Below are 72,089 nucleotides of genomic sequence, written 5' to 3' on the forward strand. Positions count from 1 at the left end.
AATCCTATATGCCTATTGGAGAGACGCTGTTTAAACAAGAGTTGTCTCCCTTTGTATTGTGGCGAGCGTGAGATCCGGTTCATGAATATGTAATGAGGGGCGGGGCATGGTGACTCCTCCCACAAAGCGCCCAAGGAGCCTAGGGCAGGTTTGGCTTGCTGAACGAAGGCACGATAAGGGGATGCGGTGTAATTCATTCATATCGAGAACCTTTATTCCTAACAATGCAAATTATTGTTGACATAATTTATTGTTCATGTTTAAAAAGATTATTTTGATCATTTATGTATTCTTTATTCAAGTGGACTTACAAACCTTCTCGTTTCGTGCACTTACGTTTTATCGTGTAAGGAAATTTAGCCGTATTTAGTATTGTGTATATTGACTGACAAATATTTTGTTTTGTACTAAAGTATTATTGTCTTACTACATTCTTACAACACCCCTGATTTTTTAGATAATAATGTCCCGTAGTTAATGTCATTAATTCAAATGTTTATTAAACCGTATAAATTCATGTGCTTATATGATTCCATTTTTAATTTAATTGAAACCATTGTATTACACCCAACGGTAAGTTATACATTGGTATGTACATTCATCTTATGAACATGATAGGGCGATACTTCATTACAATAACAAACTAAATGGCTGTGCATTTATTGTCATCTAAATGTCTTTGTTTGTATGGCTAAAATGAAACATTTGATAGTTTCAACTCAAGTCCCTCCAAATTCCTTAAATATTTCAGTCGTTGAATTAATATCAAATTTTATTTTACCCTTCTACCGGAGCGAACCTTAAGTTGCTAATAAAATATCGACATATTTTGTTGTTGTTTTAAACCTAGTAACACGAAGGGAAAGAGGGGTTCATTGAGCTGAAACCTACATAGGTCATGACACATTCGCCTCAAGTCTGATCTATTATGCTCCATCAATCATTTCTTTTGTCATTTACACATTACACCCTTCAAACATACGACAAAAACATATAAATCAGGTTGCATAGATGGTATATTTTACCAGAGAAAAACCACAGCCCCTCGATCGATTTAAGATGTTCTCATTGGGGGTTCGCTAAAACAAACACATTGTCCCTGCTCAATGTACATTTGGCCGATATATCATAAATTTCAACGCGGGCGCGTTTCACTCAAATACCAGGAGGGGAGGGGGAACACAGATGTGGAAAGGAATCAGAGTTGCAATCAAAGAGGCCTTACACTGTGGCATATTTTTTTCCACAAAACGTTACAGACGCAAAGATCAAAGGACATAGAACGGCCATGATGGATCTTTGGTAATGACGTCATTATACGAAACTTTTAATGTCCCTGGCTCAATTTACAGAGCAGAGAATTTTCTTTGAAATTTTATAGTGACAAGTATTCTTTAAAGTTTGATGTTTTTTCATGAGTCATGACGGCTGATTTTGTTTTCGGGATCAGAAAGCTACACAAATATTGCGGAAGAAGTGCATTAGAGTTGGGGGGCGCATTGTAGCATTGCATTATCTAGATAACGTGTGTTAATTACCAACAAATTCATTGTTTTCATTGCTTCTGTTCTACACTGAGACGTATATCCAGCAAAACAGTTATTCAGCAGATACGGATCTTGTTAGAGATACAAAAGGATTTGTAGTATTTGCAAGAGTATAAATCAAGAAATATATTTCTGGTTTAAAGGACATCTTATACCGTTGCGTCTGACTTGTGAAAGTGTTCCTGTTTGTGTGTAAACGATTGCCACAATCTGTCAATATTTATCTGTCTATATTTCTGTCAAAACCTACAAGATTACAGCCGACTTCCTGGTGGTATATTTCTTCGCCCACTCCCAAATATTTCAAAGTTATATATCAACGGTGTGTCATTTCACAGAAACGTGACAGAAAGTGTTTTTTCGTTTCTGTCAAATTGTGTCCTCCTTTTAATCTCTATTTACCAAAATTGATACAAACGAAATCAACACTTTCCTCATCCTTTCCGAAATGTCCTCGTTTTGTTTTGTTCGTGTTTACGACTTGACTCCAGTCTGTGAAAAGCATGTGTACATCAGCCTCATGTGTTATTGATAGGAGGAGCGACAGCCATCAATCATTTTGATTGACATTCACGTGACCCTGGGTTAAATCGAGTCATTTCTGACGCCGGATAAAGTGACTTGGTGATCCACTCTGTACACTGTGTAGTCTATTGCAATTCAGTGTGTTATCATGGAAAATATTTCTGTGTAAAATGTTGACTTTAATTCGAATTCAATTTCAATACGATATGAACCGTTGTAAATATTTGTCAGTGTGTTATCAACGTGTAAAGTGAAATTGAATGAAGAAATGAAAATACTTTGTTCCCAGCATTTGGCAAAACATGATGTGTATATAATAAATGATTTTTATCTGACTAGATCATGCCTTTGTGGAATGTTAGATCTAAATCTTACACAGTATTATCGAAAAACAATACTTTTAACATGAATATTATCTGTTGAAATTCGGAAGATAAAAATGTTTTATTGTAACGTACAATCAAAAACCTCCCACACACAATACATCAAATAACAAGATTAAACCTAACATCATTTGATTTTTGATAACTTCACAAACCGTACGTTATTCTTCTATGAAACGATTTTTTATGAAAATATTTTCTCACCCCCGTATTCATATTTTAATATATAGCACAAAAACAGAAATTCGCAGCGAATCGTTAGGAATGTTTATTGTAAATACTTCAACGACAAAATGCAAATAAAACACGCTTATATATAGCATACCTATACTCCTGCATCTGTCCAGTTCAAACAATAACACCATTTTTTTTTAAAGAATCACTCACACTCTCAACAGCTCATATCAGTATTCAATTGCTTTGCCATTTGAAACGCATAACGCGATTCGATTGAGGCTGGGCGTATGAATATTGAAACAAATAGTCCGTCATATTTGACTGCACTCGGGATCTCTAGCTGTCGCATTGAGGAACGCTGAGAGAAAGATCATGAGTTATCGATTATAATTTGTCACGTGCGGTGGGATACCTTTCAACACGAGATTCACGGGCGTTGCTTCCCTTTGATCTGCCGACAACTCTTGTCGATATCGCTTGAGCTTTCAGTGCGTTGTGGGCTTCTCGTATGGCGAGTTTATGTCCCTTTCAGAGCTTTGTTTACAATCGATATTTTTTGTCAATCGGGAGTTTCTAGGAATACGAATACATTTGCTACTGATCGGATCTTCTCGATAATGGTTCAATGTCATTATCAAACATAACCATCGCTATATCGAAGATCGAATGAATGAAAATAGTTTTCCGTTCTAGAAATAACATGTTCGTATTTTAATATTTTTTGTCGACTGTGTACGATGTTTAGGCAAAGTATCACCTGTGAATATGTCTTGTTGAATGGATGGTGAATACAGGTTTTTACAATATATACGTATGTTGACATCGGTTAATAATATAAGCCTATAATGACTTAGTACAATACAGCTATGAAGTACACTTTGGAATAGCGACCATTCGCACTGTAAACTCTAACAAATAATGCAATTTGGATAATATATTATCGTTAGATATTTATTCATATGTTTATCGAATAAATGTGATATATGTAATATAAATAGCAACCATAGCAAGATAATCTGCCTTACAAGTAATCAAAATATTATTTACTACGAAATCATTTGTATTATTTGTGGGCTTGCGTTCACAACAGTATGAAACGGAATAACTTTATAACAAATACATTTGTACAATTACAAGTTTATGTGTAAAAAATAATATGAGTACGCTTTTGTTGGGATCTAATTTTGTATAGCAAATTGTGCACATAAACCCATTTGAAAAGAATAATTTAATACTAATTTAGGGTTTGAAGACTTTTCAACGAAGAACTTGTTTGAGTAAAGTTTGTCTATTTTTTCAACGAATAGGCTTCTACTATCTATGTTACGTAACCTGGCACGCTCATACCAAAACAATTAGCCATCAATAGTGTGGTCTAGCGTAAACATTACAACAAACACCAAGCCTTAGTGCATATTTGTACAGCAAAGCTTGTTTATCATGCAATGGACAGGCGTTTAGTCCACGTCTGACATATCAGTGTTTGTTCTGATACGGTTCTGTTCCCTGCTTGAGTCAATTAACTGCTCATCTACTGCGAGTTGAAATGCATTATTATCAGTGGCTGAGGGCGCTTGCACGGCAAATATAGGCCACGGTGTTGAATTGTGTGCAGCTCATGTCAACATCATAATTAGAAGCAGCAGCTTAATTGCAAAACGGCCACTTCACCAGCCAACCTAGCTTATTTGTAAATCAACAAAAGTAATAGTCCAGCTCTCGTTTGAAAAGAGGGTCGCCCTTGGGGGACAGTTTACCCCCCTCTCTGTCCGCCTGGATGAAGTAGGTGATCCTGGGGGGACAGGCTGGACCCTCCCCCTAATACTATACCCATCACAGCTGTTAATCCTTACCCCTCCCAAACAGCCTTCATACTTGCTCCTCTTGACACGGCAAAACCCTTCTGATTATGGCTTCAAGCCACTGTAGATTCCTCGGATGGTGTTGATGTCATTGAGAACACGAGACATGTTAATATAGGCGAGAGGAGGTACCCCAGCCCAAGTTTACCCCTTCCCTCCCCTACCTTTCCAATGCGAGTCGAGATCGACTCCTCTAGGGGTAGTGGCAAGTATTTACACTAAGGGTCCTCGTACACCTTGTGATAGTGCCCGGGGACGAATATAAATTGAGTTTGAAGAGAAGGGGAAAGTAATTTTATGCCTTTTATGTGACATATAGAAGCGAAGTGGGTTTTGTGAAATTGAGAAAATTTAAACTTTACCTTCTTTTAAATTAGCGTTGTTTTCAAGGAGAAGAAACACATTAGCTAACACTAAAGAGTCCTATGCAGTGATAACCTTACAATAGTCCCGGCGACACAGTGGTCATTCAGGAAATGGAACCGCCAGAACAGGGACTAAAAGCATAATGAAAATAATCCAGCATGATTCTATACTAAAGATGGACGGGGGGTGTTTTTAATCAACAAAGATTTAAACCTTGCAGAAGGCGTTATAAAACGCATCCGATACCACGCTTTCTGTTTACACCCTCATCAATAAGCCTGTGGGTATGGGGGATCGGATTAGCGCGATTGCATAACTTGATCAGGTGCTCGTTCCCCATTGAGACGATACTTTCCAATTTACTTTCCACAGAACCTCAACTGCCTGTCCCCGAGTCGATTCAAGTAACGTTAATTAATAGGTAAACAAGAATGGAACGAAACGGTCGCCCTGGCTAAGCCTTTAAGAAAATATTTCCCACTTTTTACATGGAATCGGCGTTGTGGAGGTCAGAAGCAACTAGCGGAAACAATCGAATCTAAATGTTGATATTCCGGATCAAGATGGTGGCGCCACGTAGGGGAATTAACATTTCTTTGGCGCGATGGTGGTGTTGGGAATTTAGGATAGGACTTTTGACAGGGTCAAGCGAAAATGGAATCATTTGTGCGATGAATTCCAGACCTGAAACCTGTCAAGCATTACTGTTGTTAGAACTGACAACTTGTGACGGGAGTGTTCTATAATGCAACTCTGAGCCGGGTATATTAACACCCGAGTACCTGTAATGTCCTCCTAGACCATCCGGTTTCTCTCCATGAGCGATTCTGAAAGAAAGTTTAATAGGTCCAGATCTCATGCAATTATTCTCCCTGCAGGGTGGGTATATCACTCACGCGTGGTTGCATCCAAAAACAATGCTCTGTTTTGGCAGAAGACGACCCAACATACCTTCTCAATTGCTTTAATCAAATAAAGGACAAAATACAGCGATGGTCATTTTATTGGACAATGGACGTGTCGCCTAATTTTCATGCTTGTTGGTCAGTCTGAGTAGGACCCTTACGTCCAGTGTCTGACCAGAGGACACGGTCATTTGGCTGGACAAACAACGAGTGGGGACAGTTGGCACTGGCCACGACTATTGAGAATTATCAACGAGATTTCGTAACAAAGCACGTCATCTTTCTAGTTAACAGTATGAAAACACGTTCGGCGCTCGGGAGACTATCGGATTACGTCGGGGGACCTTAAGGGAACTCGGAGCAACGTCGGGGACGACATGTCTCCGGCTGAAGAATGATGGCGAGCTAGAAGAAACTCAAAATACTCGTGTCGGGACCTCCCAAAGCAAATACAACATAAACACGACTTCGACTGACAGATGACATTGATTAAGCTTGATAAATAGTCTAGCGATTTATTGCAGTTGGTCCGGATGATTTTTTTTTTAAATCCGAATTTGGAAACCGTTTCTGTTACACATTCGCAGACATTTTTATTTAGAATTTACATCAGATGTTACATTAAAAACATTCACACATCCGTTTCTAGTGACTTATTTCATACTGCATTTATTTCCTTTAATTACAGAAAAATGTTGTACGTGTCTGTTTCTCTATAAAAGGAAGGAGTAAATTGACCAATTTAAAATCAACCAGTATCAAGTACGTTTACTACTACTGCTAACCAAACATTATACAGGCTTTTAGTCAACAATGGGGGTTATTTCGGGACACAACACAGTAAGGAGGGTTTATTGGTCGCTTGATTGGTATGCTGGCCGCTGATGTCAGTTTTATTGCTCTCCTCTCCTCCTCTTATTTACACATTTGGTCAATACGTGGACATTAGACCTCTTTAACGTCAATTATGGACAATAAAAAGCTAGAGATTGACAGAGCACTGGCTATATCGAATGCAGAATACTAACTAATGTAAAATAGAGCTCTTTCATTTGACATATGTCTATTTTGCTTTCTTTGAAAGTTTGGGTCAAATATAAGCGGTTGTATTCTGTAATTTTTACTATATTTAATATGCCAACAGAATCTAATTATGATAACCTCATCATTTTAAGTTTTAGTTAAATTAATCAAGTGTGAGTTTCAAACTGTCTTATGTAAGATAACTAATATATACAACAGTTGTATATGCGGAATATCCAGTGTGTTTGGGTTTCATTTAGGCCAATCATATTAATTTGTAACATGTCGACACAACACAACTTGAGGCATTAAAAATATAAGTTTTAGAACATTTTACTAATAGATCTGAAAAACACATTATACTTATTAGATCATCTGATAATTAAGACAGCAAGGTGTAAGTTAGAAATACCACCACAATAACACATTAAAGTAGTTGCGTAGAAACACATTAACTTGTTTATTTGAAAGGTATGTGTATCTGTATATATCATAGTTTTAATTCCCACTTCCTTGACTGTACATGTGACGATGGACTCATGGAAATTTCCACGAAAACACAACTAATAGTCCTAAGTCATGCATGCCTATAAGTAATATCCGCCCATGTGCAACACGGACATGACACAGTTGTACATTTCATCTTATAAATCTACTTTATTCTTCACATTCTCAGTCGTATACACAGTGACATTACGATACGCCCTTGTATATTTCACAGTCATGTATATTTCATAGCCGTGCCAAACACAGGAATCTCAAGCATATCTATGTTTATTTCATACGTGTCAGTTTCGTGTACATTTCCTTGTTGTAATTCGTTCTTCTGCTGTCCTGTTCTCCAATCAGTGAGGGGCATGCTGCACCAGTGTTTATATCACACGTTGGCTAACTGTATTTGTAACACTGAGAGTAATATCGATCTATAGCATGTCCGTATCACAAATACACTCATTACGTAAAGGAAGTATTAACATCTCGCCCATGTTGATTTCATGTACATATCAAATAGACTGATGCCGTATGGACACTCCGATAACGTTAATGTATCTGATTACCACGGGACATTAGCACTGTGATCTATTCACACCACGTCGACGCAACACCATGACAAGTGATGTACGCTTAACATTACACAACATACATATTTACATAGCCTTTCCTGACCAAGTACACGCACTATACACGTCGTATCCACGCACCGTGACGGCGATGGGAATTATTCCTTATATCTAACGCGTTCTCGGGTCATCTTGTAAACGGTCAAGATGGCCCTCCAGCTATGAATTATTTACAGAGGCTCGGGAAGCACGACGCAGGGGTGGGGGTGGGGGTGGGGAGGGTGTAAGATTATACATGAAGCACAGTGGGGACACCACCCCTACCTCGATGCATGGTGTGCCTCCTCCCTAATAGACCTTGCAGTCTTTGAGGAAATCACGGGGGACATATTATAGGTGGTGCAGCGACAGCGTTGTATCTTTTAAAGACTGTTTAAATCTACGCATAACATTTATTTAATTTGGCGACAAATCGTTTGATGTTCTTAAACGTCAAATTAGTCTCTGTTTGAAAATAAGACGCTACTTTCTTACACATTCAAAACTACTTCTTTATTTTGGAAGAATTGTTATTTTGAGGAAATTCAAACAAGCGAAAATGTAACGTTAGATAAGAAATAGTTATAGCTTTTTTTAAACGTTACATCTTTGAAGCCAAACCACAATCTCAAACAAAAAACACACCGTTTGACGGTTTCCATTTTGGAATTTTGAATGGAAGCTAATAGATTGGTAGCTGTCAATAATTATGTCAAACCAAGTCATGTGAAGCGGTTTTCAGTTCGGTTCATTCTGAATTTCTTTTTCGAAACATATTTCAATCAATATGACAACTGTAACTAGTTGACGCCAGGCACACCTTCTCTGTCAGTCTCGCCATCAAAGCTTTGAATAAATACAGAAAATCGATAGAAATTTGTAAAGATATTGTACAATGCAAGTTGGTTTTCACCCATCTGAAGCACGTATTTATGTACATGACAATGTAAACATTATGTATTCTGATGGATAACTAGGTAAACAAAACCACGTGGTGGCACCAACTTGACCTTGGAGCAACTTCCGGTCGCACATGACAACGAGTTTTTGTATGGGATTCACAGGGAACAGTAGAGTGCGAAATATATAAAACTATCTGCTTGAACGGCGAACCAAGTGCATTTCGCTTAAACCTCGCTCACCCAAATCTCCACTTCTTTTAAGTTCTTGAAAGATACTTAAGTCTCTCAACTGCTCGTAAATACGTGAAAGTTACGAATAGTGTACGGTGTAAACGACTGACCCAGTTTCGTAATGACGGGATGGGGAAACAGACTGATGATATTTGGGACGCGTATAAACGAATGTGTTGTGCATTTTCCTTCAACTGGGTATAGACATTGTCGTTACTGACCTATGACGTGTACATTTTCAAAATAAGATGGAAAACAGGGTGGATGGAACTAGATGGGTGGATTTGGTTCGGTGGGTGGTTTAGGTGAATGGAAGGACGAAGGGCGAAACTATATGTGCCTCCCTTCAGATAACTTTGACATACAATGCCCTAAAATAAGATGCTGTACACATCACATATTGCTCAATAAACACGTCTTAACATTAATCCAGGATTTCCGTGTATTTCTGCAGACTGTCTGTCGTTGTATTTATGGCTGTGCTATGTATACTTGACTGATGATTCGTGATCTATGTCTTTATACAGATGTATGACCTGTCAATCTAACACTACAACCTTAGATACAAGCACATCGGAATATGTATAACTTACATAGTTTCATGAAATATATGAGTGACGACTAGTCAGGCGATGTTGATAGCATGAGATGCATAAGTCAAACCCGAGACAAGACTGTCCGTCAGGAAATGACGAACTCAAAAAGATAAAACAAAACACAAAATATTCTCTAGGATCCATAAACACATTCCTGCTTTGAAAAACAGTGTAATTTACACATATTTACACATATGCTGATGCGTGAAATGTAAATGATGTCAATTACATGAAATCTACATTTGTCGATTTCATTAGATGTATCCACACCGGTCATGCCCACAGTTCAAATACCATGTAAATATTCAATATTGATTATTTTTCTGTGTTATTGTAACTCTGAAATGCAATTAATAAGATCCCGTTAAGTTGTTAACATTAATCCAGGATTTCCGTGTATTTCTGCAGACTGTCTGTCGTTGTATTTATGGCTGTGCTATGTATACTTGACTGATGATTCGTGATCTATGTCTTTATACAGATGTATGACCTGTCAATCTAACACTACAACCTTAGATACAAGCACATCGGAATATGTATAACTTACATAGTTTCATGAAATATATGAGTGACGACTAGTCAGGCGATGTTGATAGCATGAGATGCATAAGTCAAACCCCAGACAAGACTGTCCGTCAGGAAATGACGAACTCAAAAAGATAAAACAAAACACAAAATATTCTCTAGGATCCATAAACACATTCCTGCTTTGAAAAACAGTGTAATTTACACATATTTACACATATGCTGATGCGTGAAATGTAAATGATGTCAATTACATGAAATCTACATTTGTCGATTTCATTAGATGTATCCACACCGGTCATGCCCACAGTTCAAATACCATGTAAATATTCAATATTGATTATTTTTCTGTGTTATTGTAACTCTGAAATGCAATTAATAAGATCCCGTTAAGTTGTCATGTTTGGGTTCACGTAGTGCCTTAAGGGGTGTCTTAGTTTGCGATAAGTAACATTCTGCTAAAGGGCATATAGCAAGTGTTGTGCGTTGTCAGTTTCCTAAAGACTACTTACACCAGGCAGCGAGGCTTTACGTACAGTCTGTCGCATCACGCCTCGCTGGGATATTTATCATTACGCCATGTGAATCAAACCGTGGCCACTCCGGAAAAACGATGCCTAAATGAGTCAAACAAGGTGTGATCTCGATGTTTAGGGTCACAGGTACATATTTCTTGTCCAAACATAAATGGTGTTGATATGAAATCAGCCTGCCTATCCCTGAATTGATATCTGCATTTTATGAAATAAACAGGACGTGGATATTTAAAAAGGGTATTAAAACAACGTCAAATGTCACCTTGAAATATTACTCATAATTTTGGGACTACATGTGTGTAATATTTTGTGAATTTGTCAGTGAACGAAGTTTAGATGGTTCTGTTCTTCTCCTGTTTCTCCAATAACTGACAAATGTTTCATTACACGTTTACACGGTAAGATTGAGGTGTATTATCTGATGATAAGGCATTATTTAGAAATCATTTTATTCACATAATTAAAAAAGATACATGAAACAAAGTATCTATATACTACCATATGCAGAAACGATTAAATAAGTTAAAATAACTATATTTATTAATCAATAAGTCTGTATTTGATTGACATTGAAGGGTTAAAATTAAAAAATACAGAAGGAAGAAAATAATTTAATTAGTTAAGTATTTCATTTGGTAATTGAATACATTCATACTTTTTAAAATATATTTCGCAGATGTTTATGACAAAGGTGTGGTAATTAAAGTAAGCCGTCTTTCAGACTCGGTGTTTTAAATGCTAAATTCCAAACAACAGAACTGTCACTTTCTAAATATTATTTATTGGGACAGCTAGTATATTTTGTTTACCCAAAATTAAATTACCGAAACAAAAGGACGACCAGCACACCGAGCGATCCTGTCTCTAAAACTCACTGCGTTTTATTGTTATTGCTTGATAATTGTCTAGAGTATTTTTCAAACGTGTGAAAAGTCGCTTACTTTAGTTATTTTAAGTACTTTGCAGGTATAACCTCGATTGCTGTCATTCATATTGACTTAGACATACGCTCAGCCAAGGGTTGTAAAATACCTTACTCTCTCATAGGCTGACAAAGCATAAGCTCTTAGGCAAATAACGTTTTCAATAGGTTCTATTCAACTAATTGAGGGTCTGCGCTAATCGCCCCCGTTTTCGTGTGATGGGATTACAAAGGACCCCCGTTGAAAGGGGCAGAGCTAAAGGGATAAAACACGAACCGCGAGTTAAGCTCGTCACGTCTAGCCAATCAGATCGCACGACACATCTGCTATGGGTATTTAGGTGTTCACTAACTCTTGCTGTCATTCGTCACTTTCTGGACTGTACAAAAGGCCAAGCCCCAAATATCCCGAGCTACAGGCAGTAGTTTGTTATTACTGAACTGCCTCTAGGCTTGTTGAGGCCCAAAATAGTCTCTTTACTACCCAAGTGCAACGTGGATTCGTTTCCAAAGTGTCGTCTGCTAGTGTCAAGACTGCCTACCCGGAGTGATAACTGAAAGCCATTTTGTCGTTGTGTGGATTTACCCTTTATTCTACCAACTAGGAAACGGGACAAATGAGCTCGACTTGGGACTCTAAGTGATGTCCCATCTTAGTACTCTAGGAAACGATACCAGTATATCCCTGTCGGATTCGAAACACAGCGCTTTTGAACGTCTATCACCAACTTACGTTGACAAACGAAGCGAGATGCCTTCAGCTTTCGGTCTTTTGGAGCATGAGGTGGTTAGCAAATTACTCTTTGATCATTTCATTGTCAGAGCCATTTTCGTCATATTTGTAACCGCTGTATGGAAATGCTAGTTTAGCCGTTAACTGAATACACATCATTCAGAATTTGCTTGAATGGGAAAATATTGCTTGGGGCAGGTGTAGCGAACGAGACGCATAGGTGACCGCTTGACAGACGCTGGAATTGTACGTAGGTTATTATACTGTATGTATTGTCGGATGTTGTGAGTGACTTCACCGGGCCTTCAGTTTTGTGGATGCCTCACAGGCATGTTGAGCTCGCCACCATCAGACCAAACCTGCCTCCCATTTTGTCGTCTCCGCTTTCACATACAGCACGCAGCCATATTGCTCTCAGACGAGAATGTTTTTTACACAAATATTGGATTATCATGAATTTTATTCCAATTTTAAACCACGCTTCGCCAGGAGCGTGGATGGATTGAGGTCAGTGGAATGTGATTTTACATGCTCGTGTTGTTATTTTCATAACATGTAACATTGTTTATTTATTTTTTCATATTATATTTCAGGATCGCCGCCCCGACTTATCGGGTCAAGGGGGTCTTGGACAGTTGGTCAGTTCGATCGGAGGATCGGGTTCGTTTTCATCAACGGCACCCCGTCTCTCTCATACCCCCACGACAGATTTCCAGCCCCCCTATTTTCCCCCACCCTACAACCTCCCTCCCCAGCAGCCTGTGGACTTTCACCATCATGCCAATGTTGACCCTTATGCCCATGCTCATCTCAACTCCTTCCACCAAACCCCACAGCACCCCTACAACCAAATTCACAGTGAGCGCAATGTGTTACGACATCGCGACGACAGTCTCCATACCATGCATCCAGGACTTCCAACATACGACACAAGACGGGCCGACTACGGCACTGTCCGAAGACCCGATGTCCTTATGCATGGTCACCACGGGCTAACGTTAGACCAGGACCCTGGCATGTTAAATATACACACAGGATTGCCAGCTCTCGAAGACAGCACTCCGGTAAGATTTTCACATTTTATATTTTAAACAAATTCATTCATTTTCCTCCTTATTTTATTGTTTTTATTTATTTCACCATTTTCTATTGAATAATGGAAATTATTGCAATTTAATATTTAACATCACATTACATTTCCGTTGCATTTGGTGTCATTACACATATTTTTTTCTTTAGTGAATTCATTTCTATTGTTGAGATCTGGAATAAGTGTTTCTATATTAGGTGGTTTTATGTGGATGTAAATATTTGATAACTTCGTTGTTGTTTTCCGTTTCTTTTTTATAATTTACTTTTGAAGTATGGGTGTGATAAGAACATACGGAATTCTGTATTCATGTTCTGGTAATATTTACACTGTTGGTGTTATTGCAGATTTAATATCCCTCAACCAATTTGTCTAAATATGTACAGAAAAGTAAACAGGGGCGCCTACCAAGTGTGTGCTTTACAAAATGTCTAAATTCTACAAAATTGATTAAATTTGCATCTGACGAAAGGAAAATTTAACAGCATCAGAAAAAGCATTTATTTTATATCAAATCTTAAAATCCAATTCAACATCCTGAAAACATGTAATCTATTTTAGAAATAACGTGAATACTCGATTATAATAAATAATAAATCCTCCGCTAAGTTAAACACTTATAACTCAGTTACGGTGGTTCGAGTAAATATATTCAATGTTTTCATAGCGATAGATAAAATGTTTTTCTTTCGATTTTCTAAAGACATCTACGGAATCTGGAGCAATCTTAATATAGAGTATACTGCATTGTTTCTTAGCCAAACATGTCAAACGGTCAATCCCATCCAAAGCCAGATTGAGCATTTCTAAACCAACGTAGCTTGTGTTTACATTCGTTCGTACCATCTTTTACTGAGAAAACACGGGCACATTTTGATGTCACGCATTCCTGAGTTTTACTAAACTTTCTCATGATCAACCATGGTCTCGCTATAATCGTCCATGCGTGTCCTCGCTTTTAGAGCCTTCGAGACGAGTACTCGTTTTTCCTAAAGAGGGGAAGAAATAGATTTTAGTGATTACGAAAACCATTCAGGTTGCCACCCAGCAAATTGAGGAAGCCGCGAAAATCTGCGATCCCTATTGTAACCAGTAAGCTGTCATGCATTCTTCCTTGTCATCTTGAAAAGCTGACAAGAACCCCTTATGCGTATGGTGCTTTTTATTAAAGGAGGGTAATTTACTGGGTAAAGTATCTCTGAAATATAATATCGCATATCGCGAGATTCTGGAAAATATGTTCAAAATTATATTATCAACTTTCCCTTACCAAGGCCTGGCTATGTGAAGAAATAGTATTTGATGGAAAGAAAATATTGTGTTTGAGGTTATTCTGAAATTTAAGAACATTCCCCAATTCCAGTAATAATCATATGTGTTGTATACTTTCTATATTATAACAATTTCAGATGTTTTTATATGAAGCGGAATTTATTCATTGTCAAATGTGTGATCATTGTCAAAGAATGCATTATTAAATATGTTAATGTTATACAAATACACCACCTTGGATGGTCAAGAAAATATCGAAATAAGCAAACACATTAAAAATAGAAGAGAGAAAAAATAATCATTTGTGTAGGAATACCGTGTTTTATTAAACTGAGACGTGTGTAAAACGGAGCTTCGAGAACTAAACAAATAACGTAAATGAAATGCAAGACTCCGAGCAATTAGCAAAGATCCCCAGATGCTCTGCTGTCAAAGCCTTGCTTCATCAGAGTAGACTTGGGGTAGAAGGGGAGGATTTATTTCTACCAGGAGAGGGCTGGGCTTCCCCGGGGGAGACACGGAGAGCATGCGGGGGTAGTTGGTGGGGAGGGGAGGTCAAGAAAGCTTGCTCAGAACTCAGCCGTACGCTTGTTTCCTGTTTTGAATTACTGCGAATGACATGTGAAGATAATCTAATGTTAAATTCGTCTCATTTCTAAGCCTGCCTCCGCCCTGCAGTTTTTATCTCTCACGGAATGACTTCTTGTCTCCGACTTAACATGATGTTGTGTGACAATTATTCTATTTGGCAAATATTGTAATATTGTGGGGCCTAATTTGCAGTAATTCCTCTGCTAAAACCAGCAGTTTGAGCAAGGATTGACGACTTGTCAGAGGATTTCAAAGACAATCCTTTGTCATAAAGCTTTCCAAATACATTATTCTAGCTGTTTGGCTTGCTACGATAAAATTATGATGTTTTCAGTGAACAAAATACGTCATTTTCCTAGGTATCTGTTGTAATTTTTTTGTTCAGTTTTAGCAGATTGTCTTAAAGGAGGTTGCCATTATTTAAATTTAAGTTTCTAATTATTTTTGCTTGGATAATGTTATTAATTTCTACAAAAGATTACAACCTTTGCAGTTTACACATGACTGAGTACTTGCTTCGCTCAGCATTAGAGGGGTATCAAATATCGCGTATTTCAATTATGCAAATATTGTGACTTGTCGAATAAATATGGGGGTCTTTGAGGTGACAATTATCAACTTACAAACACGTGTGGCGTGTTTTAAGTATATTTTCATACGTGTCCAACGCACCCGACAAGACCCATTTTACATCACTTTACCTAAACTTCAGTTGGGGTTAGACAGGGGGCGCTCCCTGATCCTTTATTATCAATACAAACAACCCGGCTTTCTGTGTGTGGCACCTTGTATGGTATACACATAGCGGTTGCGTTGCGTCATAGGTTTGTAATACACGATAATTGCAACCAGTATTGGAAATCCTTCCATGCCAGTGGACACTTTGAGTGACCACCAGGAATCGGAATTGGCCGGAATTTGTAAAGGATGGGAAAACAAACAAAGCGAGAACTCAATGAAAACAGGGCCATTGTAATACAGACCACATTTAGCCAGGTTGTGGAATTATTTCATTTGGTTTTGTTGAAACTGTTGAAATAATATTAGTTGATATATCTGAAATTTTCATGAAACAAACGCCTATCCACAGCCTTTAACACTATGCATATTCTGACACGACACGTCAACTGCTTGAGAAATGAACATGTTTTCCGAGGTTACAGCGGGGGCACCTGAACTCCTGCCAGCTGTATTCTTGGCATTTGCTTGAAATAATGGCCCAAGGAAGACAACGCACCAACCTATTATTTATCTCGACAACTTTAGTAGTGTGCATGTTATGGGTGTATGAAGGAAAACGACAATATAAGGGTCGTGTTGATTATAATTCAGAAAGAAATATGTAAATGAAATATTACCAACTGACAATGTCATTGTGTGAGGAAAGGTCATTTAAATACTTGGTAAGGAAAAACATTTTATATCAAAATCGTATGATATATGTGACATTTGTTGAAAAATGCTTGGTTTTGTACACTACATCTTCTATTTGTTTTCATCTTTTTCTTTGTCGATTCATAGGGTTAAACAGGAAAATATTAGTCATAACCTTTTGGTTCTGTTTTTCGGGAAATATTGCGTGTCTCCTCAACAAATAAATCACCTCTCAAATTATGTTCTTGATGTATGTGAGAACTCCCGCACTGCACGACAAGACTTAATCTAGGATTTAGAGTATCATGGCGCGACATCAGATTCCCGTTCAATCCAGGGAAAGTCGCTCCTTCTGTACGAATTGGATCACTCCCGATGTCTGCATCAAGTTTTAATTAAGTCCACTATCAACTGAAATGATGTTTCAAACCCTGTATCGATCAGTATTTTAAACGCACATTAAGGATTTCGTATAGTGACTATGATCACTCGCCTGATTGAAATGCCAAAATGGCGGGGGAACAAGGTGCTTGAAGTAGACATTGCACGTGATTTGTTGTCAATGGCAGTCTCGGTCACCCTTGCGTAATTCGTATCGTCTGCTTCGTGAACTGACAACTTGTGCACACGGGCGCTTAGAATGACATTACCATTCACGGGAGTGTAATTTTGGCCGAGGCAAGGGTGCTATTATCCCAAGATTCGAAATTAGATTCCTAAAAGTCAGGATAAATTGGCGCTTTAATGACCGTCCATGCATAGAGATCTTCCAATTAACTGTCCTACCTGGCCGCCATTTTGACTCCTGTCGGGCCCAGACTGTGGGCAGTAGAGTATGGCTGATCCTACACCTGAGTTAAGGCCTGGCTTGTCTTAATGCATTCCATTTGGCTTTATTTGCCGTTACACGACAGGTATTAAACAATTACTAATGTAACGTGGGTGGGCACAGATCGTTATAGGATAGAGGTTGCTTAACGAAGTTTATGAGCATAATCAGAAAATGCTTCCACACAAGAAAAAACAAATTAATAGGCGTTCAGACGGATTTAAGGCATTTATGTCGAAGAGTCTTAGCTTATATGATCCATAATAAACTAATATGAAAATGCGGCATGGTTCTATTTACGTCCAATAACCTCTTTTCCAAAGCCATAGGTTAGAAATGTCACCTAACTCTGCTTCTATAAACCCAGACTTGTTTAAGTTATCCAGACGGACTTCCATTCCGTTGAGTTTTTTTTAACTTAAGATGCTCTTCGGTTTTTACACGATAAATCCCTTGGAAGCGCTAAGATGCATCTCAGATCAAAATGAAAAAAGTCTTATAACGGCAAATATGGTGGTTTTTGTACTGCGTTGCGGCGCTCTGATCTATGTTCACGAAATCGAGAGAGCAATCTGTCTTCTGGAGTCGTCAAGTTGCCATGATTTGGACAAGAACCATCCATCACCCTCGGACAAAACACGGCTAGGACGAGAGTTGTTGGAAGTTTACTAAATACGTGACCTAGATAATATTTGTATCAAGTAATGGTGCGCATGTTTGCTACATGAAACCATTACATCTTCCTTGACCCGAAATATCATTTCTGCTTTAAATATTACTCCCCTAAGGATTCGCTTAATAATTGGCATTCGTAGCAATCATGATCTTATTTCTGGATACATTTAACAGAAAATCTGGATATCGGTAAATAGGTATTGTAACGACTGTGTTACAATGTGAGTTATTAGCTGGTTCGTTTTACAAACATTTCGATAATGTCGTCAAAAGAAACTCCAATAAACCGACTTTCACGTAACAATTAAATATAAATTAGGGTAGTATTAAGTCAGGGCCTACCACAAGGTTGATAATCCGGTATCAAAGGGTGTCCTACTTCGGAGCACAAGAGCGAGACGGATTTTATGTCCTATACATGTTGAAACAGTGAGAAAGTTAAAACGACGGGATCACCACAGGAACCCTGTTAAGAGCCTTATGATTGAGCAAGGTGCGGTGATAATAAGTGGGTATACAGGTGTACAAACTCAACAGCAGCTCGTGAGGTGATCTTCATACAGATTAGAGGACCAACTGGGGGTGACCCCGCTATAGAGATTCGTTCCTCAGCGGGCGACCCCCATTCCTTTTTCCAAATACAACCCCGCTGGGAATAAACTCTGTAAGTGTTTTGATCCTTGAGATACAACTATTCTAATGATGAACCGTTCTCAAAGTCAATTGTGATCACAGATCAAAAACATCGGTGAATTTAATTGAGTAGTGTTTGGAAGACCCATGTAGTGAGAGCTCTGTTGTAAGCCGTACCGTGAAAAGTCGCACCATGGTGGGTTAATCGACGTCCCTAATAGGTGAGTTTACAACGGAGAAGTTACCTCATGGGGAAGAAAAAGAAACCCTTGCTCCCACCGATGCTGCCTTTGTAAAAAACTCCTTTGATCCACCGCTCAACCCCCAATTAGAAGGATATCTTGTAAGGACCAGAGCGTTTGGCATTAAGGTTTCAACAAATCCTTACCATCATCTCAAGGATCCCTGGACTGTATCATAGACTTAATGCTTACAATGGACATTCTTGTCAAAGAAAAAGCAAAAATATGACGGGGAAGAGTCTCATTATAAGGGGATAAGAACTTCTTTGATCCTTCAACCTTGTCAGCGTTTCCATACTGTAAGATCAGATCCAAGATGTGTTCATTATGGTAGAAATATGTCGAGTATTTTAACACGTTGGCCATTATACTGGCATTACAGTAGAATGGCCCTTCTTCAACAATATATGTCTTGTACTGTCAACACCACATGGTAAATGACCACTCGATTGGTAAAAGCCACGTCTATAGGTACAAGTAGCTTACAACTACGTGTTTATAAACACTAATAATACCTTAGTACATGCTATTGTTCCAAAACATTGCTATAGTTTACATGATGGTATATTGAGATAACCATAATATTTGAATTGTAATGAAGAGACCGCATGAGACAATGTGTTCGTCATGGTGCATATGTACCAGCATCGATTATGTATATATTATCGTATACATTTACAGCAAAATTATTGTTTTGTATGTTTTATGGCCAGCCTTCATGGTATATTATTAGCAGAGCGTATGAAGAATGAAGCTGGATTATAAAAAATATTGTCACAAATGTTCGCCTATGAACAAAGGGTTGTCAGATCAATGCTTTATCAAACAGATCATTGTTACTTTGATGACACACATAAACGTGCGCAGAAGCGATGAATGCGCCACCACCGTCATGGAACTCTATTGATTCTAGGATGTCTGCGACTGTACGTCTTTATTTCCGGTACAAAAGGAAGGTCAAGGTCACGTGGTCAGGTTTACCTTTCTACACGTTCGATACCTGAAAAAAGGACGCCTCAAATTGACCAATTTGCGAGCGTTTAGATGTTGCAGCCAATAATTAAGTACAAACGTAAATGTTGAACTGAAACCAAATCGATAATTTGTAAGCTTATTTTTTTTGTATGTAAACAATGAGTAAGCATCACTGTTTTAGTGATATAATAGATGTAACACTATTTTTGTCAGATATGGTTGTTAAAAATATTCAGTATCGCTAAAACCTCTCGTGCTTGTCACCTATCATGTAATTAAGAGAAAATGACTAGCTATCCTTGAAATAAATTCGACGGACTGCCGTTGATGGATTCCTTTCAAAAGAAGAAATTAACAAAAAGCATGCATTTTGTAAAAGCGATGACGGAACCAGGGCGTATCGCCTTCACGAAACTAGAAATTAATTCACTCTCGTCCTCATTCAGTGAATAGGGAACAAAATAGACCCTTTTCCTTCACGAAGGTCGGATTTAGTAAATTTCTGTTTGATTTAATGGAAATGAAATGAAAGGGTCTCTCTGGTCCCCGCCTTTTCACTCTGTCCCGTTCACCGTTTAAACCTCAGCGCTACAATTTTAGGCGTGTAAAAACTCCAGGGAAACGCTCTCGAGGAGTCTGAGCTTACTATCGATCAAGCATGCAGGAATGCCTTCGACATGTGCTTCAGAGTCTGATATTGCGAGAGTAAAATTAATATGTCCCCTCCTCAAGCTTTATCTGTCAAAAGTTTCAACAACTTCCTCCCCTAACAAATCCTTTATCGTAGTTAAATTGATAATCTGTTTGGATTGAGGACGGTTATGAACAAGTGTACAAGTTAGCCCACTGAATTATAAGGGTATAAGCGACCGAGGTAGATATTCCAAAAGGACCTGGATTCTTTAGTCAAACATAATGGGCTCTTTTCTTTCCGTGGTATTCTCCCAGCCGCCTGTCGTAGGTGATGTTTACATATATTAAACGCAATTGTCCCACTCGTTTTGAAAGTAAGCAACGTATGATTCGACTATACAGTGGGGAAATGTTGCAGATTTGGGGAAATAACAACCAAGGATGCTCAACAATGGGCTGTTCGTCTGCATCTCCTAGTTGTACCGCGTTGGACTCATTGAAACAGACCAAGCACACACTAGTCCTCGGTTAGAGAGCGTTGACAGACGATTAGTGTAGAATAATGTGTGAACTCCTAGCCGAACACCAACCTTAGTAAACACAAACCATTGTCGCCATGTTCAAAATCTAACTCGGCCTTCTGAACCAGTTTGCTTATGGAAACGAGTTGTGTTAAGTATGAACTGAAGGACGTGGAGCTTTTGCTTCCGTATTTGAAAAGAATCTTAATTTGTGTTTGAATTTGTATTTTTGGGAAGGTGCGAATGAGGCCAAGCCCTTCCAGTTTTTCAAAGAAGATACCTTGTTGCCATATACGTAGAGTATGCAAAACTGTTGATTCTAGCTTGTTAAAGAGATAAATTGTAGAGACGTATTTTCTTTTCTTTGATATGAAAATAAGTGTATAGTTCTGAGAGCTCTCGTTCCGAAAGTCGCGTGTTTATGCTGGGAAAGAATGTTTGTTTCATTTGCAAATAAATTCAACATTTTATTCACAGGGTTAAGTTTGCCTGGGAGATGTACTGACGAATCTTACAAACAGGCGTTATTCTACAGTGAATAATTTATGAAGGCATTGCCTCGTTGGAATGTGAACAAACAAATGAATTGGACTTACATATAAAGTGTCAAATCTTCACAAATCATTCCCGTCAAATGTCAGCGTAGCTCTTTTTACAAATGTTGTTGTTTCGTACCTTTATAAACACAGGGAACAGAGTTCCGTGTTCCCCATTAATGTTTTATTCTCATTTCGTTTCCAAAGTTTATCTTACTCTCAATAAACAGAATTTCCACAAAGCCAAGTATTCACACCAATCATCAAATGAAATAATTGGAGATAAAAGAAACGAGAATGGAATACATTATTAATATATTTCAGTAAGATAACTTTTGTCGCCTAGATAAGAAAACACAAATAACACTTTCAATTAAATGTTTATTTTACAATAATTATTTCATTCGGGCATCATAAGGCAAATGAGATGAAATTCTGGATTCTATTTTTTATTATGTTTGAATCAATTGAATTTCACAGTTTATTTTTCATAATATTTTGATATAAATATCCTTTGTTCGTTTTAATTTCCCCCAAACACTAACGTCTTTATTTGATTTAAATAGGCTGAAATTAAGATAAACAAACACAGATTATTACAATAAATGTGTCATCAACTATTGTTTATCAAAACGTGCCATTTTCTTGTACCATTATTAAATTTTGCAGGTATTCCCTATCAAATAATGCTGAAATTTTGCTTTTTTCTAATATCGAGCCATCTTGCTCCAGGGCAAGTCCTCACGTGACTTGACAATGGCATGCAATCCGTGCACAATCTGCACGTGACAGCTCAATATGTGATGACGTAATACACATAAAACTATATCACACCTTCCGCTGGCCTAGGTGAAATGACTGCCTCCAGACTGGAGTTATTGATTTATTTCATCCTGATCTGGTGAAAGTGAAGATGATTATACAACGATACGTTTGTTAGTAAATGGTTTCTATACGGAGATCTTTGGGTGCATAATCCTTTTTATTAAATTTGTTTTTGACCCAAACCTTGATATTGTTTTCACCGTATATTCATTTCAAAGCAATGAATATTTCGTCAAATTGTGTTGGGTTTATATATTTTCCCAACATTGTATTACTGTATATATTTTTTTTTACTTTTGGAATTCACATAGTTATTTCAGTATAATATTTTTCCATTTTAAATTTTCACGGAAGCATACCGACCTAGACATCGACAATACTGTCATCTATGCCCGCTCAGACGTACTAACACAAGCTCAGCGTACAATTAAAACTTCCACAGCGTATTATCATGAAAAATTAATTACATTTTCCTCCGAAATATCATTCACCTTGCCACTTCTCGTGTAGAAGCATCGATTGATACCTACAGATAAGAGCGGACACTGGGTGAAACCAAGGATAACTGTCTTTCTAAGTAACCCTCATTTACAAGCGGACATGATGATTAATGTACTTCTCTCTGAACGCTCTTAAAGTGACCGAAATAATAACTTTATTCTCACACTTTTAATAAAATATTCAGCTATTTTCTGTAAGTATAAAACACGTGCATCCAGTACTTGCCTGCGCCAGGTACTAAATAACAATGAAAAGCGCGAGTTGTTCGTCATTCGGCCGAGAAATCGTGTACATAAACAAACCAGACCCCTGTTTCTCTCCTATCTTTGATCTAACTTTACTTGTGACAGGTAAAGGAACGAAAGCTTTGATCTTGCCGCTCCGCTTGACAGTCACCCTTACTGAATCTTAAGGCGTTGTCAAATACCTATGACAGTAGCCTAGAAATATGCACAATATTATCAACTAAGATTTTAACATTAATATTTATATTTAACCTGTGACACGATACATACATAAATAAATATGTGAACATGCAAAATCATATTCATGAACTAATCTCGCAATTAATTTGAATATGTTGTTTTCTAGACTTGTTTTGATGCTTATGCTACAGTTCAATATTTATTGTTTATTTTAATACGATTCATTGACACCATTTTTCACGATCTCAGATGTGGATTTCTTATTTTTCAGCACGTGGATGATAACACAAACTATATACATGGAGACCAAAATACTGTTATACGAAAAGGTAAGTTTTATTATATTTTTCTTTAAACGATAGAAACACTTAAGGAATAAGAATTTCCAATCTAATGTAAGTGTGAGAAAGCAACCTTTATGGAAAAGACATTTCACGTTTAGATTAAATTAATTCAAATTTTTATCAGATTTTCTTTTTCCTAGAAACTTCCCCATGGGGAATCTGTTGATTGATTTGTGCTGCAAAAATATTTACCCTTCTAACTCAATTTCATTTAACACATTGCGTGGAAACCTACTTTCTAAATTTCTCCAGACAAATCCAGCTTACTTTTGCGAATTGTGTTTTGTTGCTGGGGTAAAAGCGGAACCTTTAAAAAAATTATTAGAATTTTCGAAAATCGTTTAGATTAAAGAAGTCAAATTTGGCTCACATTTTCCCTTAACGAAATTCTTGTTAAAACTCAGTGAATCATTCTTTTAGAAATAGTTATTTTATCATCGTTGCTAAACTGTTAATAGAAGACACAAATCAGGGCTATTTATTATTAACTGGAGGCAATGTATTTTCAGGGAATTTTAAGCCAGAGTAAATCATATTATCATATAAATCGCACAACAATGTGAACATTTCCAGTAAATATAAAAGATGTATTCATCCACAATTTTCCATAATTAGGGAAAGTTACACTACAAAGGTGTTGCTTTTCACAACGTTAGACCTGAGGCTATCAGTATGAAATATAATGATCTCCTTTAGCATCCAGGAGTAGACAAGGCCGGGAAGGAGTAACAAATGTACTCTCATTATATTAAACCCGACACGATCGCTGTACTGACTCCATCGTTGTTCGTCGGTGTTGCATTTCCCATTTTGACAAATTAACATCTTTCTGCTTTGACACCTTGTAATTTTATACACCTGAAGTTAGTTCCCAATTTGATTCAGCGGCAGCGAAGATAGAATCACAAGGCTTGGTCGGATACGCATCAGAATCTAATCCTTGATACAAACCCCGAAAACAGCTATTTGAAAGGGGCTTGCCTCCCTTTCCCTTGGGCAATACGCCCTTTCGGATTTGTGGTAGTTTAGATCGGCGTGGCCCGGCGCTTACTTCTCATATTTATAATTTGGAGAAAAAACCGCCCCGTGTGTAGCCAAGGGTGGCATGGCTGAGGTTTATCATACCAAAAGGATAGTCGTGTGTGTCAGGAAAATGACGACAGTCCTATAGGGGTACACCGAGCTCGCCTCATAAGCTTCAAACAGAGCTAATTGTCGACTGTCACACTGGTTAGGAGGCAGAAAAAAATCGTCGTGTCGCTGGAGGCCATTTTGGGACAAGACAACGCATGAAATCCCGTTGTCGCAAGAAGGGATAAGATTGATTATTTTCTTGACTAGTTTGGAATAATTAAAAACACATGTATACTTAGTTCACGGGTCTACATTGCTTCAAATTGTGATGAGCAAATAATTTATTTTGATATTGATGCTGGTGTGACTCTTTTAAGGAAACGTATGCCTTGATTGTCGGTCAGCCCATCGCCCTAGGATCGGGGTCTTAAGAGAGAATTCTTGTAAAATTCCCAACACTTCTGCGTTTCCTCTGATAAAATTGAAAACCTACTCATTCCGAGGCACATCGGATTTTGACTTTTGATAGGACTGAGCTTCCCGGGTTTGATTGCCCTGGGGGCGTTCTCTAAATTTGATGGATTAATACTGGAGAAAGCCATGTTCCCGTTTCCACTTCGTGATTCGTGAATAGAAAACCGTCGTCCAATTCCATTCCCGAAACTCATGGGTGAAAAGTTAAGCCTTGTTTCACACTTGCTCTGTGCGTTTTTACAAAGTTCTGATTAAGCAAATCAGGTTCTAAAATGGGTGTCCACGTGGGAAACCTAAAATTATTCGTGGCCGTTGAGATTTGAACTCGGGAGAGAATTTAAGAGGTAAATAGAGTCGATTGTCACTGTGAAGACGTGCAATAGTTGATATCATAACTATTAGGTTCCGAGGTCCTTCGCCAGTGTTGATCTGGCAAATTAACATCGTTTGTAGCCAATATTTACAAGTCTACTTGACTGAATGGAAGGGTTGCAATTCGTCATGGTCGCTGTCAATTGAAAACATTGAGCAAACGTGTGCTGTTATATTACTCCACCAAAGTTAATTGCGCTTACGTTCAGCGCATGCGTTGCACTTGATCACGTGACTTCCGACATATGGCGGGTTTGTCGGCAATAGAACTGGGAAAACTTCCGTCTACAGTTTTAATCAAATGACATGAATAAAACATACTATCTGATAAACTTTTAATAACCACATTTTCTTCATCGTGAGAAATAAGTCCTTTTCTCACGCGATGCCAGCACTAGAGATATGAGCGAAATTGAGTAAGCAGATTAATTCTATTGCTTGTAAGATACTGCCTCGCCTGACGATATTTGGTATTGATTTATAACATTTTATCAACTTATCAATACGGTTACATCATCCGAAGCAAGGAAAACATGTTGGAATCTGGAAAAATATAGATTATAATCTAAAACGAATTAAACACTTTTATTCAAAGAGAAATAAGGGAGCGAGACGGCCTCTTATGCTGAATGTTTACAATGAGAGAATGACAGACCAAAAGTGCCAGTGTAAATATTTGATCTTCGAAATGTCTACATCGAATTTAAAGTTCGTTATAATTGGATATTTTATTCTAGGCTGACACTCCAGCTATTCTATATTAGTTTCAAAGTGAAATGACAGATAAAACTCATTCATTCAAACCGAGAACTCGCAGACTCTCGCCAGGTCTCGTCTGGGTCCGAGACATCAATTCAGCCCAAAAAGATCTTTTTCGTCCGAAATTAAATAACAATGTTTATTTTATTTTCGAAACAGCAGGGGGTTCGTCAAACAGAAAGGGTTGTTGAACGTTTTCAGGGATGCTTTCGGTCGCAAGGAACGCTCTTGTCGCTGTATCTCATTTGTCAGCGCCCCCTGTTTAGGAAGGCACTTCAGGAAGAGAACAACATGGCGGGTCTTTGTTTCCTCCCACAATTCCATAGAGTTGAGTGCGCGCGCCTGTCCATTCTCGCATTTGATTGCCCCTCTGTATGCTCCGCTCGCTGACATCTCAAGTCGCTATCGGTCGTTTTAGCACAAGACAAATCCAATTTTTGATCATTCAGATGTTTTGAGAATCCCCTGATAGATCAATTATTAGCTAGCGTGTTCAGATCAAAGAGGCATGCTGAGATCAGCGTAATTCAGATCTCGCCCGTCCATATGATGCGATAAAAGCACATATGAATGCGGGCCATAACGATTTGTTGAACTAATGACGTATAAGAGAAAAAGATTACATTCTACCGCAGTCTGAGGCGGCCGAAACGCGCGATGCCCGGCCCGAACATCTACAGACTAACCGTCTGATCAAACGGCGCTGAGCAGGCTGCCTTTTTTCGCCACAGGAAGCAAGATGAGAAATTTCCGTCAATCTGGGCAGGATAAATATTTGTTCTGTTTTGATTATCAATAAACCTCGCTCAGGTAGCTTCCAAATTGCAGGGGTTTGCACTGCGAGGTAACGTTAATGGCAATATGTCGGGGAGACCGTTGATGTTCGATGCACTGGCATGTGTTTAGCCGACCTTCAATCAGCCATGCATTGATGAGGTCACCTATACTGCTGCCTCCGGTTTAGCCTCGCTGTATAAATATATAGTTTACAGAATAATTCTTGTGACAAATCCGTTTGAGCACTTTATAAAAACAATACTTCGTGCTCAATTAATTTACATTTCTAAGTGTTTTCGTAATGACATTTTTACACTTTTTAATGGTTTTTTTTTATGAAAAACATTTTCATTTCTTTCTTAAGTACCGTTTTAAACAAATTATTTCAACAACCATTTATTACCTAGCTACGCTGAGAACATCCCGTCACTGTGATTAATGTTCGACCTTTAACCTAAAGATGTAGACTGAAATGATAACATTCATGTTACATTCTCCACCGGAGCTGATATGATAGATTAGAGGCTCAAATAAACCATTATGTAGCATATCGTATCCAATCAACGTCCTATCTTCATAAATGCTTAAGGAAGCTTTTGTTTCGTTACAAAATAAGCGTCTATGCTTCCTAAAATGACACTGAAAGAAACGGAAGCTTATCTGATTTGGTTTGAGTTACAACAGCCAATAAAAACAAAGGAAATATTCAGCTCGGTACTTGCAAGCGTGAGGGTTAATGTCGATGTGTTCTTTATTTCGCCTGGAGCTACGCTGTTGAAGGTCGGGAGAAATGTCGCAAATCAGGGTCAGAGGTCGCGTTCGGGTTGCTCCCCTTGCCGCACGTCATAATAGAAAGGGGCTTTTAGGCAAGGCGATTGAGACAGATTTGTGTCATTCAAGAAATGGTTGGGAATATCAGTGATTTGGTCTGTGATAGAGTTGGATTTAACGTTGGCAATTAATAAATGGTCGTCGGCTGTCATTCCCAGCTGCCGGCTAATGGCACGTTGACATCCTGGTAGATGACTCGGACGCCGAGCACCCTAAAAAACCAAAATGGCCGCCCAGTGGGGTCCCTTCGTAGAGTGTTTGAGGATTTTATGACATGTATTTTAAGACAATTTACTCGAAAATGTGCCTCCGAAACGTCAATGGAAGTGTGAATTTATCAAAAGAACTCTTCACGGGGAGGATAATTTGAAATTGCGGGACAAGCCGTACGAAAGGCGTTGAACTTTCAGTAATTATCAGCACATAGATTTTTCGCTTAAAGATCTAATTAAAGGGTCTTTATCTTTGCAGCCGGAATCCGACCCAAGAACGAAAACAATAAAGATCTGGTCATTTCAGGCGTGGTTTCCCCTACCGACGTCTTCTGTTCTGTCCCTGGTCGCCTGTCCCTGCTTAGCTCAACGTCAAAATACAAGGTCACGGTCGCAGAAGTGCAGAGGAGATTGTCTCCCCCTGAGTGTCTAAATGCTTCCCTCCTCGGTGGCGTCCTTAGAAGGTAAGTGTCAAAATCCTTTATTCGTTCATGATTCAAACTGTAAATAAGTACAACACGTAATAATCCGCTAAAGACTGTTCTGTTTACAAAGGGATGAAGTCGTACTGGTGGAATGTTATAACAACAATAAACATTAAAAAGTAATAATAATAATTTGCTAAAGTGAACTGAACTCTAGTATTATTTGAAATAGACATTTTCAGCCTCTCCAGTGTGCTTATTATTATCATCACCACCGAGACACTACTCGATATAATCTCCGCCCTTTTGTAAAGCGTACAGCTATTAGTGGTGTAAAGAGCGTGCGTTGTAATGGATATAATGTCAAGACGCATGGAGGCTATCCTTGTCCGGCCTTCAGGTGTGGTCAGGTAACTCAACACCTGTCCAGCCACCTTTCAAGTATCTATCATCGCTGACCATTGTCCCTACGCCAGCATTGCTTACCTTCGTTCTCCTTGTTATCACATATACATGACCTACTGAAACCAAGAATACATTTTTCTGCTAGAAATCCGCGCAGCTTGTTCAAACGCCATTGTGCTGAGCGTCAACGAACGACAAGCCCATGGTTAGTCGCTTGCGTTCATTTCACGCTTAGCTGAATCAGGTAATGAACTGGGTCTTCTCCGATCCTTCATTGAGTCCTTCACAAGGAGGCTGGAGTGAGCTTTTTAATCATGTCTCTCCGATCTTGTGTCGCCGAGACCCCCTGCTGATGGACATGACACCCCACCAAAACCGTTCTAACGGCCTTTGACACTATTGGTTTTCCTTTTATAAAACCCCCGAAACCATGACAATACGGCCTTGTTGTGTTTGTTAAGGCGAAGCGGCGCGGAGATGTTTAGGCTTTCTTGCTACATGAGGAACTCCTGTATGCCTTTATAATGCAGACTTCATATGCACTTAGTAATGTCTTGTTTACTCTCTATAGCATTTTCACGCCAGATTTCATGACAAAGTGGCCCTGCCTGTGATCGTCGGGAGAAAGCAGTGTTCGGGTCTAGTTTACGATGAGTAAAGTGCGAACAATTATCACCTCCACAGGAGAACCGTGGTGATCGCTTGACTAACAGGAAATGTTATACTGCCGCGATGATTACTGCAGATTACTAGGTTCGCTCGCAAGAAAATGCCGTCTACAATTTCAAAAGGAAATAATTTTTGAAATTTGTCTGTAATGACTCAGATGAAAGGTGAATCACATGAAGATAGGACGAAAATGGTCCCCAAATCATTTCATAATGCATGCTAAAAAAATGCACTGAGAGCTGTGCTGTGAGAAGATCAAAGAATCCTATCGCAGATCAAGTTGAACGAGTAATGTATAAAATCCTTGAGATAAGTGTTTGAGATATACTCTCACGTGGATATCAAAGCACGTGTTTGTCACATTGATTTCAAAACATCCTCCCCATCTTATGTGATTATATCATTCGGAAGGAATCATTCTTTGGTCATGATGCCGCGTATGAGAAACACTTAAAGAAAAGTACAACAGAAAAATATAATTAAGCTAAAGCATAAGTGAAGTAACGCGATTAACTGTCCTCAAAAGTCTTTCATATATCTCCTTTCCAAGTAGCTCAGTCGTCTTTGATCTCAATGGTGGAACATAAGATGGTTGCTTATAACACTGCGCTGAAATTTTGAAGTTCGCTCCAGGGTTGAAAGTGTCTGAGTCAAAGAAACTTCAACTCGAAAACTCGCATCAGCACAAGTAGAATTGTGGAGCTATCCAGTGGAACACAAATTCAGCTGAGAGCCTGGAAGAGTTCTACAGAGAAAAGGACAATGTCCTAGGACCTTTCGTGTCCTTTTGGCGCGTTCAAGCCAGACGTCTGATCGTCTGGTGTGGCAGTGTCTATATTTCAGAATATCCTTGGTTCTGATCAGTAGATTGCCATGGAAACCTCCTAACAGCCCACGGTAGTGGAATTCGCCAGCAAAAACGCTCAATTTCTCATCTCTGCTAAAGTATAATGCACCTAAAAATCCATAAACGCTATTGATAGCATTCCGAAGCATCAAACGAAATCCGCTAACCCTTCAGCTGAGTCGAACCCCCTTCTACAATTTGCTTGTTTTATGAAGTGTCGACTCAATTTGTCTACAATGTAATGCATCCTTGAATGTCCAAACAGGGAGGTAGGAATTTAGCGATGTTGAGAGCTCGAGTGACTATGAATTGCATTGGGCGATAATTATTGGAGTAGGGGCTTGTGAACTTCACTATATCCCGTGCCGTAGCAGGGAATAGGGGTCGGAGTGATGGGGGAGGAATCACTGATTACATTCTCAGGGGTGGGGGTGAGGGAACGAGGGCCCATTATAGTTTATTGATTCAATGTTTATATGTATATTTGATTTTTTATATATATTTTTCTAGGAGAGGGGTCATTTATTTCTTTGATCTTTTTCGTGTGGTTTTTTGTTTGTTTTGGGTGGTGTTTGGGGTTTTTATTCTGTTTTGGTTTGGTTTGTTTTTTGTTGGTTTTTTTGGGGAGGGGGTGTAGGGAAACTAATTATTACTATGTAAATCAACACAATTGTACTTTTTATGTATATTTTCTTTCTGAAATATAAAAGACAATTCATTTATCGGTATCGTAGAAAGAATTACAACCACATTTCTCGATAGTATAACCAAATACATCAGCAACAATTAAATACTACGTCACTATATTAACTTCTTTATAATGCAAATACGTAGCGCATGCCCAAGTGTTCATCAAATAACCTCATACGACCACATAAGGTAGGGCCTCAAACCGCGATAAGTCAGCCTGTTGTGACGTGGCAGACATGTTTAACGACATCACGTGCTTCCGGTTATAAGGTTATGAAGTCACGGAAAAACACAAACAAGTCACGTGGTTTGAAAACACCAAGTTATCTTCTCGGCTACAAACACGGTTCTTTTTTTTGTCCTGGAAATTTCTCAATACCCATCGACTTTCCTTCTTCATCCGTTAATATTGTCTGGTGAGGCGCAACTCTGAGTTCAGGGGCCTGTGCGTCTCTCCCAATTAGTCGCAATCCAAGCCAGTTCAAGAGTTTTCGGCATACGCAGAACCCAGGGAGCTATTGTCCATGTCTGGAGCCGCCAAACACGAGCAACCGACTCATTGCCTTGAACAAATCCATTTTTCCCTGGAGAGGAGTTTGCAAACAACGTTCGTCGTGTCTCTTTTATTCGCCAAGAAAAGAGGATTGCAGAGTACTTTCTTGTCAAACTGTTGGAAGTCGAAAGAAGGAGGGCTGAAGTGCTCTTCCACGAAACATCAGAGGAATTCCTGACGAACAGGCCATGGTCCGATTCGTATCCCTTCACCAAGCACTCCTGTCGCTTTGCAAAAAAGTAGTCCTTCCACTGAAGTGTAGACATACGCCATATGTTACAGCTTAGCAGACAAACAGACCGCATCGCTATCATGTCATTCGATCAATCCTGAAAAATAGTGCTATTTTTAAACAAGCTGTTCCGAAAAGAATGTTCCGATTTCAAGCTAAGGTTCCCGATAGTAGTTGTTAATTATAGGGAACATTTGGGTGTTTCTGAGTGAGATATTTCTGTCTTCGTTACCACTTGACAGTTGTCGGAAACGTCGAGTTTGTATAAATACCATAAAGTTAACGAGTCCTCTTTAATTAGACGTCTCACGTTCCAGTGAGGAGAAAGTTAATTATTTGGCTTTGCCATCTTAACCCGACATGTTGTACTGGACAAGTGGGACTGAAAGTCGCTTATGATCTCTTGAAACTATGGGAGGGTGATTACGCCAAAATCGGGCTAATTTAACACTTGTCCAACCAGTTTGCTCACCAGGTGTCTGAGGAAGCGAGTTGATCAACCAATCACAGACGTGATCGATCGGCGGATCACTCAATCCCGATCATGCTTAAAGAGGCCGTGGTGAACTATGGCAGATGCCGGGCGAGACGAGTGTGGAATTATGTAGATTCGATGAGCTGCTGCGAAAATGGATTAATACGAGAAATGGCTCTCGGGGACTCTCATCCGTAAAAATCTCTGTTCGAAACGGGGAATTAACGAAATTAGGGAGGTCCAAATTTGTGTCGATAATGATGACCCCTTATTGGTGATTTGTCTGCCTTGTGACGAGTGTAAATTACATTGCGGTGTCTTACTCGCGCCAGCTGTCTGCTTTCCGGTAGTCGTAAACACAACTTACCCAACCTAGTCCTCTTTCCGGTAGTCGTACAGGCGGCATAAACGTCTCTACACGTTTTTGAATAAATGACAGTCAACAATAACTACTCCGTTATGGTGAAAATCTAAATAATATCTTTGTTTTTTCAGAGCTAAGTCCAAGAATGGTGGTAGATCTCTCCGAGACAAATTAGAAAAGATTGGTCTCAGCCTACCAGCTGGCAGAAGAAAGGCAGCGAACGTTACGCTGCTCACGTCACTAGTCGAAGGTATGCATCATTCATCCGTGCATGTACATAAAGTAATAAAATAACTCAGGAAAAAGATACATTTGAAACTTCAGTGTCAGGCTGTCTTGACATGTCAAAAATGTTAAATCTGATATATTTTTAAACATATATCTTATAATCAATAAGCGTTTTGTTAGAACATATCGTTTTGAATTATTCAGTAGGGAAGTCACAATTATTTTTAACTCATATTTTATTTATTTTGAGATGTATGATATATGTCCTTTCTTTTTAACAGGCGAGACAATACGGCTTGCACGAGACTATGGATATATATGCGAGACAGAATTCCCTTCACGACAATGTGCTGAATACAACCTCCGACAATATTCGGATCCAAGCGATACCCACAATAGAAAAAATATGGTCCTAGCAGCGAAGTAAGCATCATAACGAACCCTCTTTATATAACATGCATATAAATTCATCACAGACGGATAATAACATGAAACTTGACCACCTTCAAACATTTTTTAATTTGTTAAAAAATACATATTGGATACATACTTTTTGATATTTTATCAAAATTCATCTTTGAACATTATTATCTCTGTTCAAAAACTGTGTTAAAAACATGACGGAATTTTTTCAAACATTGACATTAATATGATTTAACGAAAATTGACAAGTTAAATGTAATTATCATATAGGGATTCCATTTATAACATTGATTGCCACATATTACTGCTGATTATCGAGATATTAACAACACGTCCTCAACCGCAACGCAGGAAATAAATATTTTTTTTCGACACTAAATATCATTAACGCACTGTTGCGACGTCCATCTTCCTAACTACTGAAATTATCCTCGAGAAAACTTTTAAGTAACCCTCCCTAAGCCTCAATACAAGTCCGCGTCCAGATATAGCTTTCTCCTTAAGATATTGACTCTCAGTTTAACACGGTCGCTAGTTGCGCGAAATCCATCAATTTCCATTTCAACACAACCTGTCAAATTGATGGGATCTGATGTTTGAAATGTGTCCTAAATTGCTTAATGTTTTCACAGGTAGCTTATCCGTTTTCTCTGTGAATTAAGCGTCTTTACGCTAATTATTTGAAGGAGGAAGGATAGGGAAAATCATTGGGAAATCGATGATTGAATTGAAAGAGAATTTTCACTTAGTTAGATCGTCTTGAAAATAATCACTGATTTCCAGGTTACTTGCAATTTGATCTTAGAGGAGTTATGTTGGATTTGCTGGATGTGTCAATAATATGTTTGTCACATCCTGTTATCTACACTAACTAACAAGACGGAAACATTCACCATAAGCTTACATTTTAGCACGCTATCAATATCGTAGGGTTTAAACTACCAGTATTGTACGAAAATATGAGTTCACGGGTAAATGGATATTTATTTAATGCTAGATATCATGTGTAAATCTAAAATGGTATTTTCTGAGTAAAGTTTAACGATTTTTTTCAAATGTTATGCATTTGAAAATTATATTTGAATATCTGAAAAATATGAATAATGAAGCTAAATGGATAAAATTATTTTGGAATGTTTTTTGTGTTTATATATTATTTATTCCTTGTTTTATCTTTTTAGGCAGATCGTGAAAGAACTGACGGATCTCCTCAACCAAGATCGGTCGCCCCTGGGTAATACCCGGCCACAGCCAATTCTGGAACCGAATATTCAGCGTCACCTCACGCACTTCAGCCTGATCACCCACGGGTTCGGATCCCCAGCCGTTATCGCCTCATTGACTGCTGTGCAGAGTTACCTAAATGAAATGTTGAAGCTCCTTGATAAGAACTACCCTGCCTCTCAAACGGCGCAGGTGAACCCGACAGTACCTTCAATGGACGGTAATGGTAAATCTAAGAGCGATAAAGATGAAAATCGACGCGAATAGCAGGATGGCTGACTCCTGGTGAGAGTTCCTGATGCTGCTAACACCTCGTATGTCTGTGTCAAAAACGTGTGGACAGCTCCCGCAAGAAATCTTTACGTCACAAGTTTGTGTGCTGACGTCACGGGTCATGTGCTTGCAGGGAATGCCGGGACATTCCATAAACTGCGGATGTGTGTTTAAAGCGGGGCTATTTAGTCATTCCGTCTGTGAAGTGATGTCATATCGGAACATTGGTGCAAAAAAAATACGTCTCTGATGTGGCCATTACGTCATCAGTCTGCAGGGTATATTGTGACGTCATGAATGACGTCATGTGTGCGTGCATGTGGTGCATGAGTCCAGAAGTGTCAACTACAGACAATATATTTGATCCTCTGGTTCTCGGTTTTGCTTGGGCAGTGCTCAAGATGACATTTTCCCCACATTTAACTCAAAAAGGAAAGCACGGTTTTCCTTCATAATCTGTCTCAAAGGACGTTACCATGACAACGGAGGTAAACACATCTCCGACACGTGAATAAAGTCACGTGACATACGTAATTCACCAAATCTATCCCCCCTTGCCTTTGTGAATGTTAACTATCAGAACTCTGTGGACTGGTTTCAGTTTACAGGATATGTAAAATAGACGGGTAGATATACTTTTCTTAGTTTTCTATGAAATGAACGAAGTTGCATTCCTCCGTTATTTGACGTAGCGCCTAATAATTGTTGTACTACGTTCTCCCTGTGTCCTTTGTATATTTGAGAGACCACTGTGTATGATATTACCATAAGCGTCCGTACAGAGACGTGTGATGTTATTTATTCTAGTCCAAAAAATGCTATTTGCCTGAATACATACTTCATAAGAGAAACAGTGTTACCGCCTTTTGGAGAAAATAGTATTACTCATCCCCAAATTAATTGTTATTTATTTTCTTTGGCATACTTAGTGCACGATCACCTTGATTAATTTATGAACATACTGTTTTCTGCAAAGACCGGTAGCATTGTTCAAACCTCGAGCCTCATAATCTGTTGACAGCAGTTTTATGCTTTTCCTTTTCTACTTATCTCCCCAAATTTAAGAAAACACTTGAACTATTGTTCCTTTCAGAACGAGACTAACTTAAAGTGAATTGTAAAAAATGTCATTTTATTATTTCTTACCGTGAAAACGGGTCTATTTACATATCATGTGTACGGTTATGACCAAAATTTGTAGGTACCAGTCCCATAATGGAATAAAGTGGGTCAAAATACTCATTTCTTTTGTCTTGACTAACATCAAACAGCATTACACAGTGAAATGGGAACGGCACGGTCAATAATTGATGCCTCTTGGAGCTATATGATTGGTCAGATTGCGCAAAGGGACCAATCTGATTGGTTAACCTTGCCACGTACTCTAATGTACCTGATGGTGTTATAATTTATTAAGATACGTCGTACAAATGCTAGATCGTTATTAATTGCAGGACGAGTGATGTTTTTATACGCAATATCAAAACCCACTGAAGGAAGTATGCGGTTGACATTCGTCTATTGCATGTTCCCAACTGTCAATTTCATGTCAATCAAATGGTCACAGTGATTGATATACACATTGATTGATGGATGCTGATAGATCGTCTGTAGATTGCATATCCAGGAAGCGCTGCTGATTCTCATGTATGCATAATAACACGTTATACAGTACGCGGAAATGTGTGTGAATTAACCGATGCATGCATTTTATAAATATTATATATCTAATTCAATACAAACATCGCTTTAGACATTTTCAAAATGAAATATTATTAGAATACAGCGATTATAACTTGACATCTCGACATTTTCGAATTGCACATATACTTCAGCCTTCTGTACAGTATTCCTAAAGATCTGTTGATTTATATTAACAAATTAATATTATGAAATCTTTCCAAGCAATAAAACATTTAGGTTGGATATTGCCAAGCGGTTAAAACACATACAGCATATCCGAGTCAGAATTTCTGCTCGGATTTACACAGTCAACACAATTCTGTTTGGCCAAGAAGTTTTCCTGAAGCTTTTGGTATATGGGTGATCTGAAATCGTTCAGTAGCCATGAACTAGCCCATTTCCTTCCGCTGGTGTGAATTCCACAAAAGTGAATTAGATGGAAACGAAACCAGTGAGATCACCTCATCTCTTTCATATTTACATACATGCATAATGATATAGAGTAACAGAACCCACACACGAAACTGTTTGACAAGAGGGATACAATTGGCATTTTTAGGTACTGTCGAGCATGCCAATACTGTGAGATTTCAAAGGGCGTCTCTTGCAAAAAAATGAAGTTGTTTGATCAGGGTAACAACACCCATGGCTCTACCTTTCAAAGGGTTTCGTCGCAGACATGTGGTAGCTTCCGTGTTATTTCATTTGAAAAGTTGACTTGCATGTGTTTGTGATGGGGATACCGCTATGGCTGAATACGCTCACATTTCACAAACTCCTGGTATCCTCACTAGTTTATAGTGATTAATACGCCTACTCGTATGATACTGGCGGATTCTTGAAAATTGACTCTATGCCATTGATGACAATACAGAATACAGACCTCTATAAGTATGGATCTAAATACAGAAATATAGACTGCTTTTCGCATAGATACAAGTCCAGAAATATAGGCCTTAAAGCGGATAGAAGGAAACACGGAAATAAATTCCTCAAATTGATAGATAGAAATACAGAAATATAAGCATTTATATCATAGGTTGCAATACACAAAAATAGTCCTCAAATGGAAAGAAAGGAATACAGAAATGTAGGCCTCAAATGGATAGAAAGGAATATAGAAATGTAGGCCTCAAATAGATAGATAGAAATACAGAAATATATACCTCTATTTTGATGGATGGTAATACAGAAATGTAGGCCTCAAATGGATAGAAAGGAATACAGAAACATAGGCCTCAAATAGATAGATAGAAATGCAGAAATATATACCTCTATTTTGATAGATGGTAATACAGAAATATAGGCCTCAAATGGATAGAAAGGAATACAGAAACATAGGCCTCAAATAGATAGATAGAAATGCAGAAATATATACCTCTAATTTTGATGGATGGTAATACAGAAATGTAGGCCTCAAATGGATAGAAAGGAATACAGAAACATAGGCCTCAAATAGATAGAAATGCAGAATTTTGATGGATGGAAACATAAATAGGCCTCAAATGGATAGAAAGAAATACAGAAACATAGGCCTCAAATAGGATAGAAACATAGAAATGCAGATGGATGGTAATACATAAATGGATGGTAATACAGAAATGTAGGCCTCAAATGGACAGAAAGGAATACAGAAACATAGGCCTCAAATAGATAGATAGAAATGCAGAAATATATACCTGTATTTTGATGGATGGTAATACATAAATGTAGGCCTCAAATGGATAGAAAGAAATACAGAAACATAGGCCTCAAATGGATAGAAAGAAATACAGAAACATAGGCCTCAAATAGATAGATAGAAATGCAGAAATATGTACCTGTATTTTGATGGATGGTAATACAGAAATGTAGGCCTCAAATAGATAGATAGAAATGCAGAAATATAGGCCTCTATTTTGATGGATGGTAATACAGAAATGTAGGCCTCTGTTTTGATGGATGGTAATACAGAAATGTAGGCCTCTGTTTTGATGGATGGTAATACAGAAATGTAGGCCTCTGTTTTGATGGATGGTAATACAGAAATGTAGGCCTCTATTTTGATGGATGGTAATACAGAAATATAGGCCTCAAATGGATAGATAGGAATACAGAAATATAGGCCTCTACTTCAATAGATGGTAATACAGAAATATATGCCTCTATTTTGATGGATGGTAATACAGAAATATAGGCCTCAAATGGATAGATAGGAATACAAAAATATAGGCATCTATATTGATAGGTTGCAATACACAAAATATAGGCCTCAAATGGATAGATAGGAATACAGAAATATAGGCCTCTATTTCAATAGATGGCAATACAGAAATATAGGCCTCTATTCGGATAGATGGAAATACAGAAATATGTTCTTCTACGTGGAGAGAAGGAAATACAGAAATATAGGTATCTATATGAAGAGACTGAAATGCAGAAATGTAAGCTTCAAAGCGATTAGACTGAAATACAGAAATGTAAGCCTTTATACGGATAGATGGAAATGCAGAAATGTAAGCCTCAAAATGGTTAGACTGAAATACAGAAATATATGTGTCTATACGAATAGATGGAAATACAGAAATATAAGCCTTAAAACGGTAAGACTGAAATACAGAAAAAATAGGCCACTATATGGATAGGTGGAAATACTGAAATGTGGCCTCTATATGAGGTAATGAAAAGAAAGAAATATTGACCTCTGAATAGTGAAATACATAAATACAGGCCTCTACACGGATAGATGGAAATACAGAAATATGTTCTTCTACATGGAGAGAAGGAAATACAGAAATATAGGTATCTGTAAGGAGAGACTGAAATACAGAAATATATGGATAGACAGAAATACAGATACATGAATACGTGATTATGAAATGATTTTGGAACTATATATCTTCATGTACTCAAACACTCTTGGAACAAAACAGATAACCAAGGATTACACAGTCATATTCGCTAATGTTCTACGGCAAAGGATTCTATGATATCTTTGTTTAACTGACAGGACTCTAGAACCAATAGTATAATAAATTGGTAACATACATATACTACCTTATCAACAAATTGATAATGTACATTCGGAAAATGTGACTATCATTTTTTTCTACATGAATTTAGAGAAACAGGGAAATGCATTTTTGAACATACATTTTATCATCTAATTTTATGTCATCAAAGAAAACTGGTAGACAAGGATTATATTATTATTGACCATTATGATTATAGATTTTACCCTTGACGACCGATCAACAATTGTGGGGTAACACAGAAAAACTGTTTAGTGTTATCACTTTTGTTAAATTAACTTTTGCGTGGATACACCATTAAATTCGACAATGAAAACTTGAAAAGTGAATAATGAAATTGACCAGATCCAATAGTAAAACGGTACTCGTCGTATCCATACGGATACCTATGGTTCTATGTGTCAATATTTCAACATTTCATATTGCCATATAGAGGCTAGTATTTTTGTTTCCTTCTCTCCATGTTGAGGTCAATATTTCAACATTTCCATATTGCCATATAGAGGCTAGTATTTTTAATATTTCAATCTCTCCATGTTGAGGTCAATATTTCAACATTTCCATATTGCCATATAGAGGCTAGTATTTTTAATATTTCAATCTCTCCATGTTGAGGTCAATATTTCAACATTTCCATATTGCCATATAGAGGCTAGTATTTTTAATATTTCAATCTCTCCATGTTGAGGTCAGTATTTCAAAATGTCCGTCTCTCCATATAGAAGCTAGTATTTCAGTATTTCCCACCCTCGACAAAGAGGCCAATATCTCAGTATCTCCATCTGTCCATGTTGAGGCCAATATTTCAGTATTTCATTCTCTCCTAGTTAATGCCAGTATTTCAAAATTTCCGTTGTATTCTAGTATTCAGTATTTCCCTCTCCCATTTCCCCTCTCCCTGAATATTTCCATGTTGAATGTTGAGGTCAGTATTTCAATATTTTCATCTCTTAATATAGAGACCAACAGTTCAACATTTTCATCTCTCCATATAGAGGCTTCTATTTCAGTATTTCCCTCTCTCCACACACTGGCCAGTGTCTCTATGTTGAATGTTGAGGCCAGTATTTCCCTCTCTCCACACACTGGCCAGTATTTCAATATTTCAATGTCTCTATGTTGAATGTTGAGGCCAGTATTTCCCTCTCTCCACACACTGGCCAGTGTCTCTATGTTGAATGTTGAGGCCAGTATTTCCCTCTCTCCACACACTGGCCAGTATTTCAATATTTCCATGTCTCTATGTTGAATGTTGAGACCAGTATTTCAATATTTTCATCTCTCCGTATGGAGGTCAATATTTCAACATTTCCAAATTAAGGCTAATATTTCAACCTCCCCATGTTGAGGCCAATATTTCAGTATTTCTCTATCTCCATGCTGAGGCCAATATTTCAGTATTTCTCTATCTCCATGCTGAGGCCAATATTTCAGTATTTCTCTATCTCCATGTTGAGGCCAATATTTCAGTATTTCTCTATCTCCATGTTGAGGCCAATATTTCCAGTATTTCGTAGAGTCCACATTTCTCTATCTCCATGTTGAGGCCAATATTTCAGTATTTCTCTATCTCCATGTTGAGGCCAATATTTCAGTATTTCTCTATCTCCATGTTGAGGCCAATATTTCAGTATTTCTCTATCTCCACGTAGAGTCCACTATTTCAACATTTCAGTCTCTTCATGTAGAGACCAATGTTTCATTACTTTCATCTCTCCATGCTGAGGCCAATATTTCAATATTTAATTCTCTCCATGTTAAGGCCATATAGAGACCAACTATTCAGCCAATATTTCCTCTCTCTATCACACACTGGCCAGTGTCTCTATGTTGAATGTTGAGGGCCAGTATTTCTCTATCTCTCTCCACACACTGGCCAATAATGTTTCAATATTTAATTTTCCATGTTAAAGCCATATAGAGACCAACTTTCAGTATTTCCCTCTCTCCACATAGTGGCCAATATTTGAATATATGCATGTTGAATGTTGAGGCCTGTATTTCAATATTTTCTTAATAAAGAGGCCAACAGTTCAACATTTTCATCTCTCCATATACAGAGAATATATATGTGAATAATGAAATAGATCAGATCCAAAGTAAAACGGTACCCGTCGTATCATATAGATACCTATATTTCTGTGTTTCCATCTCTCCATATAGAGGCCAATATTTAAATATTTCCATCTCTCCATACAGAGGCCAACATTTCATTATTTCCATCTCTCCATGCTGAGGCCAATTTTCGGTATTTCAGTCTCCTCATGTTGAGGCCAGTATTTCAGTATTTCTATCTTTCTATATAGATGCTTAAACCTCTATGTGTCCATCTGTCCTTATAGTGGCTTATATCTCTATTTGTCTATCTATCCCTATAGAGACATACATGTATATTTCTGTATTTCATCTGTCAAAACAAAAACATGTACATCTGCATTTCCAAATCGCTATCTACATTCCAAATCGCTATCTACAATCTATGCATATTAATTTATATGTATTTAATCAATCAATCTTTATTTACAGTACTGAAGAGGCCGTAGAGGCTATAGTACATAGTACATTTTACATACATACAGTAGCAGAGGGTGCAATATAAATGAATATATAGTAAATAATATCACATCTGTAATGCAGAGGATCTCATATTCATGGCATGGTATATATACATTGCAAGGTATTTTGTGGCTGTTTGATTTTGGGATGCCATGAGGGTATAGAATTTGTCTATTCGGGGGTTCAAGTAGAAATATTTCTTTATGTATTCTTTTCTGATATTTGCATACAATGGACAAACAAGCAAGAAATGATATTCATCTTCTACCTCCTGATAAGTACAATATTTACACAATCGTTTTTCCCGTGGTATCCCTAAATGCCTACCTTTTTCTATTAGAAGATCATGGGAACTACATCTGAAACGGGCTAGTGCTGTTCTGAATTTCTTAACATTAATGTCTAGAAGATATTTTTCTGTAAGAATGAATGATTTAAAACAGGAATAATGGTTTAACTTAATGTGTAAAAATGCATAGTGAAAAGTGCCACTTTTGAAAATACATATCTTTTAGCCTTTGTGTTAAATCATATATAAAATGCTCTGGTGCTGTTACATTTTGTTCTCTCCAGATGTAATCATAGCCGCAAGACTGAAGTATCTTTCTGACACCAGAGGTCCAGTTATTTTTACCTCTATCATCGTAAAGCATCATCATGTTATAACATTTTTGGGGGAATCTGGTGCTTGGCATTTTAAGCAATCTTATCCAATATTTTATTACTTTTATGTAACTAAATATATACATAGGGTATCTCCCACATTCCCCATAAACTGTAACATTTGGGGTGTTGGAGTTTACTCCTAAAACTCTTTTGCACGCATATAGTTGTACCTTCTCTAATGTGTCATAGATTTCTTGGCCCCATACTTCTGCACCATAGAGTAGAATAGGACTAATCTTAGTGTCAAAGATTTTGAAAAAGGCGTCAAAGCTAATATTTGGAAGCGGTCTTATGGTTCTTAAAATGCCTATTAAAATCTTTTTAGCCTGTAGTGCGGCTTTGTTGCAGTGCAATGACCAAGTTAGTCGATTTGTAAAAAGTACACCCAAGTATTTGTAACTTCTTACAACCTTAAATTTTTCACCTATATAAAACCATTTTTCCCGTTTTGCTAATTTCCCTCCATTTTTGAAAACTATGACCTTTGTATTATCGACTTTGACATTCAGTTTCCATTGTTCACAGTAGTACTCAAGTTGATTTATTAGCTTTTGAAGTCCAGGTACTGTGCTTGCGAACATAACAATATCATCAGCAAAAAGGAGTAGAAAAAGTTTCATAGTTTCTGGATGTAATTGGATACCCACGTTACAGTTTTCGTATATTTGTAGCGATAGTTCGTTGATGAAGAACGAAAACAGAAATGGACTTAGTATACATCCTTGTCTTACCCCAATGTTACAGCAGAAGGAATGAGATAGGTTGTTATTGTTTTGAACACAAGCCTTCACGTTGTGGTATATGCAGCATAACAATTTACCAATTTTAGTACTGATACCTTGAGATTTACAAAGGGGCCACAGCATGTTTCTGTTAACTGAGTCGAACGCTTTAGCAAAATCTACAAATATTGCTTACATTTTTTCTCCCTTTCGGGCTAAATATTTCTGCACAAGTGTCTGCAAAATAAAGACATTATCAGTTGTAGAGTACCCATGCCTGAAACCGGCTTGTGCTTCATCTATCTTATCAAAGGAATCGGCCCAAAATACTAAACGTCTATGTATAATACTGGTAAAAATCTTACTGAAAATACTCAAAAGACTTATACCCCTATAATTGTTGGTGTCATTAGTTGATCCCTGTTTGTGCAAGGGAATTACAATCCCCAAAGTCCATTATTCTGGAAAGTATGACTTTTCAAGCATAACGTTAAAAAGGATTTCAAGGTAGGGGAGGAGGATTTCGGATGAATATTTAAAGAATTCAGGAATCAGGTTATCTTCACCGGCAGACTTATTACTTTTTAAATTTGCAATACTTTCTGAAATTGCATTTCTTGTTATAGGTGAATCAAGAATCTCTGAAGTTAACTGACAAAACGACTTATCGAATTCATTCGATTCATAGGTAGCACAAAAACGCTCCTCGTTCCTTGTGGAGGTTGAAAATAGTTCCTTGAAATGAGAAAACCAATCCTCGATTGGTATATTGTTTTGCGAATAACAATTTATATTCAGCCCTTTAAGAGTGGCCCAAAACTGCTTAGAATCGCGTATACAATGTTCAAGTTTTTCCTGCTTCCCTTTGAAAAAATTCGCTTTCTTTTCTCTGCATACATTGTTATATTTATTTCTACTAATATTGTATTCGTGTAAAGATATATTATCATTTTTTCTCCTAAAATTGTTTAAATATTTACATCGTTCCTTTTTTAGGAGCTCACATTCATGGTCAAACCACTGTTGACTAAACTTATTAGGAGAATTTTTTATCCATACTGTGGGCATTTCTTTCCATAATCCTTCGTGTGTGGTTTTTCTACCTTTACGTTTTGTGGATATTTCCGCATTGTTGGCTCTTCTGTCTATCCGACTTGTGGATATTTCTATCTTTCCGTATTGTTGGTGCTTCTTTCTAACCCTCTTGTGGGTATTACTATCTTTCCGTATTGTTAGTACTTCTGTCTATCCGTCTTGTGTAGTTCTATCTTCCGTATTGCTAGTAATTCTGTCTATCCATCTTGTGGGTATTTCCATCTCTCCGTCTTGTTGGCACTTCTGTCTATCCGCATTATGGGTACTTCTATCTTTCCGGGTTGTAGGCTAATTTGTCTATCCCCTTGTGGATACTTCTATCTTTCCATATTAGTACTTATGTATATATTTCTTGTGGGTAACTCTACCTTCCGTATTGTTAGTAATTCTGTCTATCCAGCTTGTGGATATTTCCTTCTTTCCGTATTGTTGGAACCTATGTCTATCCGTCTTGTGGGTAATTCTACCATTCTGTATAGGTAGTACTTCTGTCTATCTAACTTGTATGTATTTCTGTCTTTCCGTATTGTTCTCACGTCTGTTTATTCGTTTCATGGGTGTTTCTGTCTGTCCATATATTCTTCATATTTTGGTGTGAACTCTATCAACTTAGTTACCAATATAGGGTATAACATCGGCACACACGCCTGTATTAATATACATGTAAGCTACAATATAATATATTATAATCTGGACATTGAACTGTATGCATCAATCAATGTTAATGTGCCAATATCTATCCACGCATGTAGATGAATGTGGGTGCAGTTCCGTCTTTCGATCAACATCAGTACTGCTGTATACCATATATTAATAACAATATCTATGATTCCGTATCTACTTCATTTATGTGTCCATTGATCCGTGTAGATATGTTCCTCCGTCTTACTAACAATCTAGCAACATCACAACAAACAATCACTGTCAGATTTTTTAATAAAAGGAAATCCATAAAGATATAGATCTTTCTGCTTGTCCACAGCTGTTTCCGACTCAAAGGAGAAACGTATTCACAAAATATATTTATTTCCACATACACAACAGGCTTAATTTGATACACGTCAGTTAAAACTGCTTGTCATACAACGTGCATATTCAACAGAAAGCATAAATGTTCATAGTTATGTAAGATGGGAAGATGAAAGAGTTGTGCCAGACACTGGCGATAGCATTAACGGTAGGTATCGAATGTGTTTGTACTGACAGCTGATTGTACTTAGTACTTTGAGTATACATGAATATGTGACTTGTGTCCACATGTCACTAACGTTGAGTATACATGAATATGTGACTTGTGTTGACATGTCACTAACGTTGAGTATACATGAATATGTGACTTGTGTTCACATGTCACTAACGTTGAGTATATATGAATATGTGACTTGTGTTCACATGTCACTAACGTTGAGTATACATGAATATGTGACTTGTGTTCACATGTCACTAACGTTGAGTATACATGAATATGTGACTTGTGTCCACATGTCACTAACGTTGATACGAGCATTATCTGGATTACGATGAGGAAATATAAAAATAACAACAATAATACGTTGTACGTTCTTGAAGGCTTATACCATGACTTCATGACAACCAGAAAGCGAGAAGTTTGGAACATACGTATTGACGTATTGACGTAACGTCGTACCAATTGACGTTTTGTACACGCTACGACCTGGCACATCGTAACACAGAGTGCATGTTTCTTTTTAAACACAAAACCTCCCATATCTCAAACCAATGCTTGATGTTCTCAAACCTTGAACTACCCTGTCCTCACAGCCCTAACAATTATATCCATTGTTATAAATCTGAACAATCTCGACCAATGTCATAACATCCAACCTTAAACTGTCCCGACACTGGACCTTGTACCACTTTGACTTCCGGAAACCGAATAACGAAATCAGCTTTCGAAAGAAAAAGCTGGAAAAGAATGTTCTTCGGGATCATTTGTTTCCTTGCAACGTTGCCTCACATATCAGTAAGTGAGTGAGTTGGGTTTTACGCCGGAATATTCCAGCAATACCATTTCGAGGACACCAGAAATGGGCTTCACACATTGTACCCATGTGGGGAATCGAACCCGAACGAGCGAACGCTTTAATCACTAGGCTGCCCCACCGCCCCGCTCCACATGTCAAGGAGCGACATAATGGATGTACATTTAGTGTAATCTGTGTAAGTGATGGCAACTTTTTTAAAACGTGACATGCTTAGCTTTTTCGACAACACCTGGTGCCAGTACTGATCCATACGAATAATTTTCACCACGATGTTACTTTTCACGCCAAACTGAATATGTATTTCGAGACAATTGAGGCTGATTATTCTAAAAAAACAAAACTTTCTTAAAAATATTCCCGAGTGGGCAAGAAAAATCAGTAAAATTCATTTACAATCATAATATTTGAAAATGTATGCATGACATCACTGCATGGAACACTCCCTGTGTTTATTACTGAATGACTCATTACATAATGTATGCATGATATCAGAAGGCACATGCATTCAACTTGTGAACACAGTTTGTTTATGTTAATTATACATGCAAAAGCATCCAACGCTCTACCAACCATGCTTTACATTATAAACATGAATTCAAAACATCAAATACCTTTTTCATTTCTCTACAAGACATTGTGTTTGGTTTGGGTGAGCGAATTTGATGTTAGGAACAGTGTTTCAGTTTATCACGGTGTGTTAGCTAGACGTGGGAAGAAAGACAGAAGGGTACAGTTCCTGAAGGTTTATCACTTGGGTGACAAACCAAGAAACATAACAAGGGAGAATATTCCATAGATTCCTGACAAAACCAAGGAACGCAACTGCAGCACCTTTGACAACTTAGTCACATGTGACCTTTGTCTTGATACGGATACAAATCGAACGTAATATTTAGAAGATCAAGTGAGTGAGTGAGTTTAGTTGTACGCTGCTTTTAGCAATATTCCAGCAATATCATGGCGACCCATCTACATTGTACCCCTGGGGAATCGAACCCGGGTCTTCGGCGTGACGAGCGAACGCCTTTACCACAAGGCTACCCTGCTGCTTTTAGCAATATTCCAGCAATATCATGGCGACCCATCTACATTGTACCCCTGGGGAATCGAACCCGGGTCTTCGGCGTGACGAGCGAACGCCTTTACCACAAGGCTACCCTGCTACTCCTAGAAGATCAAGGTTATAACAATGAACAGTATATGTTGTCAAGTATACAGTGAAAACACATCATTAATGTTGAACTTTCAACGTTGTCCATCAGTTCTTCATGTTCACGATAAAGAGCTGATATCGGAGCTTCTGTGAACGTCCACTGAGCAAGTCTATCTCGCAGTTGACTGGCCAGAAATAGCTACTGTGAAATGGCCCATCTGTCCTTCCAGGAAGTAGTTTGATCGTGCTGTCTCATTGTAACGCACGATGGACTTTCCGGTCAACCGCCAAGAGTGGATTCAACGTTGGAATCACTCCCGAGCGAACCGATCCTAGTCATACCAGCTGTTTAAACGGCTCGGATATTATTATATATTAATTATGACATTATACAAATCACTGGTCTGTGTGTTCCTGACTCGATTATTTACAAGCTGTTGTCATAAAGTATTTTTGCCTCTTTAACATACGTGAGCGATACTAAATACTCGAGTGTTTGATTAACCCAATACATGCCCATGTGTTATAATTTACGTCGGTCAATACAAGAGGTAACAACAAGTAAACAGTTGGATGTCACAACCTTGATGTTGGCAGCAGATGGATCAAAATACTTTGGCCGATGGATCAAAATACTTTGGTCAATGGATTAAAAAATTAGGGCAATGGGTCCAAAATATTTTGGGGATTAGGAAAGGCGTGACAAAAAGGACTTCACTGCTTAGTATACATATCTCCGTTAGACTTTTGTTGGCATAGAGGGAACAGCCCAACTATACAATCTACTAATACAATAATAATGTATTCTCACTGTTCTGATTCAACAAAATCTTTCTTACTTTCATATATACGTTTCTGTGTCAAGACATCTGGACATTTGTATTGAACGTTAAGTGCACGGTTTTTTTTAAACATCACCACCCTACTTCACTTCAACAAGCTCCGCCCCATGCTACAAGAATACAGTTGCATTTAATCTTCTGCAATCATTTGTTTTGTGCACATAAGATTTCCGCTTTGTCATGTACTCCAATATATTCCTGCGACAGTTCACCAGCTCCTGAAGACAAGGTTCGTGTTTTGTTTATTGCAAACAACTTCGATCAATGCAGAGACCTGCTGTTTTCATTATACAAAGTGGTTAGGTTTGTAATACTTAAATACGACACTGATGTTTTGTCTTTATTCACCTTTGTTAACAATATGCATACACCAATTCGCGTTTTTTAGTTATTTAGTTCTATCAAATTTCAAAATGATTATAACAACGGTGAATTAGTGTTGTAGATTCTGGCTTACTATATTATGAATTAAATATATTACGAATTATATATGAAGTAATATTTCCACCAAAACAACATATTCATCATTCCTATTTTTGTATATTCTAGACAATGAGAATGGTATCATTACTATTTGATACTGATTCATAAACAGATTCTTAATCTGGTTCAAACGGAACAATGATATCACTTCTTTCAGCAGAGATTTCTTATAATTTTGGAACACTTGTTATCGCTTCGACACCACTCATGTTATTATTGTTAATTATGTATGTGTTAATCAATGTTCTTGCTTTTATTCTATATTTCTTATTTTATGTTGTTTACCGTCAATTGTTTTTGTTTATCCTAGCTTTAGACCAACATTTTAACAACACTATATTGTCACAATCAACATACTTGTCAACTTATCCTGCTTCAGCAAACACAATCACACCGGGTTTTTGTTTATAAGTTATTCAGATTTAACACATCGTGACCTAGCTTTCAACGACCACCCAACCCTCTGGCTAGTGTCAAACACTGTACTATAGACGAAACATTTTCCCAATATAAGTGAAATATGCTAAAATTAACATATCACATGCTTGCATGAATTTCATTTTTTTATACAATTATCCGTAAACGTGTTGTATTTCAATGTGTTGCACAAAGTAGGCACAGGTGGAGCTATCATATAATTAAAAAACAAAGAAAATGAATTTGCATGATGTCATTACCATGGTTATCAAAACGGTGACAGATATGGATTATACATCGAAAACGAGGCTGTGGTGTGCGCCATGTTTGGGTAAAGAATGCACTTTAATTGTCGTCAAATTTGCATATATTACATAATTACATCGTTGTCAGCTGTGTGTTCTCATACACAACCTTCCCGGTGATGGAGACGAGTTGACGACAAATTATGCTGGATAATTTTCCTGTCACTGTATGTAAATGTTGAGCAGCATGTGGCTTTTTTCACAGCCATAGGGGGCGCTGAGATGGAAATTTAGAACATGAGTGTGTATATAAAGTGTATATCAACAGCTAATGCATGTACACATGCGCGGTGTTAACGTTGTGTTAAGTCCTTCAGAAATATTTGAAAGAAACGTTTGGTTGTTCTATTGTTCAATTATAGTTATATATTGATGAGCCTTAGATTTGTTTTGATCCATATTATTGTGATTTATTCAGAGTGTATTTCTGGATCTGGGAATGTCTTCGACATGTCATAGTCTTGGTTAACCAGTTCATATAACAGTTTGTATTAATGCAGTTTCTGGATTTGAAAATATTTTTTGTGTTTTGGTTGAATTGTATTAAATTGTAAAAAAAGATATAAAACATACCCTGTAAGAACATTGTTATATGTAAGACAATCCAGTGTTTGGAAGATGAGCTTTCGTACCATTTGTCTTTTATTCAAAAACATAAACATATGAAACAACTGATAGTAATTCTGAATTGTAATAAATAATTGGTCACACGCAAAAGCAACCTCAAGTAAATATTTACCTCCTTAATCAATACATTCTCTCGTATCCTTAATTGGAGTTGTATTTTTATAAATTTCAAGGCAAAACGTTATGCAATGGTTGATCAGCAATGTAAAAAAGATTTGCTCAAACATGCAAACATCCTTCTCCACTCAAAGGTAAATAAAATGCTTGTTAAAATCTCTGTTATAAATATTGTGCAACTTACTTCCTATCATCAAAGAGTCTTCTTCGCCCAGGTCACCCTCACCTTCCCACCTAATCCACCCATATTCCCACCCCCCTCTCTTTAGTATAGCTCCCCTGCTCCCAAGAACGCACTCCCGATGAAGCCAATCAGCCTTCCTCCATTGTGTTGGCAAGTCTTCTGGTGTGCGCCATCGTGCTCTCTAATTTCTACAACTGTTAAAGATCGGCTAGGTTCTCGTTAGTAACCATTTACCAGATAGAAAGGACCCCCGGTTGCCTTTCTTCTTGCAGTCGCCGCAAATTGCTAGGAAAACAGTGGTCCGAATACTCACGATAATCACTACACGACAGAGAGAGATTTAATCCTCTGCAATCAAAATGTTTATTTTTGATTTCATTCGTCAGCCAACATGAAGGATAAACCGGGAGAGAAGAAATCAGGCTTCGCACAAAAATCGCCAAACACGAAGCAAAATATTTGTTATGGTGGAATTCTCCGTTGAATTAATTCCACACTTAGATATTCCATGGTTTGTATTTCAGAATGACATTTTTTTCGCCTTGCCAAATTTTCTCTTTGATTCGGGTCGGAGATTTCTGAGAGAACTAGTTATTATGTTGTCACAATATCGAATAGGATAACATCGGTGTGTTGAAGGTCCCATAGGTTATCATTACTCCGTCATAGGCCAAGCACCATATCATTAACGCTAAGGGAATATCTCAATAGCCAAATTCGGGATTTTCTTTGCTTCGACTCTACAAACAATTTCTTGGTCATTGTGTCCTCGCTTGTCAAAGTTATTAAATCCCGAGGAAGATGCATTGATAAGGATGACAGAAACTTTGAAAAGCAAATGAGCTCAAATTATGGGGAAGGTTCCCTGAATCATTTAAAGGGTAATTTTGAAATGAAAATATCACAACTTTGGAGATGAAACGTTACCTCAAAACTATTAATAATTTTTTGTCGGAATTGCTTTTGTGTCATTTTTTTTTCAACATTGAATTTATAATGGCAGCTCTCATCGTACTGATATTCAACATAGCAGTGTTGTTTACTGAAGCAAAACGTTGTATATTTTACTATAACAAAAAAAAATATCGATATGAATTATGCATGATACACTGAGCCAGATACGTTTGTCATTTAATGTATACAACGATATGCATGACTTAGGAATACAAATATAATAGTATATAATACACTATCGTATAACAATGACATGGTACCTCTTCAAATATTTGTGCATAACATAAGGTTATTAACTCACTGGAATAACTAATATTGCAGTTTGATACATGTTACATGGCCTCACATAACGATTATAATGATTATTGTATGAAGCATAAATTATCAAGATGTATGAAAAGCACGATCAACCTTTATTACATATTGTGTACTCCTGTACCTGGTAATTCATCATAAACTATGGTAACCTAAAAGTAAAATGCAATCAAATTAGAAAATATATATTTTCAAATTTGACTATTTGATGTGTTTGTGTTTATCTGTATATTCAAATAATTAAGACAATAGGCACTGGGATCATTTGTTTCGTATAATTGTATTGCTCAAATGTATACTGGACAAAATAAGTTAGAGATATTGGTATTTTTATGATTGATATTTTATCAGTGTGTCAATGAATAAATAGATCATTATTCATAATTTCAAAATTTACATATATCCCTAACTATTTTTGTCCAGTATATTTAGAATAAATAGAATTGATTTACCGTGAAATACATAGGGTCGACACATGAGGCTTCATGTTTAACACGCATCCCAATAGGCATTTCATAATTACAGAATCATTGCAACGACATGACAAACATAAGAATAATATATGACTTAATTGTCCCTTTACAATATAACACTACGAAGGACAACAGAAAACAACATTTGAAAAAATAATATTTTAATCATTCCCAAATCACTTGCTCCAAGCACACACTCTGCGTACTGATTACATGAAATAAAGAGTGTAAAAACATACACAGCTAGATGCATGGTATTAGATGTATTATTTGTGTTTGTAAAATGGGAGATAGCTTTGATAAAAAGGCGTTTTATTGAACAGCATTTGGTTGAATGCGTGCCTGGCCCCCTCCAGGTACATGCGGAGGCTGATTGCACGTCCCCCACCTGCCTCTGAATCAGGTGTAGATGCCAAGAGGATAGGTATATGTCAGATTGGGGTTAACAGCTGTTATTGAAATGGGGCTAGAATCGACAGTTTGGTCCACAAGCAGGATATCGACGTTCACATTAAAGTAACAGACGTCAGTTGGAGTGTTGAACATCCATTACCTATTCTCTTTGTTCTCATGTGCGTTTCATTTGAAGCCATTTAGATCCTGGATTGAATTTGATTGGTTGATGTTTGACGCGAGAGTTTTATTTTTGAGTGTTCGTGGAAAATGACGTCATGACTGAGGAGGTTATAAATGCATTTTACTTGATTATGCAGTCAGTAGTAGTGGTGGTAGTACTAATAGTAGTAGTAGTAGTTTCTGTAGTTAGATAGTACGAGTAGTGTTGGTAGTAGTAACACTAGTAGTAGTAGTAGTAGTAGTAGTAGTAGTAGTAGTTTCAGTAGTTATATAGTACTAGTAGTGTTGGTAGTAGAAGTAATACTAGTAGTAGTTGTAGTACTAGTAGTAGTAGTTATGGTAGTGGTAGACATTGGTAGTACTAGTAATAGAGTAGAACTAGCAGTTGAAATTGGTAGTACTAATAGTAGTAGTGATAGTACTTATGGTAGTTAAATAGTACTAGTGGTGTAGTAGTAGTAGTAGTAGCAGCAGCAGCAGCAGCAGCAGCAGCAGTAGGAGGAGGAGGAGGAGGAGTGATGGTAGTGGTAGATATTAATAGCAGCAGCGGCATCCTCAGTATCATTGATAGTGACATAATATACGTGTCATTTGTAGCAACCACTGGGTCTTCGTAGCAACATAACGGCAACGTCATCCTCAGCAGTAGAGTCATCGGTAGTAACTTAGCAGCAGCGCTGTTGATAGAGCAGCAGTGTCAAATATACGAACGTTATCGACAACAGATCTCATAACGTGAATGGTGATACTGAATTCATCAATAGTGAAGTATAATGTTTCAATAGCAGCTGTTTAAATATGTGGCAGTATTTAGCAACAGCTATATTATGTACATAACAGAAACTGCAGTAACGGATGTAGTAGAGTGAGTGAGTGAGTTTGGTTTTACGCAGCTTTTAGCAATATTCCAGCAATATCACGGCGGGGGACACCACAAATGGGCTTCACACATTGTACCCATGTGGGGAATCGAACCCGGGTCTTCGGCGTGACGAGCGAAGGCCTAGGATGTAGTAGAAGGAACTTTAAGAGATTAGTACAGTCGTAGAGGTAGCAGTAACCGTGGTAACCAAATAGGAGCATCAGTACCAGTTGTATAACAACTGTGGCAGGGTGTGGTTACACCAGCAGTAACAGCTGTAACAGGATGTAACAGAAGCCAAAGTAAAATAAAGTAGTACAACGGCTGTAACATCATGTAGTAGATCAGCTGTAGCATGGTGTAGTAGAAGCAGCAGTAACTTGATGTAGTAGATCAGCTGTAGTAGGATGTAGTTGAAGTAGCAGTAATCTGATGTAGTAGATCAGCTGTAGCAGGATGTAGTTGAGGCAGCAGTAATCTGATGTAGTAGATCAGCTGCAGTATGATATAGTAGAAGCAGCAGTAACACGATGTAGTAGATCAGCTGTAGCAGGATGTAGTTGAAGCAGCAGTAATCTGATGAAATAGATCAGCTGTAGCAGCGTGAAGGAGCGGCACCAGCGATAACAAGACCAGCTGTAATCGCAAGTCGCTACTTCTCCCTTTCACGACATCTCAGCTCACATCCGGATATTGAGCTGGGTTTGCGACCAGAGGAGTCAAATAAAGCCTGTGTTATGTTAGCAAACGTTGTAACACTCTGACGAGCGAGGATTTGGCTTGCTACATCCCTTCTTCACACACGGAGACACAAACTCGTTTAATTCCGTGAAAAAAGCCATGACTCGGGAACAATTCCACTCCCATTTCGGCTTTATTGGGGGCATTCATTCCCAGTAATAGTCGGGTTTGCATAACATCTCAACACATTTGACCCATCAGTTTTCAATTGATTGGATGAAACGCTGAGGCACAACGTTTTGCGTCTTCGTCCAACGCTAAATGGATGGCTAGGAAACAGAGCGAACTTTTGAAAGGTGCGAGGTGTCCAACACTGTGCTTGGCCAGGATGTTGACTTCTTTGAAGCTCAATCTGACACTGCTCTCGCAGGGTATAGGCTGATGTAACGCCTTGTTAACAGAGAAAGGATTTATGAATGGTGCTTTGTTTTAAAGAAAATTGTAATTTGTTACTATGACTCAAGCGGAAAATGAATTTGAATGTCTTATATTTACTGTATTTTCCCTGGAAAGTATAGAGAAGGAAATATTTATTGATTATGTTATAAAATCGTGAAAGGGTTTCTTAAAGGGAAATTGTCAGGGCGGGCAAGTTTCACACATGATATGGTAACAATTACTTATTTTGTTGTTTGCTTGGTTCATTGCGCCGAAAGCTGAACACGGCCTTTTCCGAAGTATATATTCTTTTCATGGTCGTTATTATTTATTTATTATTGAATTGCATTCGCAGCTCTCTGGTAAGTATACAACCATATCTTTACATATACAACGGTTTTGTAGTCACATTACCAGTTCATCCTACCGGGTACCCATTTGCAGCAGTGTGAACAGACACATTTCGAAGAAGTCGCCTTCAGGAGTCGCTGAATGCCTCATAACCATCCTTTCAATCTTTTAATTCTGGAGCAACATCCACTGACTAGCCTGAACATAGTTCCCCATGTTTCCACCCAACTCACGTTATATTGACCTTCCCTCACCTGCTGCCACACACTTTCTGATGAATTATCACATGTTTGTGAACTAAATAGCTGTTAAACTACTGCCACGTCAACGAAGGGAGTCGTTACAACTTAAAGCACTACTAAAACTCCACCCCAACGTAAGCAGATAAATCCTGTTTATTAAAACCTGAGCCTATTGTAGTCAGTGTTAGCATTAGAGCTAAACGGTCTTGGACACACATTACCCAGACGCTGATTGCCAACAAGGCGTCTACATGTTCTTCTGAATTGCTCACATACCATGACAAATTGATTCAAGATATTCACCGACTCTGGTTGGGATCACTCACGTAATTGACATGATTAGTCACCAGGAGCGAGCTGTCCCGAGGTCATCTGATCAACCAAGGGACGTAACTCATCCCTGAGGCTCTAACAAGGATATCGGGTACCCTGGACAAGCTCATCCCCGGGGTTTAACGAGGGTATCGGGTGCTCTGGTCAAGGATCGCTGGGGTAAAGGGATGTTTACGCTTGTCACGATCTATAGAACGGGTGGTTTGATGGTTTACAGATTTTCAGGGGTACGTTGATTGTCATGACTTGTGTTCTGAGATGTAAATGTTCCTGAATTTCAGAGACATGAGCATTTTTGCTTGACTGTGTTGATTTTTCCAACACAACGAGTAAATAGTTCAGTGTGAAAAAGTCAAAGATCTTTTTGATAATGTCAGTTGTTGTTGAATTATTGGCCCTGTAAAAGAAATAGAAACGTTCAAAGTCTTTGATATTTATGTTTTGTAAATGGTGTACAGCACAATGGCCAGCGGCTGAAGTGATGGTGTAAATCCAGCTGGGGTCCATACAGGAAGAAAAAGTACTGTAAGTCCCAATGGTCTTAGTATGATGATCTACCTTCAATTGGTTGTGATCTATAGCCCGTATATATTTTGTATTGTTTTGAATAGTAAAACATTTGCAGATTTACAAGCTTGTTTTACATCTGTACCAGTGATGTTTTAGTCGTTTTAATTGTCCTTCGTTGATAGGTTTTATAATCTAAGTTTTGTACAACCTGTCTTAGTCACAACATGGCTGAAATGCTTCCAATGTGACTGAAAATCTTAACTCACTCACTCACTCACTCACTCACTCAAAAACATGAAAAGCAGAATCAAAGGTTGAATGTAGAGAATTCGACAAGATAAGTAGAGAGCGAGCGGCTTAAAAGAGTATAAGAGTCATACATACGCTGTGGGACACCAGAAATGGTAAAGAAACGAACTCAATTGTACAGTGCTTAACATTACGCTTCCAAATTCATTAACTGGATGACAACAGTGAGCCCAATTAGTTCGGGCCTTGTTACAAGGAATTACTATATGCTGCTAAATACCCCAACCCTCCCCAACCTGGATTACATAATCCAGGAATGTTTTAATCCAGGAGATTTAAGTGGAAGGTGAAATTAGATGAATTGGGTTGAACGTCGCGTTCAGGATTATTGAACTTAAACAGCTAAGTACCGCACGTGTATGTAGTAGCTTGTACATTGTATTAGACGGGACAACAGCCGGTTTTACAGAACTTGTTTATATCCGGTTTTATAGGGCTTATATACTGAGATATTATGTTTAACAGTTGGATGACGTTTAACGTGGATACTCAGCTCCAGAGTATACAGATTCCTATACCAGTCCTTGTTTCACCCACGTAAAGCGCCAGGCAGGGAAACAACAAATATCTTTAATGTCATTTGGTGTGATAGGGTCAAGGGATCGAACTGGACTTTAATTTCGAACTTACTTTTGCAGTGGTGTGTTTGAGCGACCGTTTCCAACCTAGAAAACGTTTAACGTTTCAAATGTTTTGGGTTCAATCCAATTCTCTCCTGGATTCTTTCTTCTGTCCGGCAGTTTATGATAATAGGTTAAAGCTATATCAAATCGTTCATATTATTGGTGGGATATTGCTTAAATCGATATGAAAGCATATTCACTCAGATACTCATTCACTCATGAGCTAAAATATTTAAGTGATCATATATTTTCTTTGATTCGCTTATGCTGTTGCGTTCTCATTCAGACATTTCACCGCTCATATGTCCATATATCACGTAGAGGGTCATGTGCGAATGTGACACTTTATCATACTGTAGATGCTTGCAAATTTCGTGACGACCTGTTGTCAACACTGAGTTTCAGACATCCATTCTTACAACTGTTATGGTTACAATGGAATCGGTTAATACCAAACAAACAGGATACACTTAGTTTGAGGACCAAATGATTTCCAGGAAACGCAACGCAACAGCTAAAGGAGTTGACCAACACGTTTCGGTTTTCGCTTCTGGGCCTATATTTTCGAAGCTCTCTTAGCGCTAAGATAGTCGTAAGTGCCATACATTAACATTAACTTACGACTATCTTAGCGCTAAGAGAGCTTCGAAAATATACGCCCTGGACAGTAAGAAGGTGTTGGTCAACAGTGGTACGGCTGTAGGTCCTTTACCGAGGTGTGTCAACACTGTATTACTCTGGCAATGTTACATTTCTTATATCATATTACATAGCGTCATTGCGTGTGTTACACTGCGTCGTTTTCAATGAGAGGCAGGAAGTGTCGAATCGAAAGTTGCTGTTCCAGTCTACTGGAGTGTTCTATGATGAACATGATAGCTATTGGTCTCGACTGAAGTGTTTTATGGTGAATAGGATAGGTATTGGTCTCGACTGAAGTGTTCTATGGTGAATAGGATAGGTATTGGTCTCGACTGAAGTGTTCTATAGTGAATAGGATAGGTATTGGTCTCGACTGAAGTGTTCTATAGTGAATAGGATAGGTATTGGTCTCGACTGAAGTGTTCCATGGTGAATAAGATAGGTATTGGTCTCGACTGAAGTGTTCTATAGTGAATAGGATAGGTATTGGTCTCGACTGAAGTGTTCCATGGTGAATAGGATAGGTATTGGTCTCGACTGAAGTGTTCTATAGTGAATAGGATAGGTATTGGTCTCGACTGAAGTGTTCCATGGTGAATAGGATAGGTATTGGTCTCGACTGAAGTGTTCTATGGTGAAGAGAATAGGTATAGCTAGTGGTTTTGACTGAAATGTTCTATGTGGAATATGCAAGTTATTGGTATCGACTGTTTGATTTGTATACATTAGCTTATGCTTTCTACGGGAGCGTTATGTGGTGAATATGACAGCTCTTGAACTGGAGAGTGCATATAATGCCTATTGCTCTGGGCAGGTGTGCTGTGGGTATTAAAATGTTAGATCATAACGCCGAGAGTCCAGGTTCGATTCCCCATATCTGTTCAGTATGTGAAACAGTCTGTGTATAGCACGCCCAAATATGGCTGGAATGGTCCTTAAAGCCGCACAAACCAGACTGTTTCGCTTACTCTTTTACTGCAAACATTACATTTGAACTTCATTGTTTCGGCAATTTGCTAGTTGAAATATTGCTAAAAACGGAAGCGTAAAGCAAATTCACTCCGTCCCTCTTACCCGAAATCACTATCAAGATTTCGTTATCGTATTTATATATATATATATACACACACACACATAAACACACACGCACACACACACACACACACACACATATATATATATATATATATATATATATATATATCAAAAAGTTAAATGAAAACACAATGCCTTTTTCTCCAACATGTTTCGTTCTTTATCTCCCTATAGAATAAATAACGAAACATGTTGGAGAAAAAGGCATTCTGTATTTATTTATATCGACGTACGCAATTGGGATACGATGACATGTCAACCAAGTCAGCGAGTCTCACCACGCGAGTCTGTATGTATGTATGTATGTATGTATGTATGTATGTATGTATGTATGTATGTATGTACAGTCAACTCTCGTTAATCCGACACTTGTGGTTGCAGAGAAATATGAAGGATTAATGTATTTGTGTGAAATTATCAATGTTTATTAAATGTCATGATCGTCATACTGTTTCATGCATATCAGAAATGGTATATCTAGTTATCTTCATCGTGTGTAAAAATATTCACAGAAAAAAAATAAAAATAACAATACATCCTTGTTCTCATTTATTAACATCATAGATGGCATAACATACATATATAATCACATAATCAATCAGTTTCATATCTATCTCATAACCACATTGCCACAAAACTCAGGTTTGTTTTTACCGCATATCAAAATCGATGTTGAAAATGTTACAGTTTCCATACAACTAATTCCATACTAACATGTGGACGCCTAGTGAACAATCGGGCATTTGTCATAACATTTATAATTTAAAACCCTTGTCATCAGCACCAAGAGTACTCAACGTGTAGTCAACGTCCATGACCTGTGTCACTTCGTCATCCCCCACACATCAACACTGATGTTTTTCTACCTGGAGGGCCGGAAATGCTCAACCTGTTCGCCTACACAGGTATTGTGATTTGCAGTGGTCTGTTTCATATAATTTCCTTGGCCCATTACGCCCAATAGGATAATCTATGGCGTTTAAGTATGTTCACAAGTTTGTAATTGCCCGTTCGCTGCAGATCAAAATGCACGTAAATTAAAATTATGAAACTTTTGCCTGTTTGTTCACGTGTATTTTATTCTACAATCTGTTTGCCTGAACAGGGACATGCATTAGACTTAGTATATAGTAGACTAGCGTTAACATGCAACCCTTGATCCGGGTTAGAACTGGTCTTCAGCAGCCCATGCTGGTCGTAAGAGGAGACTAACGGGAGAGCGTGGTCGGGCTCGCTGACTTGGTTGACACATGTTATCGGTTCCCAATTGCGTAGATCGATGGCCATGAGGGTGATGGGGTAGCCTAGTGGTTAAAGCGTTTGCTCGTCACGCCGAAGACCCGGGTTCGACTCCCCACATGGGTACAATTTGTGAAGCCTATATCTGGTGTCCCCCCTCGTGTTATTGCTGGAATATTGCAAAAAGCGGCGTACAAATAAACTCACTCTCAAACGTTCATGATGTCGCTCACTGGGTTAGTGTGGTCTTGCCTCTATTATATACAGACCACCGTGATACAGATGGAAAAATGATGAGCGTTGAAATACTATTCAAATTGACCGTTCACTTATCAGCCACCATAATTCACAGTTACGTGAACTTACCTTAAATGTACTGTAGTGGTGGAACATCCAATCATCCGTCCTGGGGCGGTGGGGTAGCCTAGTGGTTAAAGCGTTGGCTCGTCACGCCGAAGACCCGGGTTCGAATCCCTACATGGGTACAATGTGTGAAGCCCATTTCTGCTGTCCCCCGCCGTGATGTTGCTGGAATATTGCTAAAAGCGGCGTAAAACCAAACTCAGTCAGTCAGTCAGTACATCCTATTAATCGTAACAAATAGCTACTAATTAATCCAATAACATTCTCATTAAATTTGGGGGCTCGGAAAATATGCAAATGTATTCATTTAAATGCAAAAAAATAACCTTAACATTCTTTCTTTTTCAAACTTTAACAAACCCCTTTCTCGAGAAACCAGCAACTCAAAATCAACAAGAAGTCTTGAATAGCCTGAATAGGTCGATCGAAGAGGAATCGGAACGGCATTGGTGAAACGGGGCAACGTAGATAAACTCCATTATAGGGACATTGCGGTGAACTCGTCTCAAATCTCCGCCAATCTATATCTGCTGATTTGTAGCCGTAGGCTTTTGATTATCGAGAAATAACAGATGCTGGTTTATTATTCTTCTGTAAAGTCATCAAACTGTCAAAAGCCAATTTCATATCCCGGGGGAGCGACGTTCAAGACACCGCTAACACAAGGGGTAGCATTCGCTAAAAGAAAGGTGTAGACAAAGTCGGCATAATGGACTGTAAGGTCAGTTTACCTGTCCCCGTAATTACATTGGACACGAATGCCTCTTCGACCTGTGAGCTTATTGGTTTAATTGTCTTATTAATGAGAGTCCCTTGACTGCCATAGGATCATAGACCTCCCCCTCGGGCATCTTGTTACTGTAAGGAGGCGCAAATAGGGGAGGGAGATGGAAGAATGATGAGGCAAGGAGGGGGGAGAAAGGAAGGGCGTAAAACAAGGGGGAATTACTGTCATGTTAGCCAGACATGCGGGAGGATCCGTAAAGAGCAAGGCGTGAAATTGTTTGAACATGTCACCCTATGTCTGCGGAGGAAATTATTTCATTTCAATAATTAATTAACCACGGATGGTTTCCGATGACAAAAAGTGACAGTATTTTCTTTCAGGAACGGTTCGGTACCTCCGACCTTCCCTTGTCGTGTGTGACACTTAACAGAGACAGTAATCTCTATTACGTGACTGGAGAGTCACGTTTGAGTTTAAGGGACAGTAATGCTGGGGGTGGGGGAAGGGGGGGATTTTGATGGACATACCGTTCTTATATGACATAACACGTACACTCTGTCGTGGAATAAGGGAACTTTTTCTTCCCCTCTTCGTTCTGTGAAGGAACAAGTTTTATGTATTACAGTCTACCGAAACGCTCTGTTGTCCCGAAGCATCTTTAAATTTTGTAACTAACGTATACCTTATTTATCTTGAATGCGGTTCGTAAATACCTTAAATATATCTATTCATTTAATTTTAAGTACTTCTGTGAAGACATTATTTATATAATAAATCGGAAATAATATTGATAAATACGATAGACCGGTAGATCTGTTTGCGGCGAGATTATTGTAGATGGGATAAAACATCGATAATTTGACTTGGTCTTTTACACAGTTGCGTCCCTTTACCTTGTCAGGAGACGCCTATTGAGGGTTGAAATATATCTTCTACTACATTCGTTGTTGTTAGAACTTTTAATCTGATCGTTAATCTCAGCAACGTGATAAACGTCAACGAGATGGTGTATTTTACGTCCCTATCAAAGGAAGATGACAAACCGTGATGTATCTAAACGAAATTGTACAAAGGGGTTTTATACCTACCTCATTCACCCCCTGTCTCTTTCACCCGGTGCTAAAAAAGGTAAGGTATGTCATTGACCTGGAAACACGTGTTTTTGCAAATCATATGCAAGTGATATTATGCCTTAACTAAACAATGAAATGTCAACGTTGACCTCCGTTGAGTGTCGTGACAAAAAAAGATCTATATGACAAGTAATTGTTTTTGGTCCTCGCAACGTGCGTCTTCGGCGATGCAATTTGCTGTGCAGAGTTTTCGCCTTTCGCCTAACAGAGACTTTGGTCGTGATTTCGAATCTTGTCTCTAGGTTTGTCGGCACCATCCCAGTGCTTGTAGAGTCATGGAAGTGGTAAACACCTCCGACTTGCATCAATTCGGGCTTTTCCCGTGCCGCAAACTGGTACAAAGCCGTATAACTTGAATAATGTTCACTCACTCACTCACTCACTCACCCACACACCACACACCCACTCACTCACTCACTCACTCACTCACTCACTCACCCACCCACCCACCCACCCACTCACTCACTCACTCACTCACCAATCCACCCACGTATAGAGTCAGTTCTGCCCTAAGGTTATATCGCTATATATATATAGAAGACGAATATCACTTTCTTATGTCGACTCCATATCATGTCGTCTATCTACTTTATTTACCAAGATTTGTAACACAAAAACAAAAGTATGATAAATTTTGTTACCAAATTTAAGAGTGACAAATTGTTCGATCTTCTTGATAGTTAGTAATGAAGAAAAAACTAAATATACTAGACAAAAATAGTTAGGGATATATGTACATTTTGAAATTATGAATAATGATCTTTTTATTCATTGACACACTGATAAAAAAATCAATCATAAAAATACCAATATCCCTAACTTATTTTGTCCAGTATATATATGACTGCACTTTTCTTTCTTGGGTAGGCCCTTTGGACAACATGGTGAGCTGGATGTATTAGAGTAATGAATTGTTCTGACTATCTCTCTAATATTCAGAATGTTTTGTACCCTCATCTACTTTCACAATTTGCTAAATGATTAAGAAATTTAAATTAATTCGTTAAACCGTACTCACTACAAAAGATTATGTGTCCACGAAACAAAATAATCAACTCTCAATTATGGACTGTCTGTCCAGATATAATAGGGGAAAGTCCCCACGCCAAAGCCCGACAACGAAATTAGTTTACTCGCTACAAGAAATCCGTAATCCTTTGATAACAGCGCGATAATTATTCTCCAAATAGTTTCGGCCAACAAGAGAATAATGCTGCCACACACAGTCAAGTGTAGTGTAAATGTAGCTACGTGTGTGTCCAAATACCAATATTCAAAAACTGAAGTCACCGGTAGATACGTGTCTGTTTCTTGACGTTAATTAGAAGGAGTATGACAGTACAAATTTACCATCCTCTCTGATCTTTATTCATTTACATTAGATGCATCCGTTTAATGAACAAACGTTCTGGTTCTGTGATGTGTGGTTGAGTTTAGTTTTGCGGCGCATTCAGCATTATTCAAGCTATATGGCGTCGGGTAAATAATCGAGCCTGGACCAGACAATCCAGTGATCAACAGCATGAGCATCGATCTATGCAATTGGGACCCGATCCCGTTAGTGGACTCTTACGACAAGCATGGGTTACTGAAGGTCAATTCTAACCCGTATCTTAACGGGTCTGGCACTGTGGACCGAGGGCTGCAATTTGTTTGGGGTTACCTCCCATATACGTGTCAGGATGCCCTGCATTAATCTAACAAGTCTACATCAAAGGGAATATTGTTCAAAGCAGCGTTTAATACACCGCAAGGCCTCACACGAATGATTATTCTACCACAGTCGAATTCATGTTGGAAAAATTTATATGCATACAAATTTATAAAAAGTGTATGCATTTTGTTTTCTTTTTGGATGCATTCAGTATAATTAGATTAGATAAACATATGTTAATTCTTATTAAACTTTATTCACGGCTATTTTAATTTCATTTACATGACTGAACGTAGAAACATGCCTTGCATGAATACACTCCGTTTTTGTTTCCTGGACTGGAAAGCGCAACGCTTAATAGGAAAGGCACAATGCACCTAATGAAGTATTCAATTCATATGGTGTTGTGGACGATGAATATTCAAATACATACTGCACTGAATATTCTACCGTGTCCCTACCGACATATGATACAGTTGTGTGACCCAAATATACCCAGGGGTCAAATTTGTCACCGACTTTTCTGAGCGACCATTCCAATTAAAAGAGGTGTTTATCTGCATTGGAATTTTATTAAAACTTCTATTTTTGTGGGAGTAACATGTTGAATCATATTTATTTTTTATTTCGAAGCATCGGGATTCTGGGTAAGATCATTGCTCCACGGTAACATATGCATGTCCTGAGGGCGGTAAAAGTGATCGGGCGGTCAAAGTGAGTGAATCGATTGATTATATGTCTTTGTATACCAGTGTGACCTGTGCTCATGACGTCAATCACTGGATTGTATGGTCGAGATTCGATAATGATAACCTGTAACAATTTAGGTGGATATATATATATATATATATATATATATATATATATATATATATATATTAGTGGTGGTCCGATTAATTGAAATAATCGAAGATTGGTCGCAGTCACTAAACGACCATAATCGAACACAAACAATTCTGGAACACTTGTTTGCATTAACAATATTTTTCACAAGGTTGGTTTTGTCTGTTAGATTTCATGACCACTACAAGCTCGTTCCAAGTCATGGTTGAATTTATCTTAAAGACTCCCAAGAAATTAATGTTCCTAACCTACTAGTCATCCTTTAAAGATGTGAAATTTGCAAATGCCTTTGTGCAATTTGCAAAAAACACCAAAGAACTACATGTTTTTTTCTTTATTTTTTTGTCTATTAACAAAAATAATCAGGAAAATTTCATAAATGCATGTACAGCCATCACTGCAAATTTAAAATGCGGACACATTTCCGATACTATTTGTTTTTTGGAAGTTAGCAACTGGACGAAAATTGTATCTTAGTGAATGTAACTTTACTTTCCGCGAATGGTGTATGTACTTTACCTTGGATCATTCGTTTTATAGTAAATCAAGGCATAAACAGTATGATAAAATATCCTTGGTTACAAATTCAATATGGCTGTCGTATCAGCCATTTGCAAGGCCATTGGTTACAAATTCAATATGGCTGTCGTATCAGGCATTTGCAAAATTAACAGTGTGGTTGTTAACGTCAGATTACTTTCCGCCATGAATGAAGAGAGAGAGAGAGAGAGAGAGAGAGAGAGAGAGAGAGAGAGAGAGAGAGAGAGAGGGAGAGAGAGAGAGAGAGAAGGAGAGAGAGAGACAGACAGACAGAGAGTAAACTGAAAACTAGAACTGAGAGGGTTTAAAGCGGAAATTCTATGCAACACAGCCCAACCACCACGTTTCCGAGAGAGATGAAAGTTACTGCAGCCGCCGAGACATATCCATGATACCATATCAGATACATCGTCGCCAAACAACATTTTTGTTTATTTCATTTCAGTCAAAGGTCAAACATGGGAGGTTGCTTTCTTTACTACGGCAGTTTACTGGGGCAGGTGTGATTTGACAAAAAGTAACATTAATTTACTGTATTACGTACATTCTATCCGAAACAAGTCGAAACAAACCCTTGTGTATGTTAAAACAATAAATTGTGTCTTATAAATACAAAAGCTAGTAAACCTTCTTCCAATTCCTCTTTTATAATCTCCATCAAATTATTGCTATCGATGACTAAAGAGATACGTTTTTGGAAAAATCTTTAATTCATGTTAGAAGTATTCGTTTAGTCTCTATAAAAAAATCGATGTAGAGTTTCCACTGGAACCGAATACGTTTTTCGAGGGTGTAAAAAAGGCCAAAGAAATAGTGATTTCTTTGTCTCACACGTCTCGATCTACTGTCGGTCTAAAGCACTTGCTCCGTCCCCGCAGTGCCACTGGTTCGTCCATGCTATGGCAGGCGAGCAACGCTGCATGGAAATAGACTTGCGGTCAACTCTTTTTATACCCAATAAAAACAATTTGGGAAATAAACGATTAAGTTTTATTATGAAAACCAAAAATAGAATATGCAAGTTAAACCCACGTGAACAAGTGAATTATGACCCTTCGGTACATCAAAGCAAAAATTATTAGACAAACACGCAGAAAATTTCATCCCAAAACACGGATTCGTTGAGTCATCCAAACCCTTCTTCCTCAATGAAGCCAAAAAGGGCCTAAAAACTTGTTAGCACCAAGCCGGTTCGACCAGGCAGATAATGGATGAATGCGACGGCAGATCAATATTTACTGCAGAATCTGCGATGCCTCGGACTTAGTTTTGTCGTCGATGATGAATTAGGGTTAACCCCAAATAAATTTAAATTTGAAAATAATTCACCAGAATGTTGAATTGTCTTGCCTATGGAACATATATATTCTCTTCTACGTGATGTCTTCATCTGCCATCCCGTCACCATCTACCGGATTTCAAACCGAGCGTGGGATTAGGCAAGGTTACCCGGCTGAGTCACTGAGTCCCCCTATTTTACGGAAACCTGGTAGCATCACTATTTGATGGTGATTCATAAACAGGTGCTTATGATATAGTCGAATGTTACAGTCGACAGACCGGCTACCGCTGCCCTGGTGAAAAATATACGAGAATGGTTAGTGTTACTGTGAATTATCTTCACGAAAAACCGAACAACGGTAAAAAATCATTCATGTGTATATGAATATTGATAACGTTGTGTTTGGTCACGTCCGGTGTCTGACTGTTCAACTGTTGGTGTTGGAACGTCGTCATGAACTTCATGTAACTTCGTCATAAAAGTTGCCACGTATTAACAATTTTTGGTTCAGAGAATGACGTCACTATCATTTTACTGAGATAAAAACATAACGACCTAACAGACGTGAAAAGGTGACTAGGCGCAACTGTTTTTTATTGCCTTTTTCCAGTATCGTCACTGTGTACTTGTGGAAATTATTTACTGATCGAGGAGGTATGGCGACTATTAAACACTGCTTTGTTCATTGATCATTCACCTAGTAGGTGTAAACGTTGTCTTCGTGTAATTGTCACTGTGGAAATCATTAACTTGTAATTTGGGGATGTACCGTGACTATCAAACACTGATTTGCTGATTGATCATGTATATAAACGACCCGTGAAGATCTTCAGTAACCCATGCTTGTCGTAAGAGGTGACTAACGGGATCAGGTGGTCAGACTCGCTGACTTGGTTGACACATGTCACCGTATCCCAATTGCGCAGATAGATGCTCATGCTGTTGATCACTGAATTGTCTGGTCCAGACTCGATATTTACAGACCACCGCCATATAGCTGGAATATTGGTGAGTGCGACGTAAAACTAAACTCACTCACTCACTCACTCACTCATGTATATAAACGTGTGATTGATAACTGCATACCTTATTTTCCAAATGACATTATCCGCGCTTGATTTCCCTTCAAAAGGGGCGTTGAGGTAGCCTAGTGGTTAAAGCTTTCGCTCGTCACGCCAAATGCCCAGTTCGATTTCCTACATGGTTGGACCAATTTTGCGAACACCTAATATCCGCAGTCGTGATGTTGTTGGATAATTATTGAATACGACGTAAAATCACACTCACCACTCAACCACCCACTCACTCATTCACTCAACCTCTCATTCCATCATAGAAGAAAAGAGAGTATCCCTTGATTTGACATGCAGCCATTTTCCTATCGAATTTACAGTAAATTCTCTTTTTGAAAAGACCATCTCCTGACTTAAGCGTCGGAGACTTAAGCATTGAATGCATTACCTCAGAGTTATAAACTGGTGCTTGCGATCGTTATTAAGTGGCGATTTGATCCAAAATATCGGTGCTGTCATATTGACACCATTCACAGTGAAATGATACAAAACACGCACTAACCCCATAGTTGTTGAGATCTGCGGCATGGAAAAGATCGATGTTTCTAAATTCAACAGAATATATTTCTCCTAAAGTCAGTAGCACCATGTGTGGGTATTGTCTTGTGCCTACTTTTTCTTAGACAATAAAATTTGGCCAAGGAACGGCTTATCTCTTTGATTAGATGACTCGAACAGGGAAAATGAAACTCTAAAAATCATCCCTTTTTGACACATTTAGCTTTGTTTCGACATCTGATGTTGCCGTAAGTGAGAAAACATGAAATTGTTAGAAAAGACAATGTCTGATTCCCAGTCGTAATAATACGTGTAATATCGTCCAACTTATGTTTAAACATTTGTGACCCGTGAAGATCCGGGTTAGAATAGTGATCTTCAGTAACCCATGCTTGTCGTAAGAGGCGACTGACACGTCAACGGTTCCCAATTGCGCAGATCGATGTTCATGCTGCTGATCACTGGATTGTCTGGTCCAGTCTCCATTATTTACAGACCGCCGCCATATAGCTGGAATATTGGTGAGTGCGTCGTAAAACTAAACTCACTCACTCATTAAACATTTGTATAAATATGCAGTTTTACTCTACTCATTGATTCGACATTGCTAGTTCCGTCCCTGGGGCTCGTTTCACGAAGCGATCGTAGCGTTACGACTGTCTTAACTCCTACACTACAGCACACACTTACGACCGTCGTGGAGCTACGATCGGTTCGTGAAAGGGGCCCCAGGACATTAGTTAAAGCATACACTTGCAATGACTTTCACTTTGTGTGAGTTCATTGGAGTATGAAACTCCTCACGTCAATTTTTATAACTTTGATCCCACTATTTTATACTTTGTGGGATGCATTACACAATCCCATTTGGTCATGTCAGTACGTGTGACTTCGCGTTTACACCGACAGCCATATAACAGCCAATTGTAACACTATATAGAATAGATCACAAAACGTTACAGGAGCATATGTATGCACAACTTGCTCCACAGGAACATCTTTTCCTGTTGGGTAACAACAAACAATTTAAATAATACCATCATTAGATGAAAAAAAGTGTTTTGCGAACTACCTAACTCCGGTGACGATGCGCAGTAATACACCTATGCCAAAGACCGGACGTCAAAATGTCTGACACGATAGACGTGACGGGTGAGATTTCCAGTAATGTTCATGAACCTGTGGCGATTACAAGATTTAGCCATAGTCGACCAATTGGCGGATCAGTGAAAGTTGAATGCCAAATTACTCTGGTGCGTTCATATTTATAACACTCATCTCGTCCATGGTCTTCATGTGCATTTTCTTCACTAGGATCGGTCGACGCAAGGGTATTCTTAAACGGGCATGCATTCAAATTAGGTAACCTATCCCAATTATGCCAAAACGTTAAGTTCAAGGATCCAAATGATGTGTTTACGTCATTTCAAGAATGCCGTATCGTAGAAAAGGTGTTAACGTCACTTATGAACGTCAGTTTGGCTGTCTTGTGACCTGCCTCTCTGGAGGTGCTGTATATTGGAGAAGCTGTACATCGTGTGATGTTCACATTACAACATTATTTTACTTTGCCTTTGTGTAACATGTATGTCCATCTATGAACGCCATCTGACGTGTCTCGCACTTCATAATGAGGGTGACGTTCTTCATGAGGGCGAGGCAACTCATGGTTCAGGCATGAGTATCCATGACTATCGGTTTGTTAGCCGAGAAGACGTGTCTACCTAGTTCCTCTTGGTTGTGTACTTTGGAAGACATGGCCTTCCCGTTCCTCTTGGCTGCTTGGTTGGGAAGACATGACGTTCCAGTTCGTCTTAGCTGCTTGGTTGGGAAGACATGGCGTTCCAATTCCTCTAGGCTGCTTGGCTGGGAAGACATGACGTTTTCCTCTTGGTTGCTGGTTGGGAAGACATGTTCCAGTTCCTCTTGGTTATTTGGTTGGGAAGACATGACGTTCCAATTCCTATAGGCTGCTTGGCTGGGAAGACATGACATTTTCCTCTTGGTTGTTGGTTGGGAAGACATGTTCCAGTTCCTCTTGGTTGTTGGTTGGGAAGACATGACGTTCCAGTTCCTCTTGGTTGTTGGTTGGGAAGACATGGTGTTCCAGTTCCTCTTGGTTGTTGGTTGGGAAGACATGGTTGTTCCATGACGTTTTCCTCTTGGTTGTTGGCTGGTAAGACATGGTATTCCAGTTCCTCTTGGTTGTTGGTTGGGAAGACATGGTGTTCCAGTTCCTCTTGGTTGTTGGTTGGGAAGACATGGTGTTCCAGTACCTCTTGGTTGTTGGTTGGGAAGACATGGTGTTCCAGTTCCTCTTGGTTGTTGGTTGGGAAGACATGACGTTCCAGTACCTCTTGGTTGTTGGTTGGGAAGACATGGTGTTCCAGTTCCTCTTGGTTGTTGGTTGGGAAGACATGGTGTTCCAGTACCTCTTGTTGTTGTTGGTTGAAGACATGGCATTCCAGTTCCTCTTTATATCTTGGTTTGGAAGACATCTTGGTTGGGCATTCCAGTTCCTCTTTATATCTTGGTTGGGAAGACATGACGTTCCAGTTCCTCTTGGTTGTTGGTTGGGAAGACATGACGTTCCAGTTCCTCTTGGTTGTTGGTTGGGAAGACATGGTGTTCCAGTACCTCTTAGTTGTTTGGTTGGGAAGACATGGCATTCCAGTTCCTCTTTATATCTTGGTTGGGAAAACATGACGTTCCAGTTCCTCTTGGTTGTTGGTTGGGAAGACATGGTGTTCCAGTACCTCTTGGTTGTTTGGTTGGGAAGACATGGCATTCCGGTACCTCTTTATATCTTGGTTGGGAAGACATGGCATTCCAGTTCCTCTTTATTTCTTGGTTAGGAAGACATGACGTTTTCCTCTCGGTTGTCTGGCTGGGAAGACATGACGTTCCAGTTCCTCTTTATTTCTTGGTTGGGAAGACATGGCGTTTTCCTCTTGGATGTTTTGGTTGGACATGACGTTCAAGTTCTTGTCGGTTCTGTAGTTATGAAGACATACCTATCAAGTAGTCTTGTGGTTTGGAAGGCGTGCAATCCAGTCCGTGCGGCATGTTTGATTAACAAAGCATGACAGCATTAAGTTTGTAGACCAGTTGTGTTTGTGTGTGTTTCGCTGAAGTTGTCCACGAAAGTGTACACTGTGTATAGGATGTGCCCATTAGACAGAGAGCAGTGATATCTACTGTTGTAATGATGGCGCAGAAGGTACACACGTTGGGGTGAAATAACCCGTTTTGATGCTGACTTACCATACACGTCAGCTGTTAGGGATGCTTGAGTGAGTGAGTGAGGATAGCAATATTCCAGCGATATCACGGCGGGGGACACCAGAAACGGCTTCACAC

The 72,089-nt window shown here is 38.4% G+C and overlaps 1 protein-coding gene across 2 annotated transcripts; it reads left to right on the forward strand.

Moving 5' to 3' along the window:
* The first annotated feature begins 11,991 nt into the window (after nucleotides 1-11,991).
* On the forward strand, nucleotides 11,992-36,344 carry LOC124291582 (transcription factor AP-2-alpha-like). Of its 2 annotated transcripts, none has more exons than XM_046728606.1 (7): nucleotides 11,992-12,384; nucleotides 12,927-13,397; nucleotides 23,727-23,784; nucleotides 28,558-28,762; nucleotides 33,090-33,208; nucleotides 33,468-33,609; nucleotides 34,791-36,344. In XM_046728606.1, exons 1-7 carry the CDS (start codon nucleotides 12,244-12,246, stop codon nucleotides 35,098-35,100), a joined length of 1,446 nt encoding a protein of 481 aa, XP_046584562.1. In that variant the 5' UTR covers nucleotides 11,992-12,243; the 3' UTR covers nucleotides 35,101-36,344. The 2 variants fall into 2 exon arrangements, with proteins under 2 accessions (XP_046584562.1, XP_046584563.1); XM_046728607.1 differs by having other exon boundaries at nucleotides 28,606-28,762.
* Nucleotides 36,345-72,089: the final 35,745 nt, after the last annotated feature.

The sequence above is a fragment of the Haliotis rubra genome, unplaced genomic scaffold (genome assembly GCF_003918875.1).
Source record: "Haliotis rubra isolate DU_JTF1 unplaced genomic scaffold, ASM391887v1 Scf497, whole genome shotgun sequence".
In the NCBI taxonomy this organism is placed as follows: Eukaryota; Metazoa; Mollusca; class Gastropoda; order Lepetellida; family Haliotidae; genus Haliotis; species Haliotis rubra.

Excerpts from the sequence above, each read along its gene's own strand:
- LOC124291582 (XM_046728606.1), top strand. The coding sequence starts at position 12,244 with ATGTCCCATCTTAGTACTCTAGGAAACGATACCAGTATATCCCTGTCG. Across the intron at positions 28,763-33,089 it reads CTCGGTGGCGTCCTTAGAAG|AGCTAAGTCCAAGAATGGTG; the intron begins GTAAGTGTCAAA and ends TTGTTTTTTCAG. Across the intron at positions 33,610-34,790 it reads AATATGGTCCTAGCAGCGAA|GCAGATCGTGAAAGAACTGA; the intron begins GTAAGCATCATA and ends TTATCTTTTTAG.